The following is a 70,146-nucleotide window of genomic DNA, read 5'->3' on the forward strand; positions in this document are numbered from 1 at the left end:
TCTGCTCCCCTGAAACCGCTCCTCAGGATACCTCTGGCTTGCCCCTGGGGCTGGGTGCCTCCCCTGGCTCTGACCGCCCCTCGGTCTGCTGTGTCAGAGGCCCCTTCGGTGTACCTGCCCAGCGTGGGGCTGCTGTGGGGAAAGAAGCAATCCCAGTCCCAGCGCACCCACGCTGCTCCCAGGCGCTCCAGTGCGTAGCACATTTGGAGGCTTCCCGCTGGGAGGAGGGGCACCCTGTGGAGCAGGGCTGTATACAGCAGGAGCCTCATAAAGGCCCCAGCAAATTGACCTGACAAGGAGTGATAGCCTTGGCATGTGACCCGGCTTCCCTTCTGGGCACTCACCACCCGACAGCCCGGGTTGAAGACACGCTGGGGACCCCAGACTCTGGGAAGAGGCCCAGGCCCCGTGGAGCTGGCCCTGAGGCCTGCTGCTGCCTTCCCTGTCCACTTCCCACCTTGCGCTGGAAACGAGGCCGGCCACGTGCATCTGAAGCCGAGGTGGACGTCACAGGTGTCCACTAGGTCTCCCAGGTCACTGGGTCCGTGTGAAAGGCCACCGGACTGAAGCCCAAACATGCGCTCTGCTGTCCTCCCCAAGCTGGGGGTGCCTCGGGGACCGGGACCGTGATTCACCAAGAGCAAACAGCAAGTTTGCGCCAGAGGGTTAGGGAAAGCTGGCTTGTTTATTTTCCTATCTGCAAATAGCCTGGTGGGGGGGTGCTGGGGAGACGTGGGCTGGGAGCTGATCCTGATCTCGCCACTCAGGTGGTAGGAGCCGCCGCTGCAAGGCGTCCTGACCTCTTCCCAGCCCTTCCCCCATTTCCTTGAAGCCGAGAGCATCACATACTCCCTCTGGATCCCAGGGGACCTCTGGCAATGTCAGGAGTCATTTTCAGTGACAGTGAAACAACCAGAGACCGTCCTGTCATCTGGTGAACGGAGGCCAGGGGTGCGGCTCAACGCCTCACAGTGCACAGGACAGCTCCCCGCGACGGAGGAGGATCTGGCCCCAAACGTCGGCAGTGCCAAGGCAGGCATCCCCGGCTGCCTGCCATCCCCCCAGCCCAGGACCCAGCAGCTCGGGCCCTGTTCCTCCGCCGCGCGCCCCAGGAAACAGGCAGGCACCGTACTGGGGTTTTACCGATTTTATTTCTAGACTTTTCACGTTTGTCTTTTGTTTTCTGCTGGGAACGTGCCGGTTACATGTCTGTGCCACAGTGTGCAACCAAAACACACACAGACCAAAAGCGCCCACCCACCAGAGACCCTCGCAGACTTGCTGGTCACAGGACAGACTCCGCTGTGCTCCCCAGACCTGCCACCGGCCTTTGGCCTTTGAGCACACACAATGTTCAGCCCCCCACCCCCCCACGAGGACAGACCGTCCCTCAAGGACCCCGTTTGGTTCAGACAGAGATGCCGCAGCCAGAACGGATGAGGTAAGCAGAAGCAGTGTTCCTGCAGGGGCGGGGCGGGGCGGGGCCAGGGCCCGCCAATGGCCAGGGAGCACCCAGGCTGACCCAGCTGGGGGCAGGGGCCGCCCGTGGTGCAAATCCTTTTGGTTCGGCAGCGTGCTAGGCGACTCGGGCACACAGCACTGTTAGCTGGCTTCACTGAGATCTGGAGTCTTTTTTAAATTAGCATTATGCTGCAATGAAGAGAACAAACTAGTACATAACGACAGATGCAACACCCGGAACTTTCACCAAGTCCAGAAGTGATTCCGCTCATCCCGAGTGACTGAGTCCTGCAGCACTGCGGTGGCACGTGACGACACACTTGTTACAATAATAATAATATAATAATGCAACTTTCATAGCTACACGTAAAGAACAATACGGCTGTAAAAACTAGGACGGTGGCACGTCCCAGTTGGGTGGACAGCCCAGGGTTACAGGCGCAGGGAGAAGGAAGCGGTCGCGGCCCCACGGACGCCAGGCTGCGTGCTCGCTCGCGGCCTGGAGCCCACCCTACCAGGCCCATTTCGTGATCCCGGTCCGCGTGTCCTCAGGAGCGGGAGGCCGCGGGTCAGAAGGAGCCTGACCGCCTGGTCTACACATGGCTAAGAGAAGCATGAGGTATCGTGAAACAGGAACCTTTTTGGAATAGAGCAGTAAATCACATTAAGTCAAAATTGATCACATAAAAAAAAAAAATCTACCAAAAAAAAAGGCATCCTTAATACATTTTTCTATGAGAAAATTAAAACTAGAACATGGCAGTATATGACATTGTAAAACAAAAACAAAAAAACTGATCTTCCAATAGCAGCAAAACAATGTGAAAGAGATACAGAAAAGTGATGTGAATCGGTTTCCAAACTGTGCTGGGAAGTCATCGGTAGCAGCGAATCGGGAAACTGAGCCGCAGCCTGCCCGCCACGTGGTCCCGCCGTCGGCCCTCCGCACGCCCGCACGCCCCTCTGCGTCCCCGCCAAGCACCAGCCCTGTGCTCTCGCCGCCTTCGACTCTCCCTACATAGTCATTACAAAAAGGTACATAGCCAAGATGTGCAAATTGTCTATTGGTGGCTAAAATTTTTTCAAAAGGAGGGGACTGGGGACAAGAATATGTTGGGGCTGAACTTGTTTTTGGGTACCCTAACTTTCTGTGGAACTCCGAGGCCTCTCAGATGGGGTTCCCATTTGGGAAACCGCCAAGACGGGCTGAATCAGCCAAATCCATGCTCTCTGTGTTGTTCCTCAGGATCTTTTTCTCTCTCCTATGAAAAAAGACCTAACTTTGACAAACTGTATGAAACCTGCAACATCAAAGGCAAAAAAGTGTGTGTGGGTGTGTGGGTGGGTGTGGGTAGGTGTAAATCAAGGGGAGATTGCATTACTTTATAAATCATACTGGCCTTATGAACATCCTCTGCAATCCTCTGCAATAAATATTCTTTTTAGCCTTAACTATAAATTATATATTTTAGTGTTTAAAAACCTTCCTAACCCTTAAACTACGCGTTCTCTAGGTCAACCTTTAAAGGCCCCCTATGCTTTCAAACACCAGTTGGCACCAAGGACTCCCGAACTTCCACTGCTCTACAGAGAAAGGAATGCATCATCCTGGCAATGTAAGAATGCACTTCTTGACCGGAAGCTCGCCTTCAAGAACATCCCCTTCCGCTAACTCCTTAAGTGACATGCACTTGCCTCGCCATCCTGTCTGCACACAAAGACGTGAATATTCCCAAACCATTCCATTAAGAAACTGCCCCCCCACCCGCCCTCCACACACAACAGAAACAAGAGAGATTCCCTATAACCACTGGATTGAAAGTGCTTTGAAATGGAATGGTTCTAGAATATTGAGAAGGAAAAAAGAAAAAAAAAAAAAAAGGAGCTGTGGATTTCACCTGGATGTGAGCAGGCTGCAGGTCTGTGGGGGTGAAAAACCAGCATCTCATCAACAGGCAACTACAAAAATAGGAAGATTATAAAAATAGAATATATTACGTCGCTATGGCGGGTTCTCTTTACCAGCAGCGCGGGCCGGGAGTCGGAGCTGGTTTTCCGTGTCCGCTGTGCCGCCAGCCGGGGCCCCGGCCACCCGCTCTGGGTTGGGCCGCGGGCGGAAAGAGGGCCAGCACGCGACCACGCTGAGCTCTACGCTACGCTAACTGAGGTTACATCAGCCACGGACAGGTGAAGAGGTTACACGCCTATCTACGGAATAAAATAAAACACGCGCGAAGGGCTGATAAAGTGACTACATGCACGAGCAAGCGAGATGCAGGGTACCTAGGACCGCCTTAAAGCCGCGCTCCTCGGGGACGGCACGCGAGTGCGTTTGCTACCTAAAATCCTGTCTACTCCAAAAATGGTTGGTTGGCTTTTTTCTAGTTTTTAAAATGTTTTTATGCTTTTTTTTTCCGTTTTGTTTTAAACACATAAAGAATCAAATCTAATCCTCCCCTGCAGACTCGTTCCTTGTGTTAATGCCTATCCTTAACAACACAGAGACACAAACACATCCATATAAAATCTAGTTGATTATGGGGTATAAGATCCTCTATTTTTGTAGCAAACCTCCCCCCACCCCCCAGCTCAGGGTTATGCAAATACTATTTCTTTTTTCTCTCCTTTTTTTTTTTTTTTTTTTTTTTTTTAAAAGACAGTTTTTCTTCTTTTGCTTAAGTCAGAGACGGAAGGGAGAAAAGAGCAAAGGAAACAAACCCACAGTAAAGGAGAAGGAAAGCTTTCCCTTCTGGTGGTGACCGGTCCTGGCGAGGAGCACGGTCCTGTCAGGGGAGCACCCGGGGCCGGCCCCTCCCGCGCACGCGCGCGAGCGCCCCCTCAAATGTTCACGTCTCGCACGTCGGTGGGTGTGCAGGCCAGGTCGGCCTCCTCCTCCTCCTCCTCCTCCTCTGCCGCCTTGGGGTCCAGGCTCTGCTGCTGGGCCTGGCGCAGGCTGGACTCCAGCAGGGCTTCGATCTGCTCCTGGCATGCCCGGAGACAGTCCTGGCCAGAGGGGAGACGGGGGTCCTCAGATGGAGCCTGCCGGCTGGGCCCTCCCCCAAACACCAGCACTTGGTCCGTTTTAGGGAAAAGCAAGGCTCATCTAAAGCACTGCTTCCCCCAGATCGGGTGAAGGACAACATGGAGCCAGTGCCCAAACCCCAGGACCGACCAGCATGGGCCCCCCGCTTGGCCACCTACTGCCCCCCAGCCCTCCACCCCTGCCGGAGGAGCACACACACCTACTCAGGACCAAAGACCCCATGCAGGCCATCTTCCGTGCACGAGGACGCCCTCGGCCTCCCGTCCGGTGTCTCCCTGGCCTGCCCTGAGGCCCCCGGGGCCTGAGTCCCCCACTAGAATTCCTCTGCCAGCCTCTGATCCCAGCTCGCTGTTCCCACCAGCCCCGCCGCTGCCCGCAGCGGATTCGGTGCCATTTGATCCAGGCCAGAGAGGACCCCTGAGCCCTGCTTTTCGGACTTAACCTCTGCCGTGTCAGCCCTCGTGGTGAACCCAGCCTTCCGTGATGAATGGCCGTCAAAAGCGTTAGGCTGTGCATGACTGAGAATGAACGTTGGGTGGCCTGGGTGGGGGGGGCCCGGACCCTTTGTCCCCCTCCGTCCTCGCCCGATTGGCCTGCACCCTGGGAGAGCGCACTGGCCTGGCCCGGCGCCCTCCCCGAGGTCTCAACGCCCAAGAGGAATCTTGGGAGTCCAGGGGCCTCTCCTGGTCTCACGGGAGCAAATCTCCCGGCGGCTCGGAGGTGGCCCGTCCTAACTCCTGGGATGCCCCACTGGGCTTCTATTCTAGAACCAGGTAGAGTCTCCAGGCCAGCCTGGAAAACAGACCTGTGCCTTTCCCATAGGAACAGGGAACCGTGGACGCACCTGAGGAAGGTGCCGCTGAGCTCCCAACCAGGTGGGGCATGAAATGGGTATTCATTGCCTAAAAGGAGTGGATCCAGGCCAGCAAGTCTTCCGAGTGAGTCCCTGGGGCTCGGCCATGTTTGCAGAGCTCTAAGTTTTTACACGGAGGGCCTTCCTACCCCACCCCTTCCGTTATTTGTCATGACAAGTAACCAAGGCAGGATAGGTGCAAACAGCCAGTTTTACAGATGAGGAAACTGAGGCTCAGAAGGCCTGGTATGGAACGAAGGACTCCTGATAGCTTCCCCAACCCCCAGCACAGCCCCCCATCCCACCCCCGAGGCCCGGCGGCGCCCACCCACCTGCCCACCTGCAGTGGCTCTCAGCAGGCAGCTCTTAGGGGGCGACGGTTTTCTTGCCCCTGGGGACTCGGGATGGGGGGCTGTGTGGCGGAGGGGTGCAGGAAGGGACTCCCCCCGGCCGCATGGCCCTAACTTCTTCCTTATGGCCACTGAGGCCTGCAGCCTTAGCCCGGGAAGAGCCACAATGGTGACCGGGGCGGCTCTGGGGAAGGGCGGACGCAGCTCGCGGCCCGAGGACACGTAGGGCTCCGGGGCCCAGGCTTTTCTGTGTCTGGGCTCTGCTGCGTTGGTCGCCGGGTAACCAGACTAACGAATTTCAGTCTCAACTGATTTCTCCCCCGCCCCTCAGCTGCGATCTTGGTTCCAATCTACAGCCATCTGTGCCCAGACTGTCTGTGGTGTGTCTCCCTCGCCAAGGTGAGCCGCAGGGTGACGCTGGCCAGGACACCCCATCCCTCTAGGAGGCCCAGTAAGCACGGAGACTGAGAGGGGACCCCCCCTTCTAGGAACAGCCTGCTCCCAGCAGGGAGAGAAGCAAAAATGTGGTCCCCTCCAGGCAGCCGGCAGCGCTGGGCAGGGGACGGGCAGGCTTCTGCCCACAACCCAGCTTTCCTTCCCTCCATGGTGCCGTGAGGCAGCAGCTGCTAGGGCCCACAGGGCCTCCGGGGGCCTCGAGGGCGGACCACCAGAAGGCAGCCCGAGCCTGAGCCCGAGCTGGACCGGGGTCAGGGCGGTCACTCGCTCCCACTCGGCACACCAGCGGAGGCCGAGGGCTGACCCGCCCACCTCGCTGGTCTAATCTGGTAAAGGCCACAAACCCCCGTAACTGTGATTTCCATTCTTCCTCTAAGACAAGAAAGGAATTGGGAATCCAACAATGGCGTTTTGAAGAAGGAAGACACAACCGGCCCCGACTTGGGGCCCCGAAGGCTGCAGCCTCTCAAAGGGGCCGTAAAACACGAGGTTGTCTCCACGGGCCATTGTTGTGCCTGCAGACCTCACAGAAGCCTTTTCAAGCCCCCATTTACGAGCCATCCGCATTGTGGCCCAGACAAAGCCCAACTGGGCCCCAACTCCACATGCCATTAGGGCACGGATCATTGACGGGCCTGCCTTGTGGCCCCTCTTCCTGGACGGCTCCCCGGGAGGGCTGTATGGCTCCCGCCTGCTCCTGGGAGCCCCGGGGGCACCAGAAGCCTGAGGACCCTCCTGGCCCACCCACAAGTTCTGGGAGATGCTTCTCCTTCCAGAGGAGCCCCAGGAGAGTGGGGTGAGGCTCGCACCCTATGAGCCTGGGCCCCGGTCCCATGCCTCTGAACACGGCACCTGTCCCGTCCCACACATGGTCCCCCCCATCATCTCTGGGGCCTTGGCACGAGCCACGGCACTTCCCATCAGTGAATTTGCAGCCTTGGGCCCCCAGGTACTAGAAGTTTCTAGCAGAAGAGAAGAATAGAAGCCAAGCTAGCGCGGGGGCAGTGCCCTCGATCACTTACCGCATCACACTTAATCACTTTGGAGAGGAACCGAGTGAGGCGGTGGTAGGACAGGAAGCTGTTGGAACTCCCCAGGTGCAGGCCTTGCACGGCGGCCACCACACTCCCAGCTGCCACCATGGAGGGCGGGTTGGAAATGAACTTCACATCTGTAGCAGAGAAGGAGAGAGGCAAGGGGGCCGTGAGCTGGGGACCCTCCATGGGACCCGTGATCCCGGCAATCCCAAGCACCAGCTCCACATCAGGGTGCGTCCCCGCCAACGGCTGGCCTGGGCTGTGGATTCTGAGGGCGGGTCAGGAGGAGCTCCGGCTCCCGGCACCACCCAGCGCTGGACAGCAGAAGCCAGGCCTGGGATTCACCCAACTCGAGCTTGTGACGTTCACTTGAAAACAAAAAAAGCAAACTGAGGAAACCTCCATTGGCAGAAACAAACCACAAAGGCCTCTGGGGAAGGGACAAGGGACATCACTGTACTTGAGCCTTGGGAGCGTGTTGCTTATTCACAAAATTTTAAAAAGGTGACAGACTACAAGGGACAAGACGTGTGGTCGGGGCCCAGGGACTGGGGGCGGCCCATCAGGTCTGCACTCTGGGAGGGGCACACGGGTCTCGCCGTCCCCCAGGACGGCCCTCCGGGAGTGCGCACAGGACAGCACTCCCCGTGGTGGCATGGGATGCTTATCCCCACTGTATCTTCCTCCTGGGACCAGCGGGGGTAGTGTTTCCTCACTACCTCACCTGCCAGTCACCAGCACGCCCTCCCCTCTGCCCTGAGGCACAGCTCAGATAGATGGGGGGACTCCTGTCTTTGTTCCTAGGCTGAGCTCCAGCACCTCCCACACTTGTCATGAAAAGGTGGGGAAGCGGGAAGGATGTGTAAGTGGCCACATGGAGCCTGTGGGCTGCCATTCTGTGGCGCCCAGTGAGGAATTCTTGGTGGGGGAGGCCGCTGATTTCTGCGTCTCAATGGGGGGGGGCACCGACGTGCCGTCTTTATCAGCCCTTTCGTCCTGTCCCCTCTTGTGTGCATGGAGTGCCAGGACCAGGCTGGGTGAGCTGAGCGGGAGGGGCCTCGTGGGCCCGGGGGTGCCCCCCCAGTAGCCCAGCTAAGGCTGCGTCCGGGGAGCAGACCGCAGGCCTGGCCCAACGAGCGTGGCCAGGAAGGGGGCTGGGGAGAAGGGCAGCCACCCTGGGGAGCGACAGAGCCCGCTGCCAGGCGCCGTGAAAGAGAAGTCCCTCAAGAGGCAGCCACCTCTTTCCCTCTTTAAATGAAAGAGCAGTGCCACCCAGTCTGAGCCGGGAGCCACGAACGACTAGCTTTTCGTTGAGGCACATCAGGGTTGCAGACAGAAATTGCTGCCGTCCCAAGTTTGGCTGGACCTTGAGACCAAGAGGGATGGTGTAGTGGGGGCAGGCTCGCTTCCGAAGCCCGCCTCCCCACGAAGGGTGTGCGTGCATGTGCGTGTGCAGGGCTTACGCATGTAGATGAGTGTGTGTGTATGTGCGTGTGTGCGGTGCAGGGCTTACACGTGTAGATGAGTGTGTGCGCGGTGCAGGGCTTACATGTGTAGATGAGGAGAAACCCCACTGCATCCCTGAAGCTCCGACACTTGCTTCCACTCTGCCTAGTGCAGAGAGCCTGGGGCCGTGGCCAGAGCCAACACTGGGGTCATCGCTGACCCTTGTTAAGACCTACTCACTAGCTTCGATGATTCGTCAGCTTCCCACCAGCCCTGGTCATTTGCTTACCTAACCCACTGCAGCACCCCGAAAAGCTCCAGTGTACACAGACGTACATACACATTTACAGAAGAGCGTGGGGGATGTGTGCACATGTGTGGGAGACCCAGAGCAAGAACAGAGCCCCCCGCCCCCCCCCCACGGCATCATCAAGCGGGACCCTTGATATGGGGGACAAAAATATCTTCTGGGGTTTTTGCTCACGCCTCCACCTCACTACCGTCTCTGCCAACCTGTTTCTGAGCTGCCATCACGTCACTCAAAAGTGAGAGGCCCCCTTGTGACCAAAGGCCCTGCTGCGTCTTAGGTATGTTCGAACGGTGCAGGCAAGGATCAGGACCCGGAGAATCTTTCTGAGGGCCCTGGGGGGGCGGGTGACCCTCTCCTCCTCCTGGCCTCCTCCTGTTCCCTGTGGGGCCCCACCAGCCATCCCCCCACCTTCCCTCCAGGGAGGCCCAGGCCTTTGGGTGCAGGCTGCAGCCTGCAGGCCGGGGGGTGCTTGCCGGGCCCAGTCTCAGACAGAGGCCCGGCGCTCACGCACACCGACCCATGGCAGCTGGGAAGTCAGCACCGAAGCCCATTTAGGGCCTCTGCACCAGGCCTGCTCCCCGCACTGCCAGGCACTGCACGCCGGCTACACACCCCACTTCCCTGGGGTTCTGGGGGAGGGGGAGCTCCGGGCCGCCCCCGCCATCCTGGGGGGGGAGGGTGTGCAAGAACCGTTCCTTGCATTATCTCCAGGAAACTCTGCCGTTTCTCTGAACCACTTTTAGCTCCATAAAAGGCTGCCTGGAAGTCTCCAGAGGCCTCTCTCTTCCGAGGCGCCCCAGCCAGAGAACGCCTCCCTGCCTGCTTGCGGGGCTGGCCCCTGGAGGCCAAGGGGATGGCCAGTGGGAGGCTCCCTGCCCCTGCCCCGGGGCCGGAGCTGCCACCCCTCAGATCCATCCAGGCCCACGGTGTCCCCCTACTCCTCTCACTTGGAAGGGCTTGGAGGAGAGGGTCACGCCTTGAGCAGGAGGCGGAGGATGGGGGCGCCGGCAGAATCTCCCCGACTCTCGCCCGACCCAGAAATAGCAGCCATCGGAGCACCCTGACATCAGGAGGGTGCCAGGAGATGCCAGACTAGGGGTTCTACCGCTTGTGGGGAGGGAGTGATAGACGCCAACTTCGCCCTTGGATGCTGTGTGGCCCTCCGGTTGCCCGCGGTGAGCCCCAAACACACGTGACAGCTGAGGCCTGACCAGGGGCAGAGGTGGCCCACTGCAGAGCTGGCTGGGATGGGGGCATGGGTCCCCAGGCAGGGTTCTCCACATCTCCTGGGCCCCGCCCATGCGATCGGAGGGAGGGACAAAGAGGTCACGGGGTGTCAGGGTTAGGGCTGGGGGAAATGGGGGGCGACGCGGGGCCTGTGTATGTGGGTGTCTGTGATGAGGGCTGAAACGCTGGCTGCCTAGGGGCTGGGGCCAGGGCGGTGTCAGGGAGGGGCCTCCAGGGACCATCAGAGCCCTGCCAGGGGGAGGGAGGGCTGGCCCCCTGCTGCCAACGGCAGCAGCCCAACCCCAGGCTGCTCTGAAGCCCCTCCCAGGACTCAGCTGAGCTGCGCCGGCCTGAGACACCCCTTGGCGGGGCCTCAGGCGGCCAAGCTCCTCTGCTGGCCGCCCCCGCACCAGGGCTGCTGCTGGCCGCCCAGAGCACGTGGTGCAGGCACTGCGGGCCGTCGCTCCCCACCCCTGTAGGCGCCCCTGGCAGGTGGCCCAGCCCGGGAGAGGCCAGAAGGGGGCCCCTTGAGGACATGGGGAAGGACTGGTGATGGGGGGGCGGGGAGGAGGACAGGAGTGGGGGAGGCAGGCTGGGCAGCCAAGGTAAACCCCTTTCAGCACGGAGTGGCCGCAGCCTGGTGGACCACCCACCCCCATCCCCAAGGCACTGCATGGTGGCCGTGGCCAGCCTCAGCTGCCTGACCCAGAAAGGGACCCCTCCCCCCCTCCACCCAGCCCCAGCACTAGGTCCAAGGGAAGAGGAGCACCTCTGAGAGCAGTAGGGGCCTGGGGCCCAGCTCTTGAGATGGGGAAACCGAGGCAAAGGGCAAGATGCTCCTCCACCAGGGGCAAGGGGCACCCATGGAGGCCAGGATGGGGGACCAGCAGGACCCAGCCGCCCTACCTGTGGCACAGAGAGCAACGAAGGTCTGCGCGTGCTTGCGGATGATCTGTCTGTTCTCCTCGGCCACTGGCATCTTGGAGAGGAAGTGTTCGATGAAATCATGCGGGGTCATCGCGGCCAGGTTCCACTTGAGTTTGTTCACCAGGAGCAGCTCCATTTGCTGTGGAAGTGGGGTGAACAAGCATAAAGTGAGGTGCAGGGGGGGAGCTCCGGCCCAGAAGAGAAAGGATAGGGCATGTTGGGGGTCCAGGAAATGGAGGACAGCATGCCACCCCAAAAGAGATCCAAAAAGAGAGGGTGCCGTGGAAGAGGCCAACGGTTCCCAAGCGGGGACAAAAAAGACCCACACCTGGAAAGCAAGTCCTTGTAAGCAGCGCGGGCTGCCCCGACGCTGTCGCTAGAGGGCGCGCGCCGCCCACTTTTCGGCCTCGCTAGGGGAGCAGACGAGGTGGGAGTCCGAGCTACAGTGTGTGGTGGGGAGCGCTGGGGATGGGGGGCGGCGGGGGTCCCGCCCGCTCCTCGAAAGGGGCCCCGCCGGTGTGGCCGCCGGTCCTCGGGGCGTAGGGTGTGCCAGCGGCCTGCGGGGGGCCGCCCGTCCTCTGCACCTCCCCCACCCCCGGGGTCCAGGGGCTCAAAGGGCGTCGGTGGGCGGTGGGGGTCCCAGGTTACCAGCAGCTCGTCAGGCCGGATGGAGTTGTCAGTGTAGATGCACAGCTTCTCGGCCGTCAGGGGGATGGTCTCCTTCATCTTCGAGGCCACGAACATGCAGGTGGCCCCCAGCAGCTGCAGGCGGCTCTTTTTCACGGGCTCCAGCGACAGGAAGCGGTCCAGGTAGTTCATGGCCAGCGGGAAGACCTCCTCCTCGCACTTCTGCTCCTCGCAGACCTGCCGGGGCACGGGGCCGTGACCGCCGCCGCCGGGCCCCTCCGCGGAGACCCCGCGCCCCCCACCCCCGCTCGCGCCGGGGCGGCGGGTCCCGAGCGCGCGGCGGGGTCGGGCGTGGGGGGCGGCAGAAGCACCCGCTGCCGCGTCCCCTCCCCCGCATGTCCCCAATGCCCACCCACCCCGAAACTGAAAGGGAAAGTCCCCGGGAGGCTGGCACGGTGGGGGCGGGAGTGGGCATGGCTGGCAGCGTGCGGCGCGCGCGGGCTGCCCGCCCCGGGGACCCCGGCCCGCATGGGTGCTCCGGGGCCCGCCGGGCCGGGGCTCGCCCCAAATGGGGTGCGGGGCCGCGGGGCGGGCCGCGGGGCTGGGCGCCGCGCTCACAGCGCCTGCGAGACACAAAGGTGGCGTCCCAGGCCGCCGCGCCGCATTTCCCCAGACGTCATCTTTTCAAAAAATATTTAAAAATATAAAAAAATTAACTGGGTACATAAAAAACCCCTGAAAATGACCCTCGGGCGGCCCTTTACCCAGGTCGGGGGTCGAGAGCCCGTTGCAAGCTCCGGGGAGAGCCCCAGGAATTCAAACTCGGGACACCCCCCTTCCCCCTGGGCGCGGGCGCCGTTTCCCTCTCGCAAGGGCACCACGCCGTACTTTCAAAAATTATTTTAAAATATCTGCGGGCTCCCCGGGCGCCCGCTGAAGGCCTGAAAGTGTGCCCCGGGCCGCCGGCTCGCTCCAGAAAGGTCCCCCAAGCTGAGACCCCTGCAGACCAGGGTCAATCCCCAGTGTCTTGGGGGCCACGCGACCTTGCAGCTCGGCGTGCTCTCCGGCCCAGGCTGGCCGTGCGGGGCGCCCCGGGACTTGCAGCTTGAACAAAGGGGCCCCTCTTCCCGAGCGGGGTCCCCCCCAAGCTGCCCGCGCTCCGTCCCGGCGCCCCTCCCTTCGGTTCCCGGCGGCCGCGCGGCCCCTCGCGGCGGCCCCAGCGCCTCGCCGGCCGCTCCCCGCCCCCACCCTGCCCCCAATTATTAATAAACACTTTTGCTTTGCAATAAAAGAACAAAGATGGCGCATAATACTGGCACGAGCGGCCCTTGCATACGTGTCCATGGATATTAATTTAAAAATCAAATCTATGCCCCCTCCCCCTGGAGCAGGCGGCTCGCAGCAGTGCAGCCGGAGAGGAGGCGCAGCGGGGTTCGGGCGCAGGAGGGGGCCACAAAGGGCGCCCAGGCCGCCGGCCCGCACCCTCGAGCCAACTGGGGTGCCCCTGGCAACTGGCTTTCCCCGAAGGGTCCCCTCCCCGACCGCTCCCCCCCCCACTACCCCCGCCAGGATAGGGAATTTCAAACGACCCCACCCCCACCCCTTTTTCGTTGAAAAAATACCCACAATATCTATATATTTTGAAAACGCGATTCCTAGCAACACCCCGGCAAACTTCAAAGTTGGGGTGGGAGAGATGGGAGGGAGACGAGCGGCAAAGAAATGTGGGCTTGGGCAACAAGTTGCAGGAAAAGTCCTAAGAGAGCCGCCCGAAGCCCCGCACCTCCAGCATCCAGGTGGCCACGATCTTCCGCATGGACGGCAGGATCTCCTTCTGCACACACTTAAAGTAGGACACGGAGGGTGCGCAGGTCTCCTCCGCCTTGAGCATGGCCCGCAGCACCCGGTCGTTGAGGAGGTTGGCATCGGGGTACGCCCGGCGGATGGTCTCCACCTCGCAGCATAAGAGTTGGTGTGCCATGGCTGGGGCTCTACTGGGCGGCCTGGGGACGGCGGTGGGTCCCGGGTCGGTGCGCGCTCGGCTCTAGCTCCCGCTACCCCGCGCTCCCTCGAGCTCGTCTGCCCCTCGCCGGAGCGCGCGGACGCTGCTGCTCGCTGCTACTGCGCCGACAGCCCTCTGGAGGCTCCAGGACTTTGCAACTTCCAACAAAACTCCCCTGTAGTCCGTGTGACGTTACTGTTGTTAAGCAGAGATCAAAGCCGGGCAGAGAATGGGAGCGGGCGGGGGGGGGGGGGGCGGCTGGCGGGCGCAGGGGGAGGGGGCGCGGGCTCCGAGCGCCGGGGAGCGGAGAGGGGCAGAGCCCAAAAGCCATCCCGGAGGCGCCGCGCCTGCCCCGCGGCGGAGTTGCCCCCGAAGCCTGGTTTTCATAGAAATGCAAATCGCCCGAGGCTGCCTTTCTCCCCGCCGGGAAAGAGGGGTGCAGGGGTGCCTGCCCTCCCCCAGTGGGTCCCCCGGGATTTGGGGGGTGGGTGGAGGTGGCTCTGCAGGGGGGACAACTGGGGTGGGGGGCGGCCAGGCCACACGCAGCCGGGGGTGACCGCATGGGGGGGGACTCTGGGGCTCGGCGACACCCTGTATCCGAGCCGGGAGAATGGGCGCATTTCCGAAAACGCCACGAGGGCACCCACGGGCGGAGAGGCGGCCAAGGGACCTCAGCGTCTACATCTTCTTTCATTTTCATTAACACGTGTAAATTTCAGGAACCACTTAGCACTCAGGGACGCGGAGCAGAGTCCGCGACCCTGGTGGAGACTTCGTTCCCGCGCCAGGGGGGTCGTTGCAAATGCCCGAGGGGGTATCCCTAAGCCATAAAGGGATTTCAGCCTAGCATGTGCTCGCTCAAAAAATAAAATAAATAAAATAAATGCCCGAAAATTCCAGCAGCAGCCCAAGATGGTGGCCAGCATTTCCTTCATCCTGTCCTCCTCGCCTGGGGGATCTGCGGGTTGTCTTCCTACCTTGGCCAATACATCCTTTCAGGGATCCCCAACCCCCCCTAACCCCCCACGCCCATCCCGGCAATTTAAGAACTAGGAAAACGCCCTGAATGGAAGGCTACAAAATAGTGGTCTCTGTCCTGACTTATTTTTTAATTAAAAAAAAAATTAAATCGCTGGAAATATTAGTCGCTTCTCTTGCCTGTGACAAGACCACGGGAAGCTTCCTAATTGGTTTTGTTGGGGGTATGGACATCTCTGCACCTTTACAATTAGCCCGGGGCTGCATTCGTGAGCCTGTGGGGGGGGATGGCAGGGGCTGGCAAAAATTAGAACAATTGTTAAGTTAAAGAAATGGGTGTATTGATCTGGTTTTAAACAAAATCTAGATATATTAGTGGTTATACGAGAGGGAACGCAATGTTATCGCTACCTCAAGAGCCATATAAAAGAATATAGAAAAGTGGGTTTTTAAAAATTTTTGTTCAGATTTAGTCTCTTTGGTGCCTTTTTTTAAAAAATAAAAGGACATTTTGCCAAATCTTAAGGTTTTTTTTGAGAAGTTTTCACACTACTTGCCCCCAATTAAGAAAACTGTTCATTTACTTCTCTCTGAATATAGTTTAGTGTCATCAAACCGCCGTATCCCCTAACACTAAAGGCTCAAAGAAAACGGATGAAAAAGCCCCCTCCCCTTCGCAAGGGTGCACGCAGTCAGACAAGACACCCCCCTCTCAGGGCTGAATCTTCGCGTCCCCCTCCCCCGCCGGGAATTAGGGTTACTAATATTCCGGGTCCAGGAGGGTAATTACCCCCGGCTCACGCCTCGGAAGCGGTGGGTGGCCCGAGCAGGGAGCGCCCACCGCCGTGTCCCCCTCCCCGGGCACCCACGCTCGCGTTGGCCCCGGGCACGCCAGTGCCTCGCAGTAGCAGCAGCCCGCGCACGAGGGCGGCCCGGCTGCCTTTTCATTCATAAAATCCCGACCGGGCGGCTGCCCCAATGATTTATGGGGCTGCGCGCTATCACCGGGCGGCTGCTGCCCCGCCGGGCGAGGGGCCCGAGCCCCGCGGGCGCCCCGGCCCGGCCCGCGGAGGCCGGCGACGGCGAGGGGCAGCGGGTCATAAAGAGGCTCGCCCACTACGGCAAAACGGGCTCCGGGTCCGGGAGGGAGCTTCCCCCTAACCCAGGAGAAAGACAGAGGAAACTGGAATTAGCATGAGCCAATGGGGGCGCGGCGCTGTTACTAGGCGGACCGGGCAGATCTCAACTAGGAACTTCGTTGATTTCCCCGCTCAGGGACGGGCGCAAAAGTGCAAGCCCAGCCGGCGAGCGTGAAGAGCCGTCCAGGAACCCGCGGGGGAGGCGCAGGAATTTGGGGCCTGGCGGGGAGCGCCAGTGGCCCAGCCCCCATCCCGGGGCGCCCAGATACGCGTCCCTGGAGCTGTAGAGGGGTCCGCCAGCCCTGGGCCCTTGAGGGCGGCTGCTTCTAGGAGGGCCGAGGACGCGTTTTTATTTTAATTTTTTTTTTCCCAAAGAGAATAGCAACTCTTAAAAACTTTTCTGTTGCAGTTTTAATCTTGCATTGCCTTTTAAAAACCCACCACGAGGCAGGAACTGCGAATTCTGGGCCCATTTAAAGTGCTCTGCGCTTATATCTCGGTGACTATTCGGAGACAAAGGACCAGCGACCCGATCGGGAAGGCACTTGGTTGGTTGGAAAGAAAACCCAAAAGTAACTTAAATCACCTTCCCGCTTTCCTTGCCGCCCACCCGTCCGCAGGGGAGACCGCGGCGGGCCGGAACGGATCTCCGGCCCCGAGAGGGCGAATTCCGCGGCAGGCGCGTTTGCCACCGTCCCTGGCTGTGGGAACCTTCATTCAGGCGGGGGAAGGGAGCGCGTTCATTCAGGAACCGGCCCGCCGCGGCGCCGACCCCTGCACGCACTGCGGCTGCGCGCCGCCCCGAGGGGCGCTTTGGGGAGGGGGCGCAGGGCCCCGTGGAGATCTCCTTCTGGCGTCGACCTCCCGCAGCCGCCCACCCTACACGGGACCGGAGGGGGCGCACCCAGGTGGGGTCACCTGCAGCGGCATACCTGGCGGCGACTTGAAAGGACTAAGCCCTTAAGTCGCTCAGGAAAATGCTTCCGAATGCGGGCCGCGGGGTCCCGGGGCAGTGGGGCCCCCCTTCCCCCACCCTGGTCGCCTCCGAAGCTCCTAGAGGTGCCCGCGCTGCAGCAGCTCCGCCAGGGCTACACGGTGCGGACTCTTGGCGCTCTAAAGCTGCGGGGAGCGCCGGGACGAACTCTGGATCCGGCACCCACCTGGGACAGCCACACGCTGGGAACAGGGGCAGCCGCACCTCCCACCGTCCCAAGCCACGGACTTGTTTCCGCCCCTGATCAATTAATTTTAGCCACACACAGACCAACCCCCTCCCCAAGCCCCAGTCGTCGGTCTGGCAGGATGCGGGGACGGGACACTCCTCCCCCAGCTCTGAAGGCCGTGAGCAAGGTGTGCCCGGAGTTAAAAAGCAAACCCCAACAGGTGGTGCGGGGGGGGGGGCGGCGGCTCACAACGCCTCCGGTTTCCCTAGGGAGAAGGTGCACTCTTAGGGGTGAAAGCATCTAACTCCTTGAACTTCGTCCCTCAAAAAGCATCGCCTGGTGCCCTGAGCAATATGAAACCCCCAAATTCGCTAGGAATTCCCTGGCCTCTTGACTCAGGCCCCTGGCCCGTCTTTAGCCAAGTGAGGCGGAGTGGGCACCCAGACTGAGCAGGTAACCACCTCCACCCGAAGCAAAGAAATCGGTTGGGGGGCGGGGGTAATGACCTAGGAGGCCAAGTCCCATCCGCTTCTCCCTCCGCCAAGCTGGGCTGCGGCCTACCCGAGGCGGAGCAGACCCCGCCCCTGGCGAGCGCGCGGAGCACCCCTGCGGAGACTCGCGGGGGGGGGGGGGCAGGGGGAGGGGCTCGGTACCCAGCCGGCCTGCTCGCTGGAGCGGGACCTTCCCGGAGGAGGACCCGTGCTAAGACCTGTGGGCTCCCGCAATGTTCTCCGCCCCCCTCCCGGTAAGGGCTCGACGCCTCCTCATTCGCCTGGAGGATTGGTCACTCGCTCCCCATCCCTGCGCTTTCCCAGAGACTGTGTTCGGGATGTGACCACATCCTCGTGCCTCCTTCTTTGTGCCCTTGGAATGCCCGAGAGCGAAAGCGTTTCCACCCTTCGCTTTGGCCTTGGGGGTGGGTGGAGGAATGGCTGAGGTCTTTATTATGGGGAGCCTCCGAGTTCTGGGGCTCCAGACACTTGCCAAGAGGGGAAAAGGAAAGGAAATTCTTTTCCAGGTGCAGGGAGAGGGGTTGCATACCCAACGCCCTACACCCCTGCTCTTGGGTCCCCTGGCCTCGTGCGGTCGGGGCTGGTGGCGGCGGTCACGGGATTGGACCCTTTGGGGAGTTCTGGGCGTGCGGAGTCCGAGGAGCCCGATAGGCCGCGCTCTGTCCCCAAACGCCGCCAGGGTGCTTGAGCGGGGCTCGACCTGCTCCTGCGACTCCCGGGCGATCGGCGGCGGGGGGGGGGGGGGAGGGGGGGAGGGGTCCGATTGAGGAGAGATGGGAGGCGAGGGCGCGCGCCGCGGGAACCTGGGCCTTGGCTCGGGAGCCGCGCGGGGCCGCGCAGCGCATTCCGCACATTCCCGCCCCGCCTCGGTTCCGCCGCCACGTGGTTGCTCTGCGCGCCGCGCTTACCGTAAGGCTTGGAGAAGGCGCGCACCCGCCGCTCGGGAGCGGGTGCGGACCTCCAGGGTGCGGGACGCGGAGGCATGGATAGATTGTTTTTTTAAACGCAATAAGGAGAGTTGTCCTGCTGGAGTAATGACATTGATTTGTAAAGGCAGACAGGAAGAGTCTCAGGCCCTGTTGGTTATTTGTAATTGGGTGACCATCCATTTGAGGAACAGGAGTGACCATTAATGCATTCCCAGCGGTGACAGAGCTCAGAAAAGGAGCTGCAGCTTCTGATCGTTTCCTTCTACTTTTCCTTATTATTCAAAAGCAGTGGGCAGCACAGCCCAATGCCCTGCACAGTTGGGAAGCCCAATCTGGGAAGTGCTTAGCCCATAGGAAAAGACCCAATAAACTGGCTACAGCTATTTTTTGGTAAAGTCCTGAAGGGTCTTTTTCTGAAGATTAGTTCAAGATAAAGAGTTGAGCACATCCCGGGATCCTGAGCAGCTGACCTTAACCAACAGGATGCTTGCCTCTACCTCTGGGTCCCACTGGCGCCCACAGGACCCCAGCTAGGCCGAGGTCCCCCAGGCTGGGAGGGGTGCGAGGAATTCCAAAAGCTGTCCAGATATTGCCACCTCTCCCAAACCTCGAGTGGGCAGAGGGCTCACCCCGCAATCTCCGAAGCAAGCATGGGTGGGGAGGGGGGAGGAAAAGGCTACTGGAAACACGTCAGTACCAGCAGCCCTCCCCCCTCCCCCTTGAGACATGCCCATTTGCTCAGAATCTGGGCTACTGCAGGGTTGGAGAGCAAGCCTCCACTCATGGACCCATCCTCATTCCTCACTTCTCCTGCAAGGTACCCCACCCCCAGGCTCATCGCTGTCATGCATTTAATCTTCAAAACAAACCCCAAGAACACACTTGGTGGGTGGGGAAACTGAGGCACCTTATCCAGGCTCACACAGCTGGCAACCGTGATGTCCTGCTGTCTAAGCCCTTAGGCTGTACCTCCCTCAGTGTTCATGGACACTGTCAGAACCATTTCAGGGCCCTTTGATGCTGATAAGGATAATAATCTACTTTTTCAAGAATTCCTGCAAAACCAAGCCATTTTTTCAAGATGTCAGGGAGTTTGCAGCCATATTTCTGAAACTGCCAAGAGTATCACCTACAGACCTGCCTCTGCCAGGAGCTGTGCGGTCTCGGGTGAATCTTTGTCTTCATCTGTAAAATGGGGTATGACTTCACTCTTCCCAAGGCCACGGAGCAGCGTAATTAAGGTAATATGTGTGAAGCAGTTTGCAGGAAGGCCTGGTGTATGTCAAGGCCGGTTCAGTGTATTCATTCATGTATTTGTTCTTGTGCAGAATGAAGGCCATGTGATGCACGGTGTATGTGGACTTGATTAAGCATTTCAGTTTCTATCCAGAAAGAGGATTTTTAAAAAATGGCTTTCTAGTCTATAAACTTGCTTTTATTTGCTGACTTCTCCTGAGCTGTCTGTGGACGTGAGATTTAAATCCTAGAATGCATTTTTAAATTAAAAAAAAAAAAAAAAAAGTTGAACCACATTAAGCTTCCCTTCTTCCTTCTTGCCCTGGAAAAGGAATAAAAAGGTTTATTTATAAAGTAAGTACACTGGGGCTCCTGCGTGCCTCAGTCGGTTGAGCATCAGAGTCTTGATTTTGGCTCAGGTCATGATCTCAGGGTCGTAAGATCCAGCAGCCCATCGGGCTCCATGCTGAGCAAGGAGTCTGCTTGAGATTTTCTCTCTCCCTCTCCCGCTGCCCCTCCCCCATCCACGTGCATGAGCCTTCTCTCTCCAAAAAAAAAAAGGTAAGCACATTAATTAAGGGCACAAGTGTCAATGCAAGGAAGGGGGACAGGTATAAAAGTGGGGGGTTTCTTCTGGGTCCAAGAGGGCCGCTACCCTACGGCGCTGCTCAGGTCTCTTGGATGAACAGAGCTTGTGCCTGTCTTCCCGCCACATATAAGGAGCCACTCTTTACTCAAGGGGAAGGGGGGAAGGCAGTCCCAGGTGAAACTGGCCAAAGGTGTGGGTCAATGACATGGCTGAAAGAGAGGCGCAGGTCTCAGGAAGCCATGAACCTGACTGTGGGAGCCCGTGGCCGGGGCACAGCTTGGCCTCCAGGTCTTGCTGCAGTGAGAGGAGGATGGGGAGGGTGGGGAAGGCTGGCTTAAATGTTTAGCTGTGGTTGGAGCCTCGTGGGGAGAGAGGGCTCTGGGACCCGCCAGCCTGGAGGTGGAGTCTCTACCCCCGGGGTACTGATGGGGCAGGGGGGCCGACTCATGGGGGCGCCTGGGCCTCCACATGACTTGGGAGCCCATAGGGAGACCTGGAGAGGCTGAGAGGCTGAAGGACAGGCTCCTAAGCCCTTGGGGGGTAGGCATCGCGATTAGGACCCCGAGCTGAGTCCTAAGTAAAGAACTCGGTATTATATCCAGCCCGATGGCCACAGAAGATTTACCAATACCAGAGAGAAGGGGTGAAGCGGAGTGGGCCAGCCTAGTGCTCACCCTCCACCTGGAGCCTTAACCCCTCCTCGGGCCTGACGAGACCCTGTGACAAAGGACCACACATTGTTGGGGGGGGGGCTTAAAATGACAGATATTTGTTCTGTCACAGTCTGTAGGTCAGAGTCCAAAATCGAGATGCAGGACTGTGCTCCCTCCGGAGGCGCTAGGGGGAGGATCCTCCCTGGCTCCTCCAGCTGCTGGGGGCTCCGGGCTTCCCTGGGCTGGTGGCCGCACCCCTCCAACCTCTGCCTCTGTCTTCATGTGGCAGCTCCTCTCTGTGTTCTCTTTTTCTGACTCTTATAAGGACACTTGCTATTGGGTTTAGGGCCCACATGGATAACCCAAGATGATTTCATCTCTAGATCCTTCACTTGATTACATCTGCAAGGACCTTTTTTTCCAAATAAGGTCAAATTCACAGGCTCTCGTGGTTAGGAGGTGGACACAGCTTTTTGGAGGACACTGTTCAGCCCACTAGGGCTAGGGAGAGGGAGAAACTTGGGATATGCCTTGTAGCAGCTTAGAATAGGCAATCAAATTCCTGTGTTTGGTCTGAGTCAGTCCTTATTAGCCGTTTAGGGGCAAGGAGACAGGCCGCAAACATGACTGAGTTACGGTCTCTGTCCTCCAGGGCTTCCCATGGACACCTGAGAAATAATGCATGGAAAGCTGCTTTTACACGGGAATTCATGGCCAAATTGGCAGGTGCCTTCTGCAAGCTACTCTCCTCCTTGTCTTGCTCCCTCCTCTCCGGAGGTAGACAGGTGGACGTCGCGAGCAGTCTGATTGCCATTAGCTTTCTGACTGGGGTGAAGAGAAAGGCTTCACCCAAGAATGAGGAAGGGTAGAGAATGAACAGGCAAAGAGGGAGGAGAGAATGTTCTAGATGTTTGGACAGCACAAGAGAAAACCCTGAAGGGAGACAGTGCAGGGTCTATACTTCCGTCAGTAGCGAAGAGTCTGAACTCTCCCAGGGTTTCACTAGCTTGAAAGCAAAGTGGCTTTGCTTCACTAGCCCTTCCTAGTCCCAGCTCCTCCATGGCCCATGCACGTGACCTCGCCCTCTCTGAGCCTCCCTTCCCTCACCTGTAAAACGCACATGATGATAGTGCAGAACTTGCAGGGTCTCCACACAGATTAAACAAATCGGGGGAGCTAAATCTGGTGAGTGCCGCCGTCTTTAGCAAAGACCCACCCTGAATCCTGCACCCCGAGGACTTGAGTGGGGGTGAAGCACACCGCCTTCATTAGGTCCCAACCAACTCGCCTTCCCATTTATTTTAAAAATCAAAGGCTTCTATAAGCAGGGTTGATATTCTTCCAGCCAAAGGGGAAAATATATGTGAAGTTTTCCTTTCATTGCCCTGTCCTGGGTGAGGATCTTTTTCCTCTGTTTCTCTTTGCTTTTGGAGTGGTCAAAAAGCAACAGGTCTCGAATGCCCTTGTGGTTTCCCAGGTGACAATCACAGCTGCAAGAGGGAAGCCCTCAAGGGTGGGCTTCACAGTCACTCTGGGGACAGTCCCTTTATCCCCATTTTACAGATGGGGAAGTTGAGGCCAGCAGGGGTCCTGTGGCCACGGTGGAGCTGGGATGCCTGCTGGCTCTGACTCTAAAATCGGGGGGTGGGGGGGTGCATGGGGGGAAGAGGTAAATGACAAAGCACTTACAGATTGCAAGTTTCACTTTGTAAAAAACAGCTTTATTGAGATATAGTTCACATAGCACGTAGTTTCCCCATCTAGAGACAAGCCAGTGGTTTTCAGTATATTCGCAGAGCTGTGCAGCCATCACCAAGATCTAACTGTAGACCATTTCCATCACCGCCGAGCGAAGCCCCGTGCCCACTGGCAGTCAGGCGATCCTCCTCCCATTCCTCGGAATCACGCTGCTGTGAGCGCTGGTGAGCGCTGGTGAGCGCTGGTGAGCGAGGTTTCGTGTGGACGCGTTCCCACGTCCCCCGCGTAGCCGGGCCCATCCTGAGCGAGCCTCCAGCGGCGGGGGAGACGTCGGGGCTTTAGCTCTCCGGGACCCAGGAGACGCTTTCAGAGAGGATCTCTTAGCTGTTTCCCGCCTCCTGACTCGCCCTTGTCTGTCCTTCCGTCTTGCCTCCTATTCCTTCGGCAGGGAGCTCATCAAGCCTGGAACCACAGGCATTTATAAGGAATGTTTTTTTGCTGTGACACCAGAACCACCGTCCTAAGGAGCCGTGTGAAGGTCAATGCTCTGTGAAGACAGAGGAGAGGGTGGGCATTACCAGCGGCCCTTGCACGGGCGTCTGCGGGGCCTCGGCTCTGCCTCCTGCCAACTCAACCCACACCTTTAGCACCCCAGACATAACCCAGGGTGTCAGGCTGTAAAGGGAGAAAATAATCTTAGCCATGCTTCCAGACTCTTTCCCCTTCTCTGTCCCCGCAGAAACCCCGGGGCAGCTGACTCGCCCTGGGACAGGGCTCTTAGGGCCGCACCTCTGCGGTTAGGGAGTGGGGGGTGTGTTGGTCCTGTCGGCCCCCTGATGTGTGTCCTCCACCCCAGCCATGGGCTGGGCTGCCCCAGAGCAGGCAATAAGAGCTGGTACCATGACATTGGAAAGCTAGGGATGTTCTTACACCTCAGTGGGGATAGGAGCCCAATCTCCTCCCTTCCCCCTAGCATCCCTACCCACTCAGGGACCTGAGTCTCCTCTTTTGCCAAGGGGGGCAGCTGGAGAAGGTGGTCCCTCGCAGGGCCAGTAGAGGATTAGAGCGAACCTGCCATGTGCCAGTGTCCCCGTTCCTGGGGCTTCTGCTCAGAACAGACACCATCCCTGCTCCCAAGGAGCCTGCCTTCCAGCAGGACAGGTGGACATGCCCCCCGGCCCCCCGGCGCTGAGTCCTGTAACAGGGCAATGGCCGACGGCTGGGAGCAGGACCCCCGCCCCCAGGAACCCACTGCAGGCTGTTGACGGATGTATTATCCACTGCTCCATAACAAAGGAATGCGACTGTCAGCATCAAACAAGCAGCGTGTCCCTCATGCAGTGTTTGCTTGATGGTAGTAACTTTGTCCGAAGTCAAGGGAATGTGCAAGTGTGGGTCTGTTTATGTCCCGTCCCACTGGGCTAGGGTTAGGGTTTAGGGTTTTCAGTCTGAGGTCACAGGGTCTGGTGACGGGGTCTGGGCCATGCAGTCATGCTGCAGAGTCTGGTGGGAGCGGCCCAGGGGCCTCCTGAGGCAGGATGCGGGGCATGGTGTGGTTGTGTTTCAGGCTGTCTTATCTCCCTTATTCTTTTTTTTTTTTTTTTAAAGATTTTATTGATTTATTTGAGAGAGAGAATGAGAGAGAGCATGAGAGGGAAGGGGGTCAGGGGGAGAAGCAGACTCCCCGCTGAGCAGGGAGCCCGATGCGGGACTCGATCCAGGGACTCCAGGATCATGACCTGAGCCGAAGGCAGTCGCTTAACCAACTGAGCCACCCAGGCGCCCTCTCCCTTATTCTTGCCTGTTCTCTCTGTCTAGGTTTTCTTTTCTACTTAAATCCACCAATGCTGGGTCGTGGCCTTAAAACGCACGGGCACGTGGCAGAGTTGTGGGCTGTGAGGTTGACGTACAAAGGCCAGTTGCTTTTCTATATCCCAGCAGTGAACAAGTGGAATTTGAGATTAAAAACACAATCCCACTTACATTAGTGCCCCCAAAAGTGAAATACTTAGGGGTAAGTCTAATAAGACACGTACGTAAGATCTACACGGCAAAAAGTCCCAAACTCTGATGCGTGAAATGAGAGAACTAAATAAATGAACAGAGATTCACGTCCATGCATGGGCAGACGCCACAGCGTCTAGACGTTGGCTCTCCCCGGCGTGGTCTGCAGATCCGGTGCAGTGACAATCCAAGTCCCAGCAAGTTGTTTTGTGGATGCTGACGAACGGATTCTGTAGTTTGGAGGCAAAAGACCCAGAATAGCCAACACAATACTGAAGGAGAACCAAGCTGGAAGACTGACATCACTCAACGTCAAGATTACTCTAAAGCCACATCCTAGAGCCAAGCCCCCGGTTATGCTAATGGTCACCGGGCTCTGGGTGTGACTGCTCCCTTCCCCCACCCGCCTTGCCTGACACACTTGAGGACTCTCCCTCGTGATGCCACTCTGTGCTCAGGTGCCCTCCAAGGCTCTTCAAGCCCTCCTGAAGACAACCTACAATCACCAGCCTGGCATTCCCAGACCATGTGCCTGAATCAGCTTCTCCCTTGCCTCCCACTCATCCCTGTAAAACGTCCACTCCTGTCGTTACACGCCCACCACTCCCCTATTTCTGCCCTTGACCTTCAGCTGCCCCGTGCAGTGGTGTCCCCTGTCCCTAAGTGCATCGCACCTTGGCCTTCAAAGCAAGATGCAACTGCCGTGCAGACTCTTCCAAAAGCCTGCTCTGTGCTCAGCTACACCTATCAGCTCCCACTGTGGGCGCCTCTCACTCTGCTGGTTGCTTTGGGTAGGACTAATGTCCTACAGAGTGACCACCCTGTCGCCTCCCACCACCGTCCCAGCCTTCCCAGGAGCTCGTGGACGGAAGAGACCCCACGTGGCTGGCCTCCCAGGGAAGACCTCTCTTGGGAGTCTTTGGAGTTTGGAAAACCAGCTCTGAGCTCTGACACAGCGGTGGGCTGCAGGGCGGGGCCGGGGCCGGGGGGGTCTGTCTGCGAAGGCAGCTCTTGGAAGTCAGGAAAGCACAGAGGCTCCTCTTGCCAAGGGGCCCCACACTGGAGCACCGGGGCCACCAGAGAGCCCGCTCACAGTGCCCCGCGGCCGCCGGGGGGAGGGGCAGCCAGCCTCTGGCCAGCGCTGTCAGCATGGGTATTTGTTGTTGTAGACTCGGGCTTTCAATGCACAAAACCTCCTCAAAAGAATAGGGAGAGGAAAATTACAGGGAGACTGCCCAGGAACTTTGCAAAATTGGGAAAATGAGCGTGCTCCCCATAGCAGAGCGCGTTGGCCCATCCCCTCGACCCTGATTAAGGGGAACTGGTGTTTGTGGGGGCGTTCAGCAAGAGGCCTCTGATGGGGAGACAATTTTGTGGCTTCGGCCTGTAATTTGGATTCGAGGGCTCAGGCACTGTTAATGTGATAAACTTGCAAACCTCCGCCTGCGACCAGATGTAGAGCGCAGCCCGCACAGACAGCCATCCATCCCGGCCGGCCGGGCAAACGCTCTGCTCCTGAGTCCACGCATGGCCAGGGAGGACTTTGAAAATCTGGAAATACAAGTCACTGGTCTTGTGTATCACCTAATTCTAAATGCACACTGCTGTCAACTTTCATTTTTGCTAGACATTGGTGTTTGAGATTATCTGCGTCCTAGGCAGGACGGGAACCCTCCCTACCTTACCCTGGGGTCCTGCACACTGTAGGGGCTTTGCACAGGTATGTTGGACCAAGGAATGAAGGAATCAGCAGAGCTGAGGGTGAAAAAGACCCGTTTTGGGGCTTGAAGAGAGAGTGGTGGCTACAGGCCAGTCCAGGTCAGGCATTTGCCCCAAGAGATCTCCCTGACTGTCAGGGTCATTTGAATGTCACTGGGAACACATGGGCTCTTTCTGGCTAGTGACCACTTCAGGATGTTTCTCTTGCTTCCTAAATCACCAAGGTCAGGCTGCTGAGTGTGTGTGTGTGTGTGTGTGTGTGTGAGAGAGAGAGAGAGAGAGAGAGAGAGAAATGTCGCAGGGGGAATTGGGAGGAGGGAGGAAATGGTTGGGGAGGGAGAGGGAGGAGGGTGGGGTGGGGTGGAGAAATCAATATCCAGCCATGGGTCCCCACCATCGCTCTGTCCCTGCAGGGTCCCCTGGGCCTGCACTGACCTCCGTTGCCCTCGAGAACGTCCGTCATCCGTTGGCATATGTCTAGTCTCTGATGCTCTGGTTTTTATACCTGTGTGTCTCTGGTTCAGTCCCCCCTGCCTTACGATGGGACCAATGTGGGGTGAATTCCCTGCTGCCCTCCTTTGGGCTGGGAGGAGATCAAAAATTTTTAAGCAGGAATGCTTCCTAGGAAACAGAAGGCAAGCCAGCAGCACAGGAGACTGAAAAAGACACGAATGAGTTTATTTGGTGCAAATTTCTGGTCCTGACTCACAGTCAGATCTAATCAGGGGTTGGTCGGTTAGCTGAGCCGACACCATCGATGGGGAACTAGGCTCCTCTTCCTCCCCTTCCTAAAGGTTAACAAAGATACATGGAAATCTAATGCTAAGTATACTTTCCGGTTTGACTTCGGCGGGGCATGTGATTTTTTATAAGATCTCTGGTTTTCCCAATTAAACAGGGACCCTGCACAATGGCAATGGGGAAACAGGACTCCGGTGAATGACCACAGCTCCATCTCCTCCTGTTCAACTCTGCAGAGTGACTTCAAGAAGTGGAAAAAGCCTGCTTAGCTACCTGGCCAATGAGAGAGGACTTAGCCTCAAAGGATTCTTTGTAAATACAGCTGAATTGGGTAAGCCTTCCTACGCTGGGGTAAATTCAGGTGGTTTCAAAGTTTTGCTCTTATAAATAACATCTTTATACAAAACACTTTTCTTATTCTCAGTCTGATTCCCAGCAGCCTTGTTGTGCTCCGTGAGATGTCAACAGTTATCATAAAAGGATTCTGAGGCCAAATCCACTGGGTAAAGGCTACCTGCTCTTGGAGATTCTCAGGGCACATTGCATGTAAAGGCACTGAGAAGTCCTGCAGTAAAAGCCATGCTTGCCTGTGACCAGAGCGCTCTTTTTATGTCACATCTACTGACATCCTGGGGCAGGGTTCCAAAAAGTTTACTTGGAAAACACTACCTCCGATCATATTTTTGAAAGTCATATAAAAGAGTATAAATAGCTTGTCTTTTCTCCTCAGAGGACGAAAAGTGCAGTCAGAGGACTTGCCAGACAGAAGCAGATTATGGCAGGCACCACCAGCATGTGGAAGGGCACGGTTTTCCCGCCACTCCCCCCACACAGGGTCCCACCACTTGGATTCTTTTTGGCTGGATTAAGAGCACAAATAATGAGGCTTCCATATTTGGTGTTTTATTTCTTTAATTGTTTGGTGTTTTATTTCTTTAATTGCTAGCGAAGAAGCTTTGCATTTTCCCGTGTGCCAATTTGTTTTCTGAATTTTCTGGTGTAGACATTGTATTTTCTTCTTCTTTGATCACTTGTTAAGTTGAAGCTGGATATTGATCTCGTATATTTTATAGTGATCGTTCCTTCATAGACCCGGAGAGTTAGCCATCTTTATTTATGTTTATTACTTACTTTCCACATGCCTGTTGCCCTTTTTGCATTTTATCACCCATATGATTATGTAAGAAGTTAATTTTTTTTTTTTTTTTTTTTACATAATCAAGCCTCTCCATCTTGTCTCCAATGAGATGCTCCCTGCCCCTTTGCTTTGGTCAGAATTCATCTCCTTTGCATGGATGGGAAAATGCTATTCTCTTTTCCTCTTGCTTGTTAAAGCAAATCTGAAAAAATAAAACGTGTGTTTTCCCAACATACAAGTAATACATGTTTCTAATGGAAAATAAAAATAAGAAAAAATAACGTACAAAAAAACCCACCTGCAATCTCACCACCCAGATCCATTGGTAATATTTTTGTAGCTCTTTCCAGACTTTTCTCGTGTTTATATGCAAGCTTACAAATCGTTCGAACTTTAATTTCTTCAAGCGAGCACACCCGTGTGCGCACACACCCTTCTCCCTCTGCAGTCCTTTCTTCTGACTGCTTCAAGAGGAATTTCAGAATTTCAAGGGCAATTTTAGAATTTCACCGTGAATTTATCATATTCCTAAAAGTACCAGTAAAAACAGCTCTGGGCTTTACTCAGTCTGATGGTGTTCAGGGAAACCGGCTTTTAGGGAAGAGAAGCCCTGATCTGTGGCTTTTGCTGATCTCTGTGGTGTGGATACCCCCACTGGGCTGAGCTCAAGGTCTGCATGATGTCACCAATGGCTTGTGAATTTCCTGGATTTTTAGCCATCAGCTCCCACCTGTTGGCAGGGACCCCCTTGTCACCGTTACTATGCTTCTGCTTCTCATCAGGAGCACTGTAGAGTTCTGCTTTTTGTTTTCCTGTTTTCCTCTTATTAGGGTCTTATCATGGCCTTTGAATAAGCGTTTTGTGTTCCCCAAGTAAATGGATACTCAATTATTTGATTTTTAATTGCTCTTGAAATCTCTTTGGTGTTACATGTGTATTCTAGTTGTGTGATATTTATGTGAGACACGGTTGATACACATTTTTTTTATGTACCATATCTTCCAGAATTAATTTACTAGCCCTTCTGATGGCTTCCCTAGGTTTATACTCATGACTCCAACAAGACTGACATTATTATGCCTTCTATTCCTATATTTAAATGTTTCCTTTTTTTTTTATTAGCTCTCATCAACATTTCTGGCTTTACATTAAAATAGGATCTGTCCCTGGATGGGGCACACTGCAGGATGATTTTGATTTTCAGGGCTAATGAATTATTAATTCAGGAATACTGGCTGTTGGTTTTGAAATTCACAATTGTCATCATGTTCAGAATAAAACCTGTCACAGGGATTTTGAAATGATGAATTTTTTTTCAAATGCCCCCTGACATCTATTGAGATAATTAAATGACCTTTTACTGCTTCTCATGCTAATATGATAGATGGTGCTCCTGCTTTATGGACACTCAGTCTTGAGATAAACCCTGCTTGCTTGCTGGGGACACTTCTCTTTTTTTTAAGTGCTGAGATTTCTGCTTGTGTTTGGAATTTTTTTAAATAAATTTTTGGGGGTGGGGGATGGGCAAAATAGGGGAAGGGGGACTAAGAGGTTCAAACTTTCAGTTAAAAAACAAGTAAGTCACAAGGCTGTAAAATATAACATAGGGAATACAGTTATGATATTGTAGATACCGTGGCGAGCTGGTAATGCATGTAAGTGTCCAATCACTCTGTTGTGCACCTGAAAGTAAATACTATTGTATGTCAGATTCAGTTTAGAAATAAAATAAAATAAAATAAAATAGGGGTGCCTGGGTGGCTCAGTCGGTTAAGCGTCTGCCTTGGGCTCAGGTCATGATCTCAGGGTCCTGGGATCAAGTCCCAGTCGGGCCCCCTGCTCCGCAGGGAGTCTGCTTCTCCCTCTCCCTCTGTGCTGGCTCGCTCTCTATCTCTCTTTCTCTCTCAAATAAATAAATAGATAGGTAAAATTAAAAAACAAAAATAAAGTAAAATGAGTGTTTTGTTTAGGAATGACTTTTGATGGCGCAGACTTTCCGTCCACCCCTCACGCAGGCTCCCCTCTTGTTAACGTCTTATGCGACCGCGGCGCGCTCAGCAGAGGTGAGACCTGGCTGCGTGGGCTCAGTAAAAACGCTGTTGTTTACTAAACCCCGGGCTGCGTGGGCTCTGGCTGGTTTTCCTACTTGTGTTTGGATTTCTTTTTTTTTTTTTTTTTTTGTGTTTGGATTTCTGAGTCTCTGTTTTGTGAATGAAGCTAGTCTACACATTTTCATTGTTCTTTACATTTGATCCGGAACTGTTGTGTGGTCCCCCTACAGCGTGCCCCATTTTCATGTGTTTTTGCAATCGTTTATGGAATGGAAGAATTACTTATTCCTGGAAGGATATGATCTTCCCTGATTCGGGCAGGTGGGTAAACGTAGGGGGAAGGTTAAGATGTTGTGATAATAATCTGCGTTCTTGCTCTTCTAGAAGAGTCTAGGAATGAGAGCCATCTTTCCCTTTCCTGTCTCTCCTTCCAGAGGGCTTGTGAGTCCTGGAGGCAGGGAGACCAGGGCTCCTCTGCCCCCCAAGTCCGGGGCTCGTTTACTCTGGTTTTAGGAAAGGGTTGAAATGGCTCAAGAGCAGGTGAGGCTCAGGTTTGCGTCCGGCGGCTGGACCTGGTCAGCAAGACGGGGGATTTGTTTAAAGGGGGGCATTCTGAGAGTGGAGACGACCCTTGCCCTGTCCCCCTGCCCACCCAGGAAAGTGGCAGGCCTCTGACAGGATGGCACCTGAAGGCCAGGGTCGGGGAAGGACAAGGGGGTTTGGGGTGAGACTCAGGTGGTCCACACCAGGCACGGCAGGATGGAGCTCCCTCTCAAACGGCCAGTGAGGGCAGCTCGCAGGTGACCCAGATGGCCCAAAGACCAGCGGCCCCTCCCCCACCACAGAATCATGTAATCCGACCACCGCAGGTGGACCTGTCCAGCTGGGACTTGGCCCTGGACCCCCACGTTCATGGATGGCGCAGCCATTGGGTATCTGCCCTGGCCCCCTAGTCTGAGTTACAGACCTAACATTTCCGAGATGTCTCCAACGTGTCCAGGCTCCTGACACCTCCTCACCGGCAGCCTCCCCATCCGGGCCGGTCCTGATTCTATCCCTCCAGCTGAAGCAAAAACCTTGCGGTTAACCTTGACCCGTGTTTCCACTCACACCCACGTCCAGCCCATCAGCAAGGCCTTTCAGCTCTGCTGTCCAAATAGGTCTTGACACTGGCGACCCCTCCCACCCCCACCCCCCCCGCTATTTTCCTGCCTGAGCCGCTGTGGTCTTTGGCATGGATCTTGGTGATGCGCTCCTGCACGGCCCCTCCATCCCTGGGTCAGGCTGCGTCCTGCTGTGGGAACAAAATCTCCAGCCTCAGTGTCAGAGATAACACAGGCTTCTTGTTTGTTCATCGAGCGGGTCAACAAGGGGCTTGGCCCAAGGCAATCCCAGGGGCCCAGGCACCACCGTCCCAGGCCAGGCTGGTCACGAGGGAGCGTGAGGGTGGGGATAAGGGGGCACCTCCCTGGCAAAGCATGCTCTGGATTTAAAACTGTCCGCTCAGCTTGGTTGCTGGCATTCCACTGGCCTTCAGGTGGGGAGACGGTGCCGTCCTATCATGTGCCTGGAAGGAGACGGAGCTGGAACATTTGTGACTGGTTCCAATCCCCCTGCAGCCTCTCCAGACAATTCCCCATGTCACTCAGAGAAAAGCCAGAGTCCCTCCAATGCCCCCAGGTCCTGCCCCACTTCACCCTTCCCACTCGCTCTGTCCTTCCCCGCTATGACTTCCTGTGGCCCTGCTGGCCTCCTGGCTGGTCCCCCAACACACTAGACATGCTCCTGCCTCAGGGCCTTTGCACTGGCTGCTTCCCCGAGCTATCAGCTGGCTCACCTAAGGGCTTGAACTCTTCAGATGCGATGCTCTCAGTGCAGCCTGCCCTGCCCACCCAGTGCATCCCCTCTGCGCAGCATGAGCCCCCCCGCCCCGGCCCTTTGCTTTTTTCTAGTATGTATTGCCTTTTTTTAAAAAAAGATTTTATTTATACTCTGGTTTCTCTTCAGATCGTATAAATCTTTCGCCTTTTAAAAAAAGATTTTATTTATTTATTTGATAGAGAGAAAGAGCACAAGCAGGGGTAGCAGCAGAGGGAGAGGGAGAAGCAGGCTCCCTGGGAGCATGACGTGGGGCTCAATCCCAGGACCCCGAGATCATGACCTGAGCCCAAGGCAGATGCTTAACCAACTGAGCCACCCAGGCGCCCCTATGTATTGTCTTTTGACCTGCTCTGCAATTCACTTATTTATGGTATTCGCTTGGATGTGAGTTCTGCGGGGCAGGACCTGGGTTTTTTCAGGACCCACCTCGGGCCGCCGCTGCATCCCAGAGCAGTGCCTGGCTCGGGGGACCGCTCTCTGCCTGCTTGTTGGGTGGACAGATGCGCTGAGCACTGATGCATCAGGCATTTCACCATTATATTTTACATGTGTCTTCAAGAAGGACCCCTGCCTGGAATATTAGTCTCGAGACCAAATATCTTGCCTCTGCAGGTTCAAAGTTAGACCTAATTCGATTTGGAAAGAACACGTGGCCCAGGAAGGATGGCTGGGGAGCAGCTGGGCAGTTCCAAGGACCCGGAGTCGGGAGAGGAGGGGAAGCCGGGCGGGGCCCACGGAGAGCCCTGGGCTGGGCTTTAATGAGCCTGCTGGTCATCAGGTCGGGGGAGACGGTAAAGTTCGAGAGTCCACTGGCCGGCCGCCTTCTTGCCGTGCGCTCACATGTGTTGGGGGACCAGCCAGGAGGCCAGCAGGGCCACAGGAAGTCATAGCGGGGAAGGACAGAGCGAGTGGGAAAGGTGAAGTGGGGCAGGACCTGGGGGCATTGGAGGGACTCTGGCTTTTCTCTGAGTGACATGGGCCTCTCACAAGGGCGCGCAGCCCAGCGTGGGGCCCACCCTCATGACTTCATCGGACCCTGAGCACCTCCCCAAAAGCCGGCTCCAGATACTGCACCTGGGTGGGGGTGGGTTTCAACACAAGGGTTTCGGGGGGACACGAACATTCATTCCACAGCAACCTACCTGGGCTCGCATGGCTCAGTGGTCCCCACAGGCTCCTCCTCACCCTCACCTCCGTGCCGGGTCGGGGATGGGGAGAAGTGCGGACGGACCACCGAGCCATCAGAGCGAACACGAGGGCCGTACGCAGCCTTAGGTCTTCCACCAACGCCTCCTGGGCCCCTCGGGGATTCGATTATCATCCAGTGGCTTCTGCAGATCGGCATCAAGGCATCTTAGAATCTCCGAGCCGCCCTCTGGGAAACCAGCCTCCCCATCTGTGCGTCGGGAGGTGGAGCCTCCCCGGCGCAGGGCAAAATCATGGTTCAGGAACCGAAAATAATGTGGTTAACAGTAATTTAGAAGGCTTTTCATGGAGCAAGATTTAAAACAAGGCGGGGGAATGAAAAAAAAAACAGCTTGTAAGAATCTGTTTTAAAAAACTTCAATGGAAGTCATTGCTCTAAAACGCTACCATTGTTTCTAACTAAATTCAGTAAAAAATTTTATTAACTTAATTATCAGCCCCCCCACCGTCCTGTTTTTGCACTCAATAAAAATATCTAAACAACTTTTTCAAATGGTCCCGAATCAAGCTTTTTATCTTCACAGGGCAAATTCCACCTGCCAATTTGCAAATGGGCTTGTTTGGGTCAATAGACCACAGCGTTTCCCTCGGCAGTTTCCACTGGTAGCTGGTCCAGGCCTCTGCAAGAGGTGCGGTCACAAATTCAAGTAGGACTTTTTTTTTTAATTGACTGAGGGTATGCGTGGTGGGGGAGCAGAGTACAGATGCACCAAGCTTCTTTTTGTCCTATTTTATGGCTTTCATAGCTTTGGAGGTTTTGAGGGAGGGAGGGCTTGCCTGAGAATGGCAGGTCCATCCTCGGGGACCCCCTACTGCTGGGCCCCAGACCTCAGAGGGGCCAGTGTGTGTTGGCTGCCCTCTGGCTGCCCTTTCTCGCCTTGCTCAGGGGGCCCTTCAGATGCCCCCTGCCTCTCCCGCCATCTCTGTGCCACAGTCTGCCAACAACCTGGGGGCAAGTACTCACCTAAGTGCTACTCAGCATCTTCCTGCATCCTGTGCTGGGCAGGGTGGGGTATCCTTTCCCCTGCCTGGCGCCTCCAGCCGGGTGGGGACCAGCATCTCTACAAACCATCACCGAACAACAGGCAATGATCGAGAGGTGGGGGGGTGCACAGTGGAAAGGGCAGGCTGGATTCGGGGTATGGGCACGTTGTCCGTCGTCGTGTGAGTGCATTTGGAAGCTATAGGGGGGGCAAGAGTCCCCGGGGGTAGGGGGAGGGTGGGGAGGGCAAAGAGGGTGGAGGAGTTGCAGGAGTGGGCTGGGCCAGAGCAGAGAAAGTGGGGCCCCAGGTCAGGGAGCCTGGGATTTATTTCAGGGATGCTGAGGGGATGCCCAGGGTTCTTGAGTAGGGCGAACTTCTTATGGGGTGGATGGGGCTGAAGACAGGAAATCCTGTTGGGGGCAGGGAGGGATTCTGACCCAGCAGGAGAAGGCCAGGCTCCCAGCCCAGGTTGGCTGCCTCTCTGGATTCTCATGGGAGGATCACACTCCTTAAACAGTAAAATGAGAACCTTCTTAAGAAGAGAAGCATCTCGGGGGGGGGGGCCTGGGCGGCTCAGCAGTTAAGCGTCTGCCTTCGGCTCAGGTCATCAGGTCCTGGGATCAAGTCCCACATCAGGCTCCCCACTCGGCAGGGAGTCTGCTTCTGCCTCTCCCTCTGCCGCTCCCCCTCCTCGTGCTCTCTCGCTCTCTATCTCTCTGTCAAATAAATAAAATGTTTTTTGGTTTTTTTTTTAAAGAAGGGGAGCGTCTCATTCATTTTGTGTCCTTCCTAGGAGCAAATGTCCTCTGTGTGTCAGGCTGGCCTCTGTTAGCCGCTGTCGATTACAGGGATCCCAAGTTCCAACACATAGTGCCATTCTCATGACGCTAAACCAGACTAGAGCTCTGTCCTGTGCAGGCACCTTTCCACCTTGGGGTGTCTTCCCAGCTGGTGGAGTTCATCCTGAGTCCCAAGGCACGAGATGATGGTCCTTTTGGCACCACCACCTGCTAACTCAGGAGCAGCCAGACACTTGTCTCCCAGCTCCTGAAGAACAACACAGCCCTTCTGCGCCAGGAGTCCCTCACCTGGGGTCCGTGAACTTGGAGGGGACAAGCTCTGACTGCAGTGGGGCATTTTGAAGGTGGGCAGCAGACCACAGGGGAAATGGTAGAATGAGGGGCTTTTTGCTGATAGAAATCACGGATGTTTTCAGGGACACCTGGATGGCGCAGTCCGTTGAGCGTCCGACTCTTGGTTTCAGCTCAGGTCATGATCTCGGGGTCGTGAGATCGAGCCCCATGGTGGGCACCGTGCTCAGCAGGGAGTCCGCTTGAGATTCTCCCTCCCCAGCATCCCTCCCCCTCTGAGCTCTCTCTCTCAAAAAAAAAAAAAAAAAATCACAGATGTTTTAAAATCACATCACGGCTGTTGCATATGTCTTGAGACATATGTTTGTTTGTTTTTGCTCAGGATCCTTCAAAATTGTGGAAATTTCTAGACCTGCTGTTGGGTTTATTTTATGTACAGTGAAACAGAGCCATTTCTATATCACAAATTAATTTAAAAGAGTATTCGGTTAACCAATTTCGGCGCTGTTTGGTTTTTTTTGTAACCCTATACATGTCATGTTTTGCATTTACAAGTGTTATTCTGAGATTCCCGCAGCATTTACACCCTACCGAAAATCCCATGTTGCCGAAAAGGCTCAGAGCCCGTGCCCTAGGTATCTCTTCATTCCCAAGCAGCGAGAAGTGCAAACCTGAGCCCTGAAATCAGAAGCATTTCCAATGGTTCTGTGTGGGTGTCGTGTGGACATGGTCACTAGAATGAGCACAACGTTGAAAACCCTCACGGAGAAGTCGTGGAGAGTCACGTCTCCAGCATACGTCTGACGGGACAGGCTCACCCGGGATCCTCAGCACTACCCCGCCCTCGCCCGCCGATCCAAATGTCGCATATCCTTCAGAGCCCTGCTGGGCCTCACCTCCTCCAGGAAGGCTGCCTGGACCCATGGAGGCCATGGGAACCCACCTCGCTGCCGAGGGCCCTGATCTCTTAGGCAGGGCTCCCCGGACTCCACTTCTGGTTCTGCCAGAGCCTCGAGGCCTGTTCTGGCCAGTGAACCCGGGAGAGAGGAATCCTGCTCGGGGTCCCAGCGCTTACCCCTCCGCTGGAAGCCTGCAGGACCACCCGAATGACAGGTTGGGAGAAAGCTGGCCCATGCTCAGGAGCACCTAAGGAGTCAGGACAGACGGAAACAGCCCAATCTTCAGGCACTGAGAAGTAAAAGTGCTCGCTTCCCAGGCTGCACCGCCAGCGACCCCCTCTTTGGGGGTGTTGCCTGCCCCCTCACCCCCCAGCCTTGCTCACCATTCCTGAGCCGGTCCCATTAGGGTTTCAGTCTGAGTGTGAAGTGCCTTGTGGCTATGAGCGAGCATGGGATGTCCCACTGGGAACCGAATCTGGGGCACAAGCCCTGAACCCCCCAGACCTCCCTGGGGCTCCCCAAACCCTCTGAGGGGTCCCAGACCCCCTGAGGCCTCCAGACTTCTGTGGTCCCCCAGGCCCCTCAAGGACCCCAAGCACCCATGGCCCCCCAGGTCCCCCAAGGACCCCCCAGGCCCCCTGCCTGGGCAGGTTGTTAGGAGCAACCTGGCTGAGGACCCCTGTCCATTCATGAGCCCTTCAGCCAGGGGGTTCCCTCTGCCTTCAGCCATGTCCTCTGGCGGTCAGCATTTTTTTCTGGGCCAGCGTGGAGCAGAAACGAGGCAGGGGATTTGGGGTCCCAAGAGCTGGCTTTGAGCTTGAGCCCTGTCCCTTCCACATGGTGCCACCTCTCTGAGCCCCACTTCTTCACCAATGGAAGTGGCCAAAGGCCAGTGACCCCCCAGTGTGTGAGCCTCAAGGGTTGGACTTAGGACAGGTGCGTCATGTTTATGATATGAGCCCCTCTCTCTGGGAGGGTTCCCCAGCCAGGCTGGTGGCCTGTGCACACCAGGAGCCTGCCTCTGGGAAAGGCCAAGGGCACTGGCATCAGGAGGGAGAGCTGACAGAGCCGAACAGAGCTATTTTGCTCCCAGAGCAGGAGGATGCAGCCAACTCCCCTCTTTCCGTTCCCTTCTAGGACAGCGGGCAGAGAATTGGCAACTTCCCTCCTGCCCCAGATGTCTAAATATGTTTCTTATCGAAATGCTCATGTTTAGCAAATTGTACCATTAAAGAGGAAAATCCCAAAGAATGAAGGAAAAGGAGGAGGAAGAGGAGGAAGAGGGAGAAGGAGAGGGAGGAGGAGGGGAGGGAGGAGGGAGAGGGAGGAGGAGAGGGAGAAGGAGGTGGAGCTGTATTTACACTCTAGAATAAACAACCCCTTGCCGAAAGCAGCCTTCCCAGCCACAGAGGCTTCTGATGTGCTCATGTGTGATTTCAGACTCGTGAATCCACTGATTTAATGGGCACCTTCCCTTAAACCACCTGGAGCCTCACTGACCCTAACCAAATCATTCTTCAGATACTTGGGGTCTGTGTCAGCTGGTGGTCCTGGATTCTCAGAACAAAATTTTGGGGTGTGGTCTAGTGGGCAGAGCAAGTGGTTTGGAATCGGGGAGACTCCAGTGCGCATTTCAGAACTTCTAATGGATTCTCGTCTATCCTTAGATCTTCCGTGTTCTTATAATACGGGCAGCATTTTGTCTGACGATGTCAATTCCTCGTCCTCACTTACACAAAAAACCTAGGTGTACAGTGTTTTGGCAGGCTGGCTGGGTCAAGGTCGATATCATGGCAGGGTGAGCGGGGTCCTCTGGGATGCAGGACGAGAGGGAGCTGGGGAATGCTGCACCCCCCAACTCCCCTGAACCCTCCACCCCAGCAGAAGCGACCTCCTTACTACCCTCAACAGAGGCGAGATGTCCCTTTGCCAAGAGATCCCCTAAAGCCTCACTCACCGTGCTTGACGCTTTTCCTGGCCATCACCCCTCCAGACATCGAGGCTGATAAGGCTGACATCTAGGATGGGTCCTCAGCAGGGTCCCAGGGGAGAGAGACATTTCCTGCTCTGGGAGGCAGGAGACTATGCAGAGGGAGCACAGGAGCTGCTGAAGAGATGCTCATGGGAATCCAGAAAATATTCAGGACAGAGGTTCTAGCTCAGGTCACAGACCCAGACCCCATTGATTCATTAACTAACTGATTGAAAGGGAAGTTGGGTCCCTTGAGGAAGGACACTGTAATGTCCGTGCCGGTTTATTCAGCAATCCTTTCCCTGACCCTTCCCCAAAGTGACATGTGGCTGTTTGGTGGGGTGCCCGCGCACGGAGGAAAGGGCACTGTCAAGACTTTCCGGGACTGTTGGATGTAGGGTCTGAAACCAGGAGGCCTGAAGCTCCATCACTTACAGTGGGGAGGGGGGGCTTGTGGAGGTCAGGTGAGAGATGGGGTTCCTGCCCAGGGCCATCTCACGGTGGATCCGAGGACTCAGCCTGTGGGCATTTCCGTGGCCCCTTATTGTGTCATTGGACTAGCTAGACCTCTGCGTCGGAGGGTCCTGACTTGGATTCCCCCACTTGTGGAAAAAGAGCCTCTTGGTGGGAAAAGTCAAATGGAATTTGCCCCCTCCTGGTGAAGACGGTAAATCGGAAGGAATACCACAACCAGGAGGAATTCTAGAGATTTCGTTCACCACAAAGAACTTAAGGAGGCAGGGTGCTGCCTCATCACTGGCCCCTGCGAACACCAGGTAGATCATGGTGCGTGGGGCTATCGTAAGCTTCACCCCCATAGCAGCTGCTGAGCCAGATGTGGGGTATCCGCTCTCTGATGCTGGCATGTGGCTATTTCCCCCCCTGACTTACCAGGTCAGACACTCCTCATTCCTTCTGACTGGTGCAACTTCAGCCTGAAGAACATCCTGGTAGCAAAGATCTGCTGGTAATAAATTTTCTCAGGCGTTCTTGACCTGGAAATGCCTTATTTCAATTCTCTTATTTAAAAAAAAAAATTTGTCGCTGGATATAACATTCTGAATTGACAAGTCTTTTCTTTCAACACTTGAAGTATCTTTTATCTCTTTCCGCTGTCCTCTGACCTCTACTGTTTCTGATGAGACACCAACCATCATTTGTTCTGTGTGTGTAATGTGCTTTTTTATCGGTGGCTGCTTTTAAGATTTTCTCTTAATCTTTGGCTTTTAGTGATTTTACTGTAATGCACCTAGGTGTGGTTTGTGTGTTTTTTTGGTTTTGTTTTGTGATTATCTTGTTTGGGATAAAAGTGAGTTTCTTGGATCTGTAAGTAGCTTTTTCCTCCCTATTATATGGAAATCATCAATTTTGGGACATTTTTTACTTGATTTCTTCAAACATTTTTCTCTGCCTCATGTCCAGCTTTTTCTTTCTGGGACTGTAATTACACATAGGCCAGGCCATTTGGTTTTTGTTGCATAGGTCTTTGAGACTCTGCTAATTTTCTTTTAATTTTCTTGATGTGTTTTTTAGATTGGATAGTAGTTTCTACTAATCTGTCTTTAGATCATTCCTTGTCATTTCTAATCTTCTTTTAAGTAAATCCATTTACTTTTTCATTTATTATTGTGCTTTTGAGTTCAAGAATTTCCTTCAGTTGTCTTTTCAAGTTCTGATTTCTCTGCTGAGATTTCCTAGCCATTCATTCAATTAGGACCATACTTTTCTTTAAGTCCTTGAACATGTTTATAATAATTGCTTTAAAGTCTGTATGTCCTAATTCTAACACCTGGGACATCTCAGGATCACTTTCAATTGACTGCTTTTGCCCTTGAGTCTGAGTCACATTTTCTTGTTGTTTGGCATATCTAGAATTTTTTTCTGTTATATGGAGCTGCATTTTGTATATGGCATTGCCTATGACACATTGTAGATATTTGGGATTCTTATACTTGCCTCTGAGTAGTGCTGGTTTTTATTCTAGTGGGTGGTTGGATTCTTGGCTGATAACATGAACTTGCATAGACTTGGATATGGTGTTTCCCCTCTAAGTTGACTTGACTCGTCCCCCAGATTCTGCTTTCCAGCCACATGAAAGGCCCTTGTTGAGACTTGGTTTAGAGACTTAGACCAAACCTCACTCTACATTATGGTCTTTACTCCTAAGGCATGACTTTTCTGATGTCTCTTATGTCTAGAATTTAAAGGAAATCTCTCCTTTCTGGCCGGCCTGGAACTCCAGTATGTCTCAACACCATTTGGCCTCCTAACCCCAGGGCAGCTGGTCTCATATAATTCTTGGGTATCTTTCTCTGCATCTGCACAACCCCACCCTTGGCCAAGGACTTGCAGGTAACCACACAAATGTCTGAGCTGCCCCCACTTGGCGCAGCTCCCTCCGCTGATGTCCTAACCACAGATTCGAGTTATTTTGGCAACCACTTCAGCTCGGTAAGATTGCCATACTCTGCTCTGCTCCAGCCACCACAGTCAGGAAATTTCCCATCGGCAGAGGACTAGGGAAATTGGTGGGATCAGAATCTTTGCTCCCTGTTGTCCAAAGCCCAAACACAACTGTTTCATATCCCCTCCCCCCCAACTTTATAGTTGTTTATAGCAGGAAGGTTACTCTGGTAGTGACTTTTGGAGCCAGGAATGGAAGTTGGATGAAATGACTATTGATAGAGTGAATGTGTTCTTCTCCATCTCCATCAGTGAGGAGCATAAAAAGCAACTTGTCATTGTATGGGAAGGACAGCAGGACACATTCACTGTCTTACTCCAAATCCAGAAGATGAATCTCCTGTTCTCCAAACAAGATACCTCGCAGGGACCATAGTCACCTCGATATTCTGTAGATAATACCACTCTGTTAGGCTGATAACATGTGCTAACTGGCGCTGGTGGGCAACGAGCAGCGAGTACCCTACGAGCCCCAGTAGGATCCATGCATGCCCAGGAAGTGGGAGACAAACTCATGAAAACATAAGGGCCTACATATCAATGAAATGATTAGGGATTCAGTGTTGGGGGCATGCTGGGACAGCCCCTCCAAGGCAAAGAACAATCTGTTGCCCATCTCGCATCTCTTACTAGTAAGAAAGGAGTACAACACTTAATGTCTTTGGATTTGGGGAAGGGTGCCCTATATATCACACCTCAAAATTCTGTTTTAACCAGTTTCTTGAGCGGTCCGAAAGGCATTCTGTGGGACCCGGGGCAATAGAGAGCTCTGCAGCAGGTGGAGGCTGCAGTTCGAGCATCTCTGCCACTGGGGACATGTGATTCTTCAGACAGATGGTGCCGACTGTATCCACAGGTGGAGCGTGCAGAAAGCCTCTCTAAGAGAGTCTCTGCATGGACCTGTAGAGTTCTGGACCAGACATGCTTTTTACGATAGAAATGACTTGCATTTGAAGAACAGCTCAGGGCATGCCATTAGGCTGCAGTAGCCATCAAGCACCTGGCCATGGGATCCCAAGTGAGTGTGCATCTGGAGCTGTCCATCATGAGCGATACGTTACATGATAGGCATGGCGCATCAGGCATTGGATAGATGTAAGTAGGTCTGGAAGGCATGAGTAAGTGACACAGACAGGTATGCAGACTCCCATGATGCCTGCCCCGATGCACCTATATTTCTCCCTCAACACACACCTATGATCTTATGAGCATGTCCTCTGCAACAAACTGATGGAAAAGGGGAAAGCTCAGACCAGGTTCGCAGAAGGTTGGCCCAGTATCTTGGTGCTAGCTGAAAACACTTTTATTTTCTTTCCAGATTTTTATTTAAATTCCAGTTAGTTAACATAGAGTGTAATATTGGTTTCAGGTGTATAATATAGTGATTCATCTCGTATGTACGCTGACTTCTTTTATATTACATCCGCACTGAGGAGTAGCCCTCAAAGAGAGTGGGGTGGAGGAATCTGTAGGCGGCACACTTGTCATCCACTCTGCATGAGAGAGAGATGTCCGAAGTAAGAGCATGCATAGACTCCTGGACACGGGGAGACGGCTTGGCTGACTGGACAGGAGCCTGGAGGGAACGAAATTAGAAGATGATGAACAAGCTAGTCTGGAGAAAAGGCATGTAGATGGACCTATGGGAGTGGACAAATGTGTGTGCATCTTGAGTGCCCAGCAGAGGGCTGTCCCACAAAGCAGGCTCTCGATGACCAGGTGAGTAGGATGACTTGTCAGTCTTTCTCCAACCACTCCAGTACTCACGCTGGATGTCCACCCTTTCAGCAGCACAGACAAATGACAAACCTTCAACAAGTCTCCATTCCTGGAGGGCACCAGCTAACCACCGAGTGGCAAGTGGGTTACATCGGACCCCTTATAATCTCGAGGGGAGGGCTGTTTGTCTTCTCTGGAATTGACACTACTCTAGATATGGATTTGCCTTCTCTGCTCACAGTGCTTTGCCAGCATCAAAGAGCTTTACAGATCTGTCACAAGGTATTATGGCATGCCTTGGACCAAGCACTTGTTTTGTAGCTGGAGACGTACAACAGTGAGTACATGATCATGGGCTCTACTGCTCTGATGATAAACCTCCATCAGCCAGAAGCAGACAGCCTGAGAGAATGCTGGAGTGTCCTGTTAAACATTCAGCTAAGGGGGCAACACCCAGAGGCATCCGGGACCCTGTCTTCGTTCCAGTCTCTGCTTTCTGGGGACCTGGAGCTAAAAAAGATGGAGATAGCATCCTGTGCCACTGGATGGCTGAGGCCAACCCTCTACCAGCATTGCTTGAGTTCTTACTATGTGCAAGGTAGTATTTTAGGGCTAGGGATATGGCAATGAATTAGATAGACAGCCCCCACGTGCACCCCATGGACACTGCGCTCTAGGGTGGGAGATGGACGATAATATGTACAAGAACAGATCATCATGCAAAGGAAACAATGCCGGGTAAGAGATTGAGAGTGACAGTGGGTGAGGGTGAGGGGGCAGCTGGAGGGGCCGGGGGCATCTGTGTGGAGCTTTGAGTCAGGCGGAGGTGGGAGCCAAGTGGCCTTCTGGAGTAAAGTGTCCTCTGCAGGGGGGACAGCAGAAACCCCACCAGGGAGATGAGGGTCACTTTCATTCCAGCCTGTTCGGTGTTTAGAACTAAAAAATACTCAACTTCACATAATACTCCTGAGAAAGTGGCTTAGCAGGATTACGCAACCACCTCGAGTACCGGTGAGCCTGGGAGCTTCCGACCACACATGATCCGCCGTCTGTTTTTCTTGCCAAGTGGACACAACCAGACCAAGAAAACCATGTTTCCAAGATGGCAGATCAAAAGGCAAAAACAAAACTGCGTGCAACCCAAATCCTTTCATTAGAGCCCAAATTTAGTTAAAATCAGTCAAGTCTTTCTCCTTTATTATGGTACAGAAGAATAAATAGAAGACGGTGCCCCCAAGACCTCGCCTTGGCTGCTCGTTAAGAAAGACCATTGTGTTTTTGAGCAATCTAAGCCAGGTGTGGTGGGTACCACAGTCATCACAGAACGATGCTGTCGGGGATGCAGAAATGAACACGAATCCGTGGGAGACAGCCAAGACACGTTTTCCTTCCTGGAAATGATGTTGTGAAGGAGTGTGTTCAGACCTAATGACTCTTGTCTTGGAGCGTGGCAAGTGGCCCGTGGAAACCAAAGGGCTTTGCAAGGGTTCAAAAGCAGGTGTGTCGGAGAGAGGGACACCGTAGGAAGCGCCATGGCCAGAAGGGACAAAGTTCAGATAACGCCCACAGCATTTTATTGCAGAAAGGACGGCATCCGATTGGGCCCCATAATAACACTCCACGTTTGTGGTCTGTTTTCATCTGAGGATCTCAAAACATTTTCAAGCATTAATTAAGCTTCACAACAATCCGAGGCAGTGGGTATAATTAGACCCATTTCTTAGCTGGGGCATCTGAGGCCCATTAAGAGGAGCTGACTTGCTTAGGGCCTTCGGGGCTGACCTTCTCGTGTTCAACTCCACCTCGCCTCGTTTGTCTGAATGTCTCCAAATCCGAGAGAGACATAAACATTTAAAAGACGTTTTCTTGGAAACCAGTTGCTGGACAAGTTCTTGGGCGAGCCCTCGGTGGGCGTCCGCGCGATCATGCTCTTCCATCACGGCGAGGTATTTTTTACACGCCTTTCGGACAAGCCGATGTACGGAAATACTGGAAAGTGCAAGGGTGGTCCCCAGGAGCCGTGCAAAGTGCCCCTTTCCCATGGCCTGACACGGACTCCCTCCCGGGGGAGCAGGAACCGCAGGTATCCTGCTAATTTGCCGTCATTCTACCGCGAGGCTATAAAATGTCTTTTCATCTTGAGTTACATACGTATCCAACACATAAGAAGACTGTTATTACAAAGGCAACCACACAGGGGGAGGAAAAGGTTTCGTGTATTCTGAGTATCTGCACCAAACACTTCGGATGCCTTTGAAGGGACTCCTAAGTACTGAGAAGGAGAAAAAGGCACCCAAGTCCTTTTAAAAATGCAACCTGGCTGTGGCTGACGTTGGGTCTGGTGAGAACGCTATTGTCCATCGGGCGAGGGCTGTGCGATCATAATCCATCCTGTGATATTTGCATTAGTTTCCCCTTCTGGCCAACAGGCAGCTTATGCAAAGCAGCTCGCCGTATTCTTATGGAGGCTGGGGGGCAGGGACGGAGGCTTGTTCGATTACTTCAAAAACTCTGCTCCCGACAATGGAGAGCATTTGCAGTAAATATGTCATGCTCTGGATGTTTTCTCCCTGCTTCTTCAGGAAAACAAATGGGTAGTTTCTCTGACAGGGAGATTTATAGGTAACCGAAGGAAGTGTGTGGTAAAAGAGTGAATTCTCTGTTTTTAATGTTCCCCATAATCAAGGGCCTCTTTCACCGAGGTACCCCACCGCACTCCGTCTCTTCACATTCTTTCCTCTTGACTGACTCTCAAAAGATCCATTTCAACGAGGAAGAAAACCCCCAGCGTCTTGGATGATGGTTGCGGATTCTGACACGGAGATCCGTTGTCTGTTAAACAGATAGCTTTGGTTCGGCCGTATTGGACCGCTGACCTCGGGGTGAGTGGACGCGCGGACGTGCGGCCTCGCTCCCGGAGGGGGGATCTGGGGTGGGGGGGGAGCCAGCCCCTAGCTTAGGAACCCCCCGGGGTGGGGAGCCCAGATGGATTCAGGTGCTCAGTTTTGTCTCTAATCTTTTGGGTGATGTGTGTTCCGCCAGCGACCTCTTAGGAAGCCTTGAGCTGCGTGGAAAGAAATATATAAGTTCCCAGTCTCTGTCCCCAGGGCCACCCGGATGGACGGAGCCAGTGCTGAGAGCCCTCCAGGCTCCCACCGGTGCCCAGACAGGGTGTGACACCATCCACACCATCTACCGGGGAGGAGAAAAAAAATCTCTGCTGGGAGGGACAGGAATGCCTGTGACTAGTGTAAGGCAACATCATGGGCATATATATTGAGAGATGCACAAGAATGTTCCAGGTAAGTGATTCATTGTGTCTCGGAGACCCCGGAACGATAACTACCTGGATTATAAAGGAAACAGTCCACATCAGTGAGGGGAAGGCTGGATGCGTTGGCTGCCGTCCAAAGTGCCATAGATGGGGGGCTTAAACATTCACTGTCTCCCAGGCCCGGAGGCTGGAAGTCAGCAGGGCACCCCCCCACCCCCGAGGCCTCTCTCCTCGTGTGTGGACGGCCATGCTCTCCCTGGGTCCAAACGGGGGTCGTCCCTCTGTGTGTGTCTGTGTCCTGATTCCTTCTTCTTAGAAGTTATACGGGATTAGTCCCTACCTTAATGACTTCCTTTTACCTTAATTACCTCTGTAAAGGACTCCAAATAAGGTCACATTCTGAGGTACTGAGAGTTAGAACTTAAACATACGAATATTTAGGGGACACAACTTAGTCCATAACATGGGAGAAGGAGGTCTTTCCCCTCAGGACATAGATACAAAAGGACAGGGTGTAGGGTGAAGTTTCCTGGACACAGAGCCTGAGGCAAGGGTTGGGATCCACATGATTTATTGAGGGAGGGCTCTCAAGAGTAAGGAAGTGAAAGAAGCAGGAAGGGGCAGGGGGGAAAGCTCACCAAGATGGTGGTCCTAGGCAGAGACTGCCCTCGGCCTGATCCCTCAGGAGGCTCTGGAGTGTCCAGTGTTCCATAGACTTGGTCCCACCTTGAGGGCCACCACGGGGGTCTTTTGTACCCCTGGGTGAATCAGACATTGGACTGTGGTTCTCCCAGCCAGGGTGACCGCTGTGTGATATTGAGGCTCCTATGCAGTTGAAGAAGCTCTCTGGACAGTTGAGGACTTGCCCATGAGTCCTCAGCGGCCCACATCCAAGGCTGGGGGTTCTCCTGGTGGCCAAGCCCATAGGGAGAGGTAGGCCAGCACCACGGCTTCCAGAAGCACAGTGAGCTTGGGGCTGAGAGAGTGGCTGCCCTCGTGGGTTGACCGCAGGGGCCAGACGTGGCAGAGTCCCACTCCATACAGTGGATCTGGACAGACTTGAACTGTAGGAGGGGAGTTCCCGTCTGACCTGTGTCAGCCATCCCGTGTCTGGTGTCCTCTCCATAAACACACAGATCTGCCTGCCTGGCTGAGTCAGGAACAGGAAGCTGCAGGCTCCCCCCAGTTCAGGCTTTCCTCTGGCCTGGCTGGCCTGGGAAGCCGGGGACGAAACAACACTGTCCCCCGAGGTCTCTCTGCCCTGCCACCCTCGCCCAAGTGGCCTGACGCATGGCAAGGATCCCGCAAGGGGGTTAAGAGAAAGCACGTGTGGACCAGCCACGGACCAGCCTCTGCATCCAGAGAGCTGTTTCCACCCTCATTCTTTGGGCTTTTATCAAAAAGAGGCGATTTAAATCTGATGAATAAATCAAAATGGATTGAATAAATAAACGGATCCAAGCTTCTCTGCAGAGGAACCTGCTGCCCAGCAAAGAGACAGCAAGAAGACAGCCACGGCCCTGGAGGAGGGCGGATTCTGAGCCAAAAGCTGGCACAGATCTCCTCTTCATGTAAGACGCGCGTGCAGGGTGGTGGGCCTGTCCACCAGCGCCTCTCCCCACCGTGGACACTGGCCTGGGAAACTCTTCGGGACACCAAATGGCCGAACGAGGGTGTTAATGAAGGAAGCCAGAATCATCAGCTCATCATCCCACTGAATCTGTCCAGGGCCTGAGGATAGAGAATGGGCCGGGGGTGCTGACCAAAACACGGGTGCCCCTGTTTTGATTCTGTTTCTGGGAGGGAGGATACCAGAAAAGGCACACAGCTTAGGGAAGTAGTCACATTTTGCTCGTATCAGACAGTTCCTTTGGGAAACAGAGCTGCCTGTTATAAAAAGGGATAATTTCCTTAGAGAGAGAGTTATAGAGACTTTGTATTCAATTCCTCATAGGAATAGGTTCTCCTTTTCCCTTCCCCGTATGGCCCTGACCACCAGATGGACGGCCGATGCATTTTAGATCCAAGGCAGAACTCAGCTTCGAGCTCGACCTGGGGGAGCAGGTGCTTGGGGGCCGTGTCCCACGAGGGACTGCTGAACGGCAAACATTCTGGTCTATTAATTTTTATAAAACGATGATGTTTATTTTTAAAACCGAAGGGCATAAAGACAGACAAAGAAGGAAAGGGAGAAATGCTAATTTAACCCGAGCTATTTTTTTTTTTTTTTAGCTGACTTTAAGGCACGACAGAAGTCTGGAAAAGATAAAGCCTCAAGTTCAAATGTATAGAGCTTACTTTTCGTTTGCATCAAAGCAAACCAAACATTGAGAAGGTCTAGATGCAGAGCTAACATACTCAATTGATCCTTTTTTCCCCCTGACCGACTGCTGGGGACCACGGATGCCTCAGCCTCTTAAGTAGCGCTCGGAACAGCGGGTCGATTGTGTGGCAGGGCCAACGCTGCCCCAGGTAGCCGATAACTTCCCGTGTTGAAATGATGACTTGGAGATTTCATCATGATATCCCTGCACAGCAGGAAATATCATCTTACAGACCTGCCATTTCTTAAAGTAATCGGTAAGAATGCCATTAAAGTCTGTGTCTTAATTAAGCCGAGCATTAGCCAAGGAATTGCAGGCATCCGAAGGCTTAGCCGTCCTGCGGGATCCAGTTTCACGGGGCGGCCGTGTGCGGAGGGCTGGGAGCTCCGAGGGGGACATCCGCTGCTGCGAGGAGTGTCAGCCTCGCGGCCGCCCAAGCCCAACCCTGGAAGGCCGCTCGGGAGCCTGCGGGAGGTGCAAGGTGAGCTGGAACCCGAAATCCTCTGCCCTTTAATCCCATGCTTGGCGGTCTGTCAGCGGCCTTTGCGCTCTGCAGACGCGTGGAACCAGGCTGCAGGGTGGGTGCTGCCTCGGACTGACCAGGTTCCTCTGTCACGGAGCCTAGTAGAGGGAAACTGAGGCCAAGCAGAGGCTGCCGTAGCCCTGTATAGCTGGGGAGCTCTGTCTCCACCCACCTGGCTGCCCCAACACTAAACCAAGACGGCCCAGACTACCTGGAGGCTCCCCTTCCCTGCCCCCCCGCAGCTGCCGAGCAGGCCCGGCTTCTAGGCATTTGGTTGAACTGCTTCTGTTCTCAGTTTTCAGCTCTGGGAAATGGGACCCACGTGGAGTGAGCCTGCGTGTCGGTAATAAAAGGCTATAAAATGTGACTTTGGTGTATAAGAAATGGCACTGGGCCGGGGCCCCAAGACCAGGTCCTGGGCCTGGCCCCACCACAGCACATCGCCCACCCCGAGGGACGGCGCCGTCCTTCCGGAGAGGGTAAGCACCAAGAGGAAAGGGTAGGAAGGCTTTCTGAACACCCGAATCCCTGTGCACATGCAAATGATGATCGTTTTTAAAACAGGGGCACCTGGGTGGTCTGCTTGGGCCGCCACCATGAAACGCCACAGAATTTAGGTTCTAATGGTCTGGAGGCTGGCGGGGTTTGGTTTCTGGTAAGGACCCGCTTTCTGGCTTGCAGATGACCCCTTCTCACTGTGTCCTCAAGTAGAGAGAGGAGGAGGGGAGGGGGAGAGGCCTCTGTCCTATCTGATCAGGACCCCACCCTATGACCTCACGTGACCACCGCCCTGAAGCCCCGTCTCTAAATTCAGCCCCCTCGGGTTTAACATTTCAGCCTATGAGTTTTGGGAGGACACTACCCAGGCCTCATGGAGTTGGTTTGTGTTCTGTGAGGCAAGAACCAGATCGGGCCCCTTTGGCCTTAAGGTAAAATGATGTGGAGCCGGCTGTCTACACCGCAGGCCCCCTTGCCTTCCTCTTCTTACCCACCTCCTTGTGCTTGCTGTCCCGTCTCTCTCATCATCAGGGAGGAGGGCAGCCCAGGTCCACTCACACACAGGTGAGGCGTGAGGCTGCCAGCCCCGGGGACCCTGGGGGCTGCCTGGCCCACTCTTCCTGGGCCTGGAGCCACCCCCCGGCTCGTGTGCGGGAGGAATGCATCTGCTTGCAACCACACAGACGGGGGGCAAGGAGCGAGAGCAGACGCCCAGGGTCTTTGCAGCGCCCCGTGTCAGGCCCGTCTTATGAGGGTGAACCTGAGGCTTGGAAACTGTGAAGAGCGCAGGGAGGGAGCACTCGCCCACCCACCCTGGAGTTCTGGTTCGTCCTGGTTCACCTACACGGGGAGGCCTGGGACGCTTCACAGAATGTTTCTTCTCCAACCCTTTTCTGCTCTGACGCTGCATTTCCCATTCTCCTGCTTTCCTGGGCCGCCCGTGTCACCCCCCCACTCTGCCTTTGCGACCATACACCCCTTCCTCGTCTGTGCATCCACTCTCAAGAGGACGCTTGTGGTTGCATTTAGGGTCTGCATAACCCAGGATGATCTTCCCACATCAAGGTCCTCCACAAAGTCCTCTTTTCCTTATAAGGTAACATTTAAGGTTCCAGGAGTGAAGACCTGAAACCTCCAGGTGGCTGCCATTCACCTGCCACGGGCCCACCTGCCCACGGGTGGTGCTGGATCAGGGCTCCTGGTGGGAAGGTTGCCACTGGCAGAGACGCAGCTGTGAGGAGGGCTGCCTTGGTCCCTTCCCGCGTCACCTCCCTCTGCCGTCTCCTGCCCCATTCATCCTTCCTGGGCATCGTTACCTGCCGGGACGGGCCCTCAGGCAGCCCACGTTCCCTCCCCTGCTGCCCACGTGAAGGGCTTCTCGGGTTGGCCAGCCTCACCCGAGCAGCAGATGGCGGAGAGGAGCCCAGACATTCTGGACGCTGCTCCCCGCCTTGCTCCGGCCATGCTGGTCCAGAGGCCCCGTGTCGGGCGCTGGTTCCCGACCCCTCCACGTAAGCTGGTGGCTCATTGCTGCCCGCTCGTGGCTGGGACCCCGGCTGGGCACCTGCACTCGCCATAGGCCTCCCTGCCTCCATACTTCACCCCTCGACCCTGAGCTTGGAACCTTGTAGCCCGTAGGTAGTTACCCAGCGCCACACAGCAAATTACCTTGCAGAGTTAGCGCCCTCAGGCAAGCATAAACAGCCATTATCACACTGGGTGAGGAGTCTGGGAGCAGCCCGGGATGAGTGGCCCTGACTCGAGGTATGGGGCGAGGCTGCCTGGAAGTTGGACAGGGGCTGGAGGACGCCCCTCCAAGATGGCACCCTCGTGAGCGTCCGCTCTTCACCCTGCGGACCTCTCCACGGGGCTGCTTGCGTGTCCTCACAACATGGCGGCCAGCTTCCTCCAGAGCACTGCTCTGGGAGATCCAGCCCCCTAAGTCACACACCAGCATCGCCACACTCCTAGTCAGCATGAAAGTGACCCGCGAAGGACAAGTGACAAGGAGATACATGGGGGCCATCTTGGGGGCTGGCTGTCACCCTGCCTCTCCACCACACCAAGGCTGCTGCTTTCCTCAGGCAAGAGGAGACCAGCTCCTTGGTCCTCGTCCTCCTTAGGGAGAACACGGCAGCCTTCTAACCAAGGGCTCTGCCTGCCATAGCTCTCTGGACGCCTTCCTGTATTTGGTGCAGGCGGTCATCTGCGTGGCTTTAACCAGGTGGGGGCAGGTGTCTTCTTAAGCCCCACCTGTGTGGCCTCTAGTTCCTTCTCTCCCCTCCATGTGGCAGGGCTGAACCAGGGGGGCAAATGTCCCCTGTGAACACCCCACTGGCTCCCAACGGCCTCTGGGGGAACGACCCCTCTAGGGCTTCCCAGGCTCAAGGTTGGGGCCACTGGCTGGGGCTCCCCCCGCAGCCTAATGCAGGAGCAGGGAGGGCTCTGCTGTTGGGGACACAGTCCCACTTGCTGAAACTGCTCACCAGGTAAGTAGTGAAAGGTAGCTGTTGTGGCCGTCGACTCGCGGGACGTGCGCGGAAGGAAGCACTTCTGTCTCCCCAGTCATACTCCTGGCGAGGTCCACTTCCTCCCGATGACACAAGGACTCAGAGTGTGTGCGTGCTGTGTCAGGTGCTCACATCTGTGGGATGCCCGTACTCACACCAGACCTCAGTGGCGATGGGAGCTTGTGGCCATTTTTTTGGTCTAAATAAAACCATGGCTGCGTCGGTAACAACAGTAATAACCTAATGACAATCCTTTGAAAAGGCCGGCATGCTGTCAGCTTCTCAAACTTAGCATCCTGCTTGGAGCTTGCTAAAAGACGGATTTAATGTAATTTGCTCCCCCCAAGCGTGCAGAGTCCAGTGTGTGAGGGAGCCGGGCCCTGGTGTGACCTCTCCTGGCCTGGAGGGAAGGACGAGCAGCATCCTTCTCTCTTATCCTATGCTACGGCTTGAATTGGGTCCCCCGCATGTTGGAGCCCTTGCCCCCCGTACCTGTGAGTGTGGCCTTATTTGGAGATTTGGTCTTTGCAAACAGTCAGGTTAAGATGAGGTCATCAAGGTGGGCCCTGACCCATTAGGACACACACACACACAGAGGGACGACCCCATGAGGACCCAGGGAGAGCATGGCCATCCACACATGAGGAGAGAGGCCTTGGGGGGACCCCGCCCTGCCCGCACCTGCATCTTGGGCTTCCAACCTCCGGGACCAGGGGACAGTGAATGTCTGTGGTTTAAGCCCCGCCTGTGGGACTGATAAGTCCTGTGAATGAGCCTTCACCATGATCTCTCAGAGGCTGGAGCTGCCCTTTGGAGGGAGGCTGTCCCCGGGGACAGAGGACCGTGCTCCTGGGCCACCCCTCTGCCCCCATGACCGAGGCTGTGAGGTGGGCGGGGGGCTGAGGCACCCACCGGCTCCTTCCCAGGCAGGCTCACGACGTGCCTTTGGTTTCCATGTGAGGAAAACGCAAACCAGGCGATGCTTGGGGTCATATGCAGAAGTCTGTGGCTGGGCCAGGCTGCCCAAAGCTGAATCCAAAACAACAACAGAACTTGGGGTGATTGTGGGAGACCTGCAGGTATCATCCCCTCCCTTGTCACATCGTCACTGGGAAGGCCTGGCAGGGCTTCCTGGACCCTCAGCGTCCTACAGCGAGCCCAGAGGCAGAGGACCCGAATGCCCGACTATTGGACAGAGCCAGCACCTCGCCGCTCGGGAGAACAGAGAGCAGAGAGAGCTGGAGAGGGCCTGGCTGCCTCACGGTGTCACGCAGCCCCGTGGCCCTGAGTTGGGAGTCGCTGGTTGGGGTGGGATGGTCACCATCTAACCGCTCCCTGCCTAGCACCCTGGTCTGCCTCCTCAGTGTCCCCGGGTCTGGACGCCCCAGACATCGCTGAAGGACAACATCTCTGACGGAGCAGATTGAGATCCGAGTCCAGGGTCCCCAGGGCCCCGTGTGGTGGCAGAAGGTGGGGATGACCGCTGAGGTCCTGAGTTTCAGGTGGGAAGGGGGCAGTTGTGGCCCCGGTGGCTGGGATTTGAGCCGTCGCAAGGACAGAGGGGCCAGGTGGTGCTGGGCATGGGCCTGACCCCTAGGAAGACCCTCGCTGCCCTTCAGGAGCTCAAGCCTGGAGACGCTGCCCTCCCGCTGAGGAGGGGGACGTGGGCTCACGGGTGCAAGCGGGCATTGTCCACGTGGTGACTGTCTTCTGCAGGGACAGAGAGATGGTGGCAGGGATGGCCCAGGGGAGATGCAGGTTGGCCCTGTTAGCGCCTGGCCATGGCATCTTCCAGAAGGAGGCAACTGTGTGTGTGTGTGTGTGTGTGTGTGCACGGATGTGTATGTGCACGGATGTGTGTTTGTGCGTGTACCAGAGAGGCTTCTGGGGACAAGGGACCCCCTGTGCCTCGGAGGAGGAAGAGGAGGAGACAGAGTCTGGGGGAGGTGTAGGGGGCACTGCAGGAAGAGGACAAAGGCATGGAGGCCACCGCATCTCAACACTCCCTCCGGCAGGGCCGAGGAAGCAGGGACAGGGATGTCCCGTTGATAAAGACCCAGCGAAGGGGAAGACCTTGGCTTCTGAGGATGGCAGAAGTATCTGACATCGATCACACATGTTGTCAGTAGTTGAACAATCAGCACGGCTTTGATGACAAGAGTCGCTGGTGAACGTGCAGGGTTTACCTGGCCCTGCGCTGAGCTTTGGGCACATCCTCCTTCGCTCCCTCATGATCACCTGCCGTTGGCGTCACCCTCCTTTCTCTGCCTTTGGGCAGTGTCCGGAGGCAGCAGAGCCCTGTGTCCTAAGACTGCCCCGGCAACTGCGTCCCTGCACTGTCCTCTGGTGCAGCCCCAGGACGGCCCTGAGGAGGGCCAGTGGCTTGGAGCCCCTGTCCCTGCCTTTGGGAGTGGTACATCCTCAAAGGCTTAAAAGTCGAGCCAGGAGAAAAAGCTTAAAGGGGGTGTCCGGTGCCTTCTGTGAGGGCTGAGGGAGGAACGTTGGCCCTGGGGGGGACCCCAGCAGCAAGCGGGAGGCTCCCCGTTGCCCTCCCGGCAGCCTCGTGCCTGCCCCACGTAGGAGCCCCAGGTGGGGTTGGGGGTGGGAGAGAACAGGGGCAGAAGAGGCCGCTGCCTTTCCCACGGACTCCCCCCTTGCTCCATGCATCCGTGCGCCGCCCTTCCGCATCTCCATCGCCCATAGAGTGTGGGCAGCCCTCACCTGGATCCCTGGTAGGCATCCCAGGGGCAGCTTTGGAGGAAGATGGAGGCCACCCATTGCTCTTCTGGCTGCATCCCCCTCAGTTTATCTAAAGCTTCCCTGTGGTCCTAAGATGGAGCCATGTTTGCGAAGCACTGGGCCAGACACCAGGTAGCGTTTTTTAAACCAGGACCCCGGACAGCGCGCGCTGAATGTGGCAGGCCTGTGTCCTCAGAGTGAGGGTCCAAGGTCCCTGGCTTGACAGTCTAATCTAGATGAGGGGACGGCACGCTGGGAGGCCACGGAGGCCCCTGAGCCCCTCCAGCATGCGGGTGGTGGGAGTGGGCAGGGCCCCCGCAGTCCCCTGGCACCATCAGGCTCAGTGTGTGATGGGAGGGGAAATCATTTAGCCAAATTTAGCACTTGCCTGGATTCTGAGTGTTCTGACAGTGGAACAGAGCGGGATGCGGGGGTGGGGGGGAGGGTTGGGGGATCGTCTGAATTCATTTAGAGCTGCCAGAACGTGATTCAAAGCAAAAATGGCTTCAATGGATCTATAAAAAGAATACCCAAATCCTCTTAGACAGACAAAAAAGCATTTTGATGATTTCAGTATAAATGAATCTGGAACATAAGGATTAAATTTCTCTGAAAATACTCGAGAATCTAAAATGGTTCAAGGGAGGAAAATGATGGTGAAGAACATGACTGCTTTTGGAGAATTTTTCAGGGAAAAGGCGGCTCGTTACGGTGCCCAGAAGCAGGTCCTTTTGCTTCCCAGTGTCCGGGGGAACAAGACGGTGGTTTGGAAGAAGGTCTTCTTTCTCTCGCGGATCAGGGCCACCCTAGTGACCTCATTATACCTTGATCACCTCTTTCCAGACCTAAATACTGCTACATTTTGAGGGCCGTGGGGAGTCAGGACCTCAAAATATGAATTTTGGGGGGACACGGTGCGGCCCATGAATGTTGCCATCAGGGTATTTGCTGGGGTCAGCCCAGATGACCACCAGTGTTTCTTCTAGTTCGACAACCCCAAGAGCATGTCACAATCTTATGACAATCAGTGGTTTAATTAAACATGTATCTCAGAGAGGAAAGGACATGCTGGTGTTCTTGCGTGAGGAAGGGGGTGGGGGGACATGGGCAGGGACTCTGTGCTGACCTGCCAGAGCAGGAAGTGACATCAGGACAGGACGGTAGGCACAGTGTGTCTCCCCACTCATCATTTTGTGAGATGTTTACTTTCACGTAGTACATTTTATGGGGGGTTTTGTTTATCCTTTTCATATTTTTGGTCATACTGAAAAGGCCTTCCCCTCATGTGGCTATAAAAGAGCTCTTCCCCATTTTCCTCCAGTCTTTCATGATTTGTTTCTTTTCTTTTCTCATCTGGCCTTTCGGTTCACCAGGGGTTTATGGCGGTGGTGGTGAGCTCTCCTAACACCGTCTGTTGGCCATGCTCTCCCCACTGACCTGAGGACCCGTCCATGCTCCATGTCCACCTGGGCCTCCTGGACTGTGTCTCTGGTCAGCCTGTGTATCTGCTCATGGCCCCGCACTGTTTTAGAGACTGATGCTTTGTGATGTTTTACTACCTGCGAGGATAATGGCTCTCTTTGTCCCTCTTCTTTTTCATGGTTCTCCTGTCTGTCTTCCCCATTTTTCTGCATGGAGCTTAGCATTGCCTTCTCTGGTCAGAGAAAAAGAGCTGCTCGTGTTTGCATTGGAGTCAAGGGAACTTCATAAATCAATTTAGGGAGAGTGACTTCTAGAACCTGGCCTGCCTTTCCAATTCCAATTGTTTTCTGTCCTTCAATAGTTTTTTTAAATGAGTTTTCCATATAGATCTAAAAAATTCTTGTTATACTTATTCCTGCTATTTTATCTTTTTAAAAAAATTAGCTGAAAATCAAGTGTTCTCTCCCAGTGTAGCTCTCCCTCCCTCTCTCTCTCTCTCTCTCTGTGTGTGTGTATGGAAGCTATTTTTTTTAAATATAGTTGCTCCCTTGCTCATTTATTTTATTGCTTAGAACAGCTTCTCAATGGATTTTCTAGGAATAAAAGCATGTCATCTGCAAAGAGTAAGACTTTGTCTTGTTTTTGATCCTCATACTTCTCATATCCTTTAAAATTGTATTTGCTAGTAATTCTGGAACAATGCAGGGGATGCAGAGGATAGCCTTAGAGTTTCCCTGTTGAGCATGAGGCTGGCTGGGATGGATATATTTTGTCATATTAGAGACACTTCCATCTATTCTTACTTTGTTGAGGGGGTTATCAGGATATTGTCACATGTTTTTCCAACTATGGAAACAGTCATTTGATTTCTCCCACTAGGTCAATTAATATGATCAATTATATCAATGCATTTCCTACTATTGTACCAGTCTTGGTCTTTAATGTGCTTCTAAATTCTGTTTATATTTTATTTTGGATTTTCTCCACGATATTTATAAAAGATATTTATCTAACCCTTCAGCAAGTTTTGGTATCAGTATTAACACTGGCTTTATGAAAACAATGGGAAAGTTTTCTTTCTCGTTCTTTGCTCCACAGAGTTTTAAACGGCATTGGGACGAAAGGTTTAGGAGGAGGGTTCCCTGTGAGAGCATATGGGTTTGGTGTTTTTCTTTGAGTGGAGGAGTTTATATAATTTGCTTTTAAAAATAATGCCCTAGTGAAAATCCTTTTATATCTGTCCTTATACACTTAACGAAAGTTCTTAGGTTTTAATTCCTCGATGCGTAATTGCTATCAAAGAGGATCCAGCTTCAAGTTTGATTAATAGGGCCACACAGACCCCACCTCTCCTGTGAAGGCTGGAAGGGTTGATGTTTCCACCAACAACCAGTGACGCCAGGTTCTGCCAACTTCTTTTGTCTTTGCCAATTTGATAGACAAAACAAAAACACGTGCCCTTATATTATTTCAATTTTTGTTGCTCTAAATAATAATAAGGTTGGGTGCCTTTTCATATTTTTACTGGTAATTAGGTCTTTTGTGTGTGTGTGTATGAATTGTCTGCTCATGTCTTTTCTACATTTTCCCATAGGCATTCCCTCTTTTCTCATTGATTTTTAAGAGCTCTTTATATATTAGGGATCCTTAACCATCCCATGGAATATGTTATCCTAGGCCAGCCTGAGTCCTCCCGGTGAATGGATTTTGTTATAAATATTATGTAGTGAGTCTATGGTATCTAAGTTTACTCTACTGGGCAGTGGCCAAAGTGCGGATGAGTCAGCCTTGGGTCATGCAGAGAACTTGAACTAGTTGATTGAACATTCAGAACTAACTTGAGGAACTTGACTCAACTCTTCTGTGTCCAGTTCCAATAAGCTCTTACAGTGCCGGAAAACAAACAAACAAACAAATACCCAAAAACAAACATGCCGGCAGCTGGAGAACTCCCATTGATCGGAAACATACCAACAGATACGTGTAATTCTGGTCACCAAAAAGCATTTCCTGAGGAGGTTAGAAGCATGAGTCTGTGCTTGAATCATTGCTCTAAGAAGGGAAAGGAGCCATATGCAAGTTTTAAATGTCAAAATTCCGCCAGGTTATCTATGAGGTTGTGTTTACTGATGTGCTACAGATTTCTGGAGAAAACCATAGGGACACAGTTGAGATGCAAGAGAAGTTTCATGGCATTCACTGTTGACTCTCACCCCAGGGTGTGGCCAGGAATCCTGACGGGTTCCGGCTCCTGGCTGATAACTTCACGGGGCAGGTGTGGAGAGAGAGCCATCTGATAAGGGATCCACCATAAACAGCTTTTAAAATGAAGCAAACCCACCGTGCCTATTACAGACCCTTCCCTTTGGAAGCTACATCTTTTGCCTCAGACTTCAGTCCCAGCCCATGTGTCCTAGCAGGAAGGAACACAGTGATGAGCCAAAAGGACAGGGGAGCATGGCTCTGTCCCCTGCTGTGACAGACAATCTTTTATGCTTCAGGCATTGACCCTGTGTCAGGCATTGTCTGTGGCCCTGGGGAGACACAGGTATGAAGGGTAACGAGAATACAATCACAGTGAGGACAAAAGTCAGCGTTCCTTTCCTGGTACTGGCTCTGCAGAAAAGCACATTACAGACACTCTCATTCGGTCTGAAGGAGGAGGCAGGTGCTATGGGCACCCCAACCTGTAGATGAGTAAAGCAGGCATGGAGAGGTTGAGCCCACACCCATATTCCACGCCACACCACCTCCCAAGACAACCAGTCCGTGGGCACGTCCTCCCAAGTCTGAGCGCAGTGATGCTGTGGAGAATAGAAATCAGCGGCTGCCAAGATGGGGGACAGACTGTGAGAAAATGGGAAGCAGACTCAATCAGAGAAGACTGTGGGTCCCAAAGGATGAGCTGGATTTTGGCAGGAAGAGGAGGAAGGGGGTAGAAAGAGGGTTGACTTCCAGGGTATGGACCAGCCTGTGGGAAAGAGCAGAGCCATTGAGAGGACAAACGACATCCAGGGCCAGTGAGGAGGGTCAGTGAAGCTGACCTCAGGGGAGAGTGCGCAGAGGCTGGGGGCCGCTCTGTGAAGAGTCTCGTAGGGCTAGCCTATATGGAGTTTGGCTTCAGTGTCTCAGTGTGGGAAACACTACAGTCAATTGAGCAGAAAAAGGCTTGATTAGATTCATGATTTCGAAAGCCCGTGATGACCACAGCCAGGAGGGAAAAGCCAGGGGGTACTCAGTGTTCTGCACATAGCTCACCACCTAGGACCCCATTTGGAAAAGTCTGAGACAGGTGGAGATATTGGTGCAAGGTGACACCCTGACTAGCCCAAGGGGGTACACGTTTGCTGAATGAAGAAGGCTTAGAGCAGAATTGTCACACTAGTTACAGATGTGTGGCCCCCATAGGCTCCCGCGAATGGTGATAACAAAGGTTGGCTGTGTAGCCCAGCTTCTGTCACCGAGGAACGCTACCGTGGGTCTCATCTGCCTCATGACATTGGACGTTTGCCTATGAACATGATTTTTAAGGCTAAAATCTGCTGTCATGATTATCAGAGTATTTGCTAGTACATCACCCTGATTGCTGCAAGGGAAGGTTTATCACTGTTAAGCTGAGCAGATGTTGTTCTATGTGTCTAGGCAAAACCATCTGCCGTAAGCTTTGGCTCATGGCTCCCTTTTGCCTCATTCGCCACCTTCATTTTACGTCTGTGGGTTTATGTTAAAATTACAAGGTGCTTAATGTGTGACTCAGAAGAACCAAACTTTATATGGGATGTGATAGCATGAGTTGGCGGGGGGTGAGTTAGCTAAATGGTACAAGGTAACATCCAGAGCTAATTCTCTTCCCACTTCTAGTAAAATGCCCCCAGGGACACTGAAAACACCAAAATTTATGACACCACAGAAAGCAGCGAGAGGTGGCCTAACATCAAAACTGGGAAAGAACAGACGAAACTGCACCCCAGCAGAGCAGAGAGTAGGATTCTAGGTAAAGCTCTGCCCAAGGAAACTGGGGATCAGATTGGAATCAAGCACTTAACTTGCTTTCCTGTTGGGATCTTGGAAAGGAAACCCAACCAGCGTGACTGATTTGCCCAATTGTTTAAAAACATGGCACTGAACAAATCTTGCTTTGTTCAGGGATTTAAAAAGCAAGCAAACAAACAAGCAAAAAAGAATAAACTCACCAATGTGGGACAAGACAGGAGAAGTAGAGTAGTATCCAGAAGATGAAGCCTTCTGAAAATGATCTACTACAGAATCCAGAGGGGAGAAAAGTCAGGAAACTGATCGGCATTGACAAAGCAGCAGGAGATAATGGCCAACTATCAGATTGAACACTGTAATAAATTGCCACGTTTGTAAGTCCCAAACTGAAGACTATAGGCAATTTCATAGGATTCAACTTAGTATAGATTCTACACACCAAGACAGAGACACAATGAATGATAAGAAGCACATGCACACAATAATAGAACAAGGAGACAAACAGGACTGAATATCTTACCTATAATAATAAATGTAAATGAAATAGATTCTTTTATTAGGAAGACTCTAAAATTAAACAAAGAATTCAAATATCAAATATGTGCCATTTCTTTCCAAAAGGTAAAAAATAATAACTGAATAGGTGAGTATATCCAAAGAAGATGCAAACAAAAATAAAGTAGGAGTCACGATAATAATATTGCCTCAAGTAAAATTCAACAGCAAAGCACAAGCAGAACAAAGAAAGCACTTTTATTTTGATAAATAGTACAAATTGCAATAAAGACATACTGACTTGAGCCTTTTGGTGATAGGTAATTATGCCCTAAAAAATATAATACAGGGCGCCTGGGTGGCTCAGTTGGTTAAGCGACTGCCTTCAGCTCAGGTCATGATCCTGGAGTCCCGGGATCGAGTCCCGCATCGGGCTCCCTGCTCAGCAGGGGGTCTGCTTCTCCCTCTGCCCTCTTCCCTCTCGTGCTCTCTGTCTCTCATTCTCTCTCTCTCAAATAAATAAATAGAATCCTTTAAAAAAAAATATAACGCAAAATTGCTGGAAATGTAAGGGCAGAAACCCACCAAGGCCCAGCATCTCTTTCCCATATTTGGAACACCCAAAGCTCTGAAAGGCAAAACTTCATCAGCCTGATGCCCATTAGGCAGCCAAACGGGATCTGAATTGATGGGAGGGCATTGTAGCGCTGTCACTTAGTGCTAATATTTGTGCATTTCACTGAAAAAGAGCAATTTTCTGTGCGAGTTTTATGTAAAATACCAAATGTTACCCTTCATAAAACTAAAACATTCTGAATTCTGAATCATTGTCTACTAGTGGATATGGTTTGTGGGCCCGTAGTAAGGAAATCTATGGAATAGGCAAAAAATAGAGCATACAATATGATTATAATTAATAAACATTTTTTAGATATGTGTGAATGTACAGACCAGCCACAAGCAAATTCTATATCCTACACATAGAGAAGGAACATTTCCCAGCTCTTAGGTCATATTTACGTAAGTCATATGCCATGATTACAAAGCAGTACAACCAGAAATTTATAATCCAAGCACGTGGTCTTAAAAAACACACTTCTAATTTTACTCGCAAAAAGAATTAAAAAATAAAAATGAGGGGGCGCCTGGGTGGCTCAGTCGTTAAGCGTTTGCCTTCGGCTCAGGTCACGATCCCAGGGTCCTGGGATCGAGCCCTGCATCGGGCTCCCTGCTCGGCGGGAGGCCTGCTTCTCCCTCTCCCACTCCCCCTGCTTGTGTTCCCTCTCTCGCTGTGTCTCTCTCTGTCAAATAAATAAATAAAATCTTTAAAAATAAATAAATAAAAATGAGAACACTCTTCTAAATTAGGGCAAAGCAGAAGTAAAAACTGAAATTACAGACATATTGACATTTGTGGGATGAGGTCAAGGTTGCTTTCCGAGACAGATTAAATGCTTTCATTATGAAGGTATACAGAGAGGTAACAACTGAGGATGGGCATGGGGGCTGGCCACAGAGCCTGCGGTCCTTCACACAGTTCTCGCGAAGGCTGTGTAGGACTCACTACTGAGAAGTTGCTTGTGTTCTCTGGGTGCTCGAGAGATGCCGGCTGCTGCCTAGAAAAATGGAAATGACCCAGTGATTGAATGAAGACAAGGTTGACAACCTGAAAAGTCAATCACCCAGAGGAGAAACTGAAAAATTATTAAAGAAATGTCCTCCAGGAGTTCCATCAAACCCTCCAGTAACCCCACATCTCTATGCAATTTAGACTACTCTTCCCAGTAAAAATAAAGATGGACAGTCTTCCTATTTGCACAAAGCAAAGCTACAGATATACCTAAGTTATAAATATAGATTTATAAAGATTTCAAATAAAATAATGGCAAATCAATTTCAATCATATTTTTAAAAGCATATAGCATAACCTGTTAGGTTTATTCAGAGAAGGGTGGGGCTCAGCATTAGAAAATCTGCTAACATAATTCTCCACATTACTAGGTCAAAAGGAGGAAAAATCTATGATCATCTGGATAATTAAGTCTGGGACAGGCTAGAATGCTCCATTATTGCTATTACTCATCAATATTGTTCCAAAAGTCCCCACAGAGGTATAGTTTCAGTATGGAGAAGACAACACACATGTATTTTATATAATATGATGGTCTGTCTACAAATCCTGAAGTAGTCACAAAGAAATGAGTGTAGGAGAATTCAGAAGGTGGCTAGTTAGAAACTAATTCTACAAAAATCAATAGCTTTCTTGTAGACCAGTGATGCTCAGGAGGAACCATCATAACAAGTGCAGACCTTACTCACGACAGCAACCCAGTTTTTAAAATCTCTAGTAATAAACAGGGGATGTGCAGAAAGGACACTTATATAAATAAGAGGAGAACTATAAAACTTTACTGAGGGACATAGAAGATTGGAGTAACAGACCACTTTTCTATTAATGGACAGACTATCTATGACTTTACAGAAGTCAAGTGTCTGCCCGAAGAATCTATGTGTTTAACACAAGCCAAATAAAATCCCAGTAGGATTTTAGGATGAGGCTGACAAAGAGAATCTAAAAGTTATCCAGAAACATAAATGTTCGAGAAAAGTGAAGGAAGCATTAATGAAGGCTATTGCAATGCAGGTGTAGAGATAGCGTGTGGTACGGTAATGGGAACAGACGTACAAATTAATGGGATGAAAGAGAAAATTCAGCAACGGACCCCCAATAGGTAGAATACAGTTTGTGTTTCAAATCAATGGGGAGTATATGGGAAAAATATAAACGTAGATCCATACTCATCCCCTACTCAAAAATAAGTTCCAGATGACTAAAAATAATTAAATGAGAAAACAAAGAAACAAAAACCCAAACCGTGAAAGCTATACAGGAAAGTGGAGGTGCATATGTTAAGGAATCTTGGAGGGAGACATTTCCTAACTGACGGTACAGCGGTCCTTACATCTGTCTGGCCCTCAGCAGAGAGACGTGTAGCTACTCTTCCTGTCATCTTAGTCTGACGCTTCGCCGTGCCCCAGTCCAGATCCGCGCTCCTGATCTAGTCTGTAGTTATCTTTCATCTCATTGTGGTGGGCAGTTTAAGGGACTAGGTTTGTGTAACATGGAACGGTGATTGCTGCCTCCCCTGCAGACTGGGAGCCTCACAAAGGCGGGGCACCCAAAGGCGGCATGCAGCAGATGCTCGACAAAAACTTAGTTAAATTATTAAGTTAAAAAAAAACTAATATGTAAGCATAATCACAATTGATTACAACTAATCACAATTCATGATACAGACATTCAGTTAATAAAGTAGTATATACAACATGATCCGCTCTCCCCCCCTTTTTAGCATGGAGCCTAATGTGGGGCTTGAACTCACCACCCTGAGATCAAGACCTGAGTTGAGATCAAGCATCAGAAGCTCAACGGACTGAGCTACCCAGACACCCCCAACATGATCCCTTTTTAAAACATTAAAAACATGTCTGTGCATGCTCAGAAATAAGCCTGCAATCACAGGCAAGAGTTGATGATGCTGGTGTAGTCTTCTCTCTAGTCTCTAACTGTTCTAGAGTCAACTTACATTGGTCTTGTAAGAAGAAAGTTGTCCTTTTTTTTTTTTTTTTTTTTTAGTTAGCTAAAAATATAAGCCACTATGCAATGGAGCCACTGGAAAACATATGTCCACGGCAATACATGCCCTAGACCCACTGTGACCCCTTCCCGATTTCCGTCTATCCTTACTTGTCACCAAGCATGGCTTAAGCCAGTTGAGGTCTTGTCCTCACACTGCCAACGGCACCTTTCCAGCTCACTGTGAACCATGGCCGTTGGCCAGATGCCACCCGGACTAGCACGGATTCACGACCTGCAGTCAGCAGAGCGTCAACAGCCTGGCTGTCAGGCTGACCCCAGGGACAGGGAGCTAGTCCTGCCACAGTGAGTGCTGGGTCCTATTCCTGGTGGGGAAGGTTCCCCCTCCCAGCTCCCCAGCAGGTAACGCGACTGTTAGTCCTCTGCTTTGCAAGCCCTGCAACACCAATTACAGCAACCAACTTGGTCCCCCGTGGATGGACGACGGAGCTACTGTTCATGCTCTTCTTCCAGGAAGACCCACGTTGCTTTCCAGAGTCTAAACGAACTTCAGTACAGTGAATTCTACAATCCTGCTTGCAACGACCACCAACTTTTACAACCTGCCATTTTTAGGAGTGCTTATCTTAAATTCTCTACTTATACCCCCAGAACGTCGAAAAATAATGAAAACGAAAGACATTTTGTAACAAAGCTTAGTGTTATTTCCTCGTAGGTGCCTATCTGAAACACGGCTTTCCAATATGGGTAAGCCGCCTTGATTTAGGTATGCCTAATGTCTGTTTTTAATGGGAAGGAAAACAAATGAAGGGAGTGTCGTGTAATTAAGTGAAGCAGTGAAATATTCTGAGGGGACATTCGACTATATCCCTGTATCTCTTGTCTCCCCCAGATTCACATTCAAGCCACGTGTCTAGGTGTCCTGGGACACAAACCAACAGAAATGTACTTACACTTCTGGAGAGGAGAAGTCTGAAATCAAGGTGTGGGCAGGGCTATGTTCTTCCTGCAGGCTCTGGGTGAGGGTCCTTCCTGCCTCCTCCGGCTTCTGGAGAGCCTGCTGAGTGGGGAGCCCGATGCAGGGCTCGATTCCAGGACCCTGGAATCATGACCTGAGCCGAGGGCAGACTCTCAACTAACTGAGCCACCCAGGCGTCCCACATATATTTAAAATTACATGTGACATAAAATATCTTGATGCAGAAATACATTGCTCTTTGTTAGTCTCACATCTTATGACTTATTTTGTTGCAACTCGTCCCGTGTTTTCCAGAGCGTGTCCCCTCCCCTGTCTGGGTGGACGGCTCCCGTGGGCCACTCAAGGGGCCATTCACGCCAACGCAGGATGGACGCTTTCTCACTCCTCTTGTGGGGCTAGAGCATGAGGCCAGTCCCAGGGGGAGTTCTGAATACGTGCTAAACGCCCTTGCCTTCTCTGGATGGCGGCTACCACAGGTGTGGAGAGTCACCGGAGACTGGGGTTGTGTTTGCTCGCGCGGCTCTCCAGATAGGAAAGAAGTAGTCTGACTGCATGTCTTAAAAAGTCCAGAATAGTGTCTTATGCAGCACAGAAGTTTCTCTTCCTCCTAAAAGAAGCCTGGAGGTAAGCAGGCCGTGGCTGCTACGGGGCTTCACCAGAAACCCCGTTCCTTCTTTAGTCCATCTGCTCTACCAGCCTAGCGCACAGTTTCCAGCCTCAGAGACACCTTGGGGTCCAGACTGGCTGCGGGAGCTCAGCCATCCCATGCGAGTTCCAGGCAACAGAGAGAGGAAGGGCGGAGGGCGGGAAGAGCACACCTCCCAGCTGAGCCAGCTCCCTTTCAGGAGTGTCCCCGGAATCCCGTGCTGCCCTTCTTAGTGATTCTTCCCAAAGCATTAGCAAATGATAGAACCTGGGTCGGCAACTGAGATCTTCACTCCAGTATTTCTTCAGACTCTGCTGCTTGGCTAAGTTAATAATGACAATGATTGAACCTCACCGAAGAAGATACACGGATGGCAAGTAAACGTGTGAAAAGATGCTCCACATCACACGTTATCAGGGAATTGCAAACTAAAACAACGAGACACCACTGCATACCTATTAAAATGGCCCAAACCCAAACACGGCCAACACATGAGGATACACCGTCCTGGGAACTCTCACTCACGTGGGCGGGAAGGCAGCGAGGGGCAGCCACCTTGGAAGATGGTTTGGCAGTTTCTTACAGAACTAAACATACCTTGTCCAGACCATCTAGCAACTGTGCGCCTTGATATTTCCCCAAAGGAGTCGAAAATGTATGTTGACACACAACCTGAGCACAGATGTTCATAGCAGCTTTCTTCGTAACTGCCCAAACTTGGGAGCAACCAAGATGTCCCTCAGCAGGTGGATGGATAAACGAGCTGTGGTCCATCCAGACAGTGGGCTAGAGCTCAGCACTAAAAAGAAAGGAGCTCTCGAGCTACAAAAAGACGTGGGGGAAGCTTAAATGCGTTTTACTAAGTGAGAGAAGCCAGTCTGAAGGGCTACGTATTGAGCGATTCCAACCGTGTAGGACATTCTGGAAAAGGCAAAACTACGGAGACAGTAGGAAGATGAGGGACTGCCAGAGGTTAGGGGCAGGGAGGGTTGAACGGGCAGAGCACAGAGGATTTTGGGGGGCGGTGAAAATACTCTGCGGTGCTGGATGCTTGGCATTTTACACCCGTCCTATCTCAGAATGTGCGACAGCAAGGTGGACCCGAAGGTAAACTGTGGGCTCTGGGTGAAGATGTCAAGTCGATGTAGGGTCCCGAGTTGTCACGACCATAGCACACTGATGGAGGATGTCAGGAACAGGGGACCTGGGGAGGGGGAGGGGGCGAGAGGCCCACCGTGGGAGAGACTCTGCAAGGACTCGACAGGGTGAGCCGGCCTTACCGTGGGCGGCCGAGGGGCTGCGGAGGCTCCGAGCACAGATCTAAAGGAGGCTGCCAGCCCTGAGGGGGAGGCGGTTGCCAGGCTGGGTGGGCACCCCACTCTGATGGAAAACGGGGTGCGATCATAGAGTCACGGGGGTTTCTAGCGGGGCTGACCAATCCTAAGAGAGGTGCTCAGACTGTTCCGAGCCAAGTCTGGCATCGAGGGGCCTTGAAGGGACCTCTCTGCAGAGACGTTTTAGCGAACTTAACCCAGGGCCGTGTCTTTCCTGCGGCTCTGAGCCTTATTCCCAGTGACCCCTGTCTTCTGAGACTCTGCAACTGTCCCAGCCAGCGGGAGGAGGGGGCCGGGCTCTGTTCTGTGGGCAGAGACTGGATCTGGGCCGCTCCGGGCTCAGCGGCAACGCCAGCCAGCCCGCCCGGGTGGGCAGCCCAGGCCTGGCAGGGGACAGAGTCGGGCCACTGCCACCAGCCCCCGCACTGCCCCAAGGCCCCAGTCCGAGGCCTGCTCAGCCTTGCATCTGAATCTTGCCCTGCATCCCCCTGCCTGGAGCGTAGGGCCACGCACACCACCCATTCCGGCCTGCAGAGGGGAAGCAAATCCAGGACCCCCCACCCCCCACCCCTGGGGCTCCGAGCAGGCCTGCAACCAGCTCATCACCGGCTAGAGGGCATGTATAGCTGGAGGGGGCCCTGGAGCCCTTCTGCCCAGGCCTTCCTTTGCTGACGAGGTCCCTCCCGGGTGACTCGCCCAGGGTGATGCATCCAGAAGAGGTAGCCGGCTCAGCCGTCCTCACGGTTGGTCACTGTCCCCCCAGAGCCTCCCACACTGGCCTGGGGCCACCCGCTGGGGTGAAACTATGTTGCCATGTACAAAGGCAGGTGACCTCTTCCGCCTCCTGGGTGCCTGAAGCCCAGGACTGAGAGCCTAACCCCCCGTGAGTCAGTATCTCCTGCCCGCTAACGCCTAGGGCGCCCTCATAAATTCCTGCCTTCTCCCTCTGGCCTGAGAACCCTCGGGGCGGTGCTGGAGTCCATCCCACATACCGCAGAGACCTTCCAGTAGTGAGGGGGATGAGCGTGGAGCAGAAGCCGGCTGGAGAAGGAGAGAGACGGAGAGAGACAGGGAGACACACAGAGACAAAGAGGCAGAGAGACAGAGAGAGCGAAAGAAGCGCGAAGTCTTAGGACTTTGGGAGAGAAAGTGCCGAACCCTGGCCCCCACCAGGCAGTGGATTTGGAGGTGGTACCTCCATTGTCCGTGGATCCAGCCCCCCCAGGGGATACAGACACACGCAAGCTCTGTCCCTGATCTCACCCAGCTTTCCCTCTGGCTGAGGTCATGTAAAGATAACGCAGAGCAATGAACAGACAGTGGCCACCCCACCCCGTGGCGATGCCCCCAACAGCCAAGGCCCCAGCGGAGAAGGAAGGCCCCGAGCTGGTGGAGGAGGCAACGAGCTCGTGCCCGCCGTCTGGAGCCGAGGTCAGCGGGAGCATCCCATCATGTTTTCCTAGCCCTAGTCTTCGAATTTGCAAGATATGTTGCCTCTAAGTCCATGGACCTTGTTTCCAGCGCCCATGTTCTCCCCAGGGTGCCCTGAGAACCTCTCACCAATCACACCCCCCAGGGCCATGGGGGGCCCCATCCCACGAACTCAGCCAGCCAGCAGGCCGCACCCGGACAGGGGACACTGCATTCCGAAGCCTTCCTCCAAGTGCAAAGGTCAGCATAGTCAGGACCCAGAACTTGGCAGTCTGGCCCTCCGGACAGAGAGCTGGCTCGTGGCGGAACGAAGACAGAGCATTCGGAGGAGAGCAGACACGATTCGAGCCGTTGTTTGATGTCAGAGCCGTCTGGTGGGGCAGCTCCCCGGCCTAAAGCAGAAGAAAACACGGGGTTTGTTACAAAGGTCCCTCCAGGTTGGAGACTCCAGGGAATGAATTGAACACCTGGCCCCTTTCTGCCTCCCTCAGAATTAATCAGTCTTTGTACGCAAGAGGGTAGAGCCCATAAGGGCCACATAAGGGCCCCGCCTTGGGACAGGACGACGGGAAGAGTAAGAAAACAGAGTACCAAGCTGAGGTTCCCCTCACATCCTGTGTCACCCGTGAAAGCTGCAGGAGTGGTGACAGGCAAGTCCATGAGAATAATTAGGCTGAAGAGCAGACTGCATAATTGACGTACCCACGTCAGCTCCTGGGTTTTTACTGGCCTTGAGCTAAAGCTCAAACCCCAAAGCCTCACCCCGTCCCCACCTCCAGCACATTCTGGGTCTCTAAATAAGCAAGACCTCCTTGCTTCCTTGCTTCTGTTTTCTCTCTTAAATTCCATTGCTCCTCTTCATGACTGGACTGAGTTCTACTTTCCGAGAAGCCCTTGAACTGTTACCTCCTCCGGAAAGCCCTCCCAGATCCACCTCAGGCGTGGTCCAGTCCACCCTCAGTGAGAACGTGGCTGATGCCACCCTGCCTAGGAAGTTATGTTCCCCTCCCAGGGGGCAGCCCACACCAATGGCTGACTGATAGGGGGTCCAAAAGCCTGCCCCAGTCTCAGAGACAGCTCAACAGTGTGGTTTGTGCCAGATGTCCCTGCCCCACGTCCTCCCTCCCCTTTCCTCTCTCACAGGCTTCTTCCTCAATAAACCTCCTTCACCAGAACCCTTGCCTCAAGCTCTGCATCCAGAGAACTGGCCTTGCGTGGACAGGAGAGCCCACTGCCAGCCTCCTATGCGGACGCGCCCTTAGGATATGGAGTCTGCGCCATTACAAAAGAGCGATTTCACAAACTGGAAACAGTGAACACGTCCATCAGCTGGTGACTGGGTTGGACAACGTGCCGCACGTCCATCCGTAAAAGGGAGGAAGCTGAGGGTCCGTGGGACAATACGAGTGAACCTCGGAAACACCACCGAGTGAGAGAAGCCCCTCCCAAGAGACCACGCACTATTCAATTCCTTCATATAAAACGTCCAGAAAGGTGAACAACAGAGACAGAACGTGGATTGACTGAGGCTTGGGAGGTGGCAGGGGTCTCATTCGAGGGGAACGAGCTGTGAGTGGGCATGAGATGTTCGTGGGATGATGAAAATGGCACAACTTGGTAAATTTACTAAAACATCATCAAATTGTATCCTTGAAATGGGTGAAGTATGTAATATGAAATTTACCCCAGTAATAAAGTTCTTTACAACCTCCCCGATGGATGCAAGACGTCCTGGATGTGAGTCTGTGGACAAGACCACCAACATTCCCATTTTTTTATTTTCCTCAGTGAGAATCAGGTAAAATCCTTAGCGTCAAATAATCTGGTTTGCAAAAGCATTATGAGGTTTTGGGGATTAATCAGGCAAAATAGAAGGT

General features: G+C 53.7%; 1 protein-coding gene and 1 long non-coding RNA gene across 5 annotated transcripts; one reads left to right on the top strand and one right to left on the bottom strand.

The window, feature by feature from the left end:
• Nucleotides 1-1,132: 1,132 nt before the first annotated feature.
• Nucleotides 1,133-13,925, bottom strand: CCND1 (cyclin D1). The gene is made up of 5 exons (XM_081797623.1): nucleotides 13,521-13,925; nucleotides 11,759-11,974; nucleotides 11,090-11,249; nucleotides 7,186-7,334; nucleotides 1,133-4,464 (listed from the first exon to the last, which is right to left on the bottom strand). Exons 1-5 carry the CDS (start codon nucleotides 13,716-13,718, stop codon nucleotides 4,300-4,302), a joined length of 888 nt encoding a protein of 295 aa, XP_081653749.1. The 5' UTR covers nucleotides 13,719-13,925; the 3' UTR covers nucleotides 1,133-4,299.
• Nucleotides 13,926-17,644: 3,719 nt separating this feature from the next.
• On the top strand, nucleotides 17,645-52,987 carry LOC145716093 (uncharacterized). Of its 4 annotated transcripts, none has more exons than XR_014138438.1 (4): nucleotides 17,645-17,764; nucleotides 27,258-27,431; nucleotides 45,190-48,582; nucleotides 48,920-52,987. It is a non-coding gene; the product is annotated as an uncharacterized LOC145716093 (long non-coding RNA). The 4 variants fall into 4 exon arrangements; XR_014138436.1 differs by having other exon boundaries at nucleotides 45,190-45,805; nucleotides 48,010-52,987; XR_014138437.1 differs by having other exon boundaries at nucleotides 45,190-45,385; nucleotides 45,611-52,987.
• Nucleotides 52,988-70,146: the final 17,159 nt, after the last annotated feature.

Source organism: Leptonychotes weddellii, chromosome 11 (genome assembly GCF_054177405.1).
Source record: "Leptonychotes weddellii isolate Sample4059 chromosome 11, ASM5417740v2, whole genome shotgun sequence".
Taxonomy (NCBI): Eukaryota; Metazoa; Chordata; class Mammalia; order Carnivora; family Phocidae; genus Leptonychotes; species Leptonychotes weddellii.

Coding starts and splice junctions, on each gene's coding strand:
- CCND1 (XM_081797623.1), bottom strand. CDS start 13,718: ATGGCACACCAACTCTTATGCTGCGAGGTGGAGACCATCCGCCGGGCG. Junction 11,250..11,758: donor TCCGGCCTGACGAGCTGCTG/GTAACCTGGGAC, acceptor CCACTTCCACAG/CAAATGGAGCTGCTCCTGGT. Junction 4,465..7,185: donor AAGTGATTAAGTGTGATGCG/GTAAGTGATCGA, acceptor CCCTCTGGCCAG/GACTGTCTCCGGGCATGCCA.